The sequence below is a fragment of the Chiloscyllium punctatum genome, chromosome 33, assembly GCF_047496795.1.
Source record: "Chiloscyllium punctatum isolate Juve2018m chromosome 33, sChiPun1.3, whole genome shotgun sequence".
In the NCBI taxonomy this organism is placed as follows: domain Eukaryota; kingdom Metazoa; phylum Chordata; class Chondrichthyes; order Orectolobiformes; family Hemiscylliidae; genus Chiloscyllium; species Chiloscyllium punctatum.
This window is the reverse complement of record NC_092771.1, coordinates 33,411,613-33,483,701: the sequence shown is the minus strand read 5'-3', so window position 1 is coordinate 33,483,701 and position 72,089 is coordinate 33,411,613. Positions and strand designations below refer to the sequence as shown.

General features: G+C 45.5%; 1 long non-coding RNA gene across 1 annotated transcript; it reads left to right on the top strand.

The window, feature by feature from the left end:
* Positions 1-22,940: 22,940 nt before the first annotated feature.
* On the top strand, positions 22,941-52,647 carry LOC140458598 (uncharacterized). The gene is made up of 5 exons (XR_011953597.1): positions 22,941-23,054; positions 23,310-23,416; positions 26,904-26,986; positions 49,949-50,078; positions 51,854-52,647. It is a non-coding gene; the product is annotated as an uncharacterized lncRNA (long non-coding RNA).
* The last annotated feature ends 19,442 nt before the right edge of the window (positions 52,648-72,089 follow it).

Here is a 72,089-nt window from a genome sequence, read left to right as displayed (position 1 = left end):
ACACAGCAAGGGAGGGACGCGCGCACACACAGCAAGGGAGGGACGCGCGCACACACAGCAAGGGAGGGACGCGCGCACACACAGCAAGGGAGGGACGCGCGCACACACAGCAAGGGAGGGACGCGCGCACACACAGCAAGGGAGGGACGCGCGCACACACAGCAAGGGAGGGACGCGCGCACACACAGCAAGGGAGGGACGCGCGCACACACAGCAAGGGAGGGACGCGCGCACACACAGCAAGGGAGGGACGCGCGCACACACAGCAAGGGAGGGACGCGCGCACACACAGCAAGGGAGGGACGCGCGCACACACAGCAAGGGAGGGACGCGCGCACACACAGCAAGGGAGGGACGCGCGCACACACAGCAAGGGAGGGACGCGCGCACACACAGCAAGGGAGGGACGCGCGCACACACAGCAAGGGAGGGACGCGCGCACACACAGCAAGGGAGGGACGCGCGCACACACAGCAAGGGAGGGACGCGCGCACACACAGCAAGGGAGGGACGCGCGCACACACAGCAAGGGAGGGACGCGCGCACACACAGCAAGGGAGGGACGCGCGCACACACAGCAAGGGAGGGACGCGCGCACACACAGCAAGGGAGGGACGCGCGCACACACAGCAAGGGAGGGACGCGCGCACACACAGCAAGGGAGGGACGCGCGCACACACAGCAAGGGAGGGACGCGCGCACACACAGCAAGGGAGGGACGCGCGCACACACAGCAAGGGAGGGACGCGCGCACACACAGCAAGGGAGGGACGCGCGCACACACAGCAAGGGAGGGACGCGCGCACACACAGCAAGGGAGGGACGCGCGCACACACAGCAAGGGAGGGACGCGCGCACACACAGCAAGGGAGGGACGCGCGCACACACAGCAAGGGAGGGACGCGCGCACACACAGCAAGGGAGGGACGCGCGCACACACAGCAAGGGAGGGACGCGCGCACACACAGCAAGGGAGGGACGCGCGCACACACAGCAAGGGAGGGACGCGCGCACACACAGCAAGGGAGGGACGCGCGCACACACAGCAAGGGAGGGACGCGCGCACACACAGCAAGGGAGGGACGCGCGCACACACAGCAAGGGAGGGACGCGCGCACACACAGCAAGGGAGGGACGCGCGCACACACAGCAAGGGAGGGACGCGCGCACACACAGCAAGGGAGGGACGCGCGCACACACAGCAAGGGAGGGACGCGCGCACACACAGCAAGGGAGGGACGCGCGCACACACAGCAAGGGAGGGACGCGCGCACACACAGCAAGGGAGGGACGCGCGCACACACAGCAAGGGAGGGACGCGCGCACACACAGCAAGGGAGGGACGCGCGCACACACAGCAAGGGAGGGACGCGCGCACACACAGCAAGGGAGGGACGCGCGCACACACAGCAAGGGAGGGACGCGCGCACACACAGCAAGGGAGGGACGCGCGCACACACAGCAAGGGAGGGACGCGCGCACACACAGCAAGGGAGGGACGCGCGCACACACAGCAAGGGAGGGACGCGCGCACACACAGCAAGGGAGGGACGCGCGCACACACAGCAAGGGAGGGACGCGCGCACACACAGCAAGGGAGGGACGCGCGCACACACAGCAAGGGAGGGACGCGCGCACACACAGCAAGGGAGGGACGCGCGCACACACAGCAAGGGAGGGACGCGCGCACACACAGGGAGGGAGGAACAAGAAGAGACACGGCGAGGGGGAGGGCATGTGCACAGAAATTGAGAGGGACACATGCGCAAACAGGGAGAGAGGACATGCACGCACACACACACAGCAAGGGAGGGACAGGCACAGACACACAGTGAGGGAGGGACTTGCTGAGACGTGCAGTGAGGGAGGGATACGCACATACACAGTGAGGGAGGGATGCGCGCACACAGCGAGGGAGGGACTTGCTGGGACGCGCAGTGACGGAGGGACGCGCGCACACACAGCGAGGGAGGGACTTGCTGAGACGCGCAGTGACGGAGGAACGCGCACACACACAGCGAGGGAGGGACGCGCACACACACAGCAAGGGAGGGACTTGCTTAGACGCGCAGCGAGGGAGGGATGCACTGAGACGCGCAGCGAGGGAGTGACTTGCTGAGACGCGCTGTGACGGAGGGACGCGCACACACACAGCGAGGGAGGGACGCGCGCGCCCACAACGAGGGAGGGACATGCTGAGACGTGCAGTGATGGAGGGACGCGCACACACACAGCAAGGGAGGAACTTGCTGAGACGCGCAGCGAGGGAGGGACGCGCTGAGACGCGCAGCGAGGGAGGGACGCGCTGAGACGCGCAGCGAGGGAGGGACGCGTGCAGGCACAGCGAGGGAGGGACGCGCTGAGACACGCAGTGACGGAGGGACTGCTGAGACACGCAGTGAGGGAGGGACGTGCTGAGACGCGCAGTGAGGGAGGGACGCGCACACACACAGCGAGGGAGGGACGCGCGCGCACACAACGAGGGAGGGACTTGCTGAGACGCGCTGTGACGGAGGGACGCGCACACACACAGCGAGGGAGGGACGCGCACACACACAGCGAGGGAGGGACGCGCACACACACAGCGAGGGAGGGACGCGCACACACACAGCGAGGGAGGGACGCGCACACACACAGCGAGGGAGGGACGCGCACACACACAGCGAGGGAGGGACGCGCACACACACAGCGAGGGAGGGACTTGCTGAGACGCGCTGTGATGGAGGGACGCGCACACACACAGCGAGGGAGGGACGCGCACACACACAGCAAGGGAGGGACTTGCTTAGACGCGCGGCGAGGGAGGGATGCGCTGAGACGCGCATCGAGGGAGGGACTTGCTGAGACGCGCTGTGACGGAGGGACGCGCACACACACAGCGAGGGAGGGACGCGCGCGCACACAACGAGGGAGGGACTTGCTGAGACGCGCTGTGACGGAGGGACGCGCACACACACAGCAAGGGAGGGACGCGCACACACACAGCGAGGGAGGGACAGGCGCGCACACAACGAGGGAGGGACTTCCTGAGACGCGCTGTGACGGAGGGACGCGCACACACACAGCGAGGGAGGGACGCGCACACACACAGCGAGGGAGGGACGCGCGCGCCCACAACGACGGAGGGACATGCTGAGACGTGCAGTGACGGAGGGACGCACACACACACACAGTGAGGGAGGGACGCGCTGAGACGCGCAGCGAGGGAGGGACGCGCTGAGACGCGCAGCGAGGGAGGGACGCGCTGAGACGCGCAGCGAGGGAGGGACGCGCTGAGACGCGCAGCGAGGGAGGGACGCGCACACACACAGCGAGGGAGGGACACGCTGGGGCGCGCAGTGAGGGAGGGACGCGCAGCGACGCGCAGCGAGGGAGGGACGCGCAGCGACGCGCAGCGAGGGAGGGACGCGCAGCGACGCGCAGCGAGGGAGGGACGCGCAGCGACGCGCAGCGAGGGAGGGACGCGCAGCGACGCGCAGCGAGGGAGGGACGCGCAGCGACGCGCAGCGAGGGAGGGACGCGCAGCGAGGGAGGGACGCGCAGCGAGGGAGGGACGCGCAGCGAGGGAGGGACGCGCAGCGACGCGCAGCGAGGGAGGGACGCGCAGCGACGCGCAGCGAGGGAGGGACGCGCAGCGACGCGCAGCGAGGGAGGGACGCGCAGCGACGCGCAGCGAGGGAGGGACGCGCAGCGACGCGCAGCGAGGGAGGGACGCGCAGCGACGCGCAGCGAGGGAGGGACGCGCAGCGAGGGAGGGACGCGCAGCGAGGGAGGGACGCGCAGCGACGCGCAGCGAGGGAGGGACGCGCAGCGACGCGCAGCGAGGGAGGGACGCGCAGCGACGCGCAGCGAGGGAGGGACGCGCAGCGACGCGCAGCGAGGGAGGGACGCGCAGCGAGGGAGGGACGCGCAGCGAGGGAGGGACGCGCAGCGACGCGCAGCGAGGGAGGGACGCGCAGCGACGCGCAGCGAGGGAGGGACGCGCAGCGAGGGAGGGACGCGCAGTGACGCGCAGCGAGGGAGGGACGCGCAGCGAGGGAGGGACGCGCAGCGAGGGAGGGACGCGCAGCGACGCGCAGCGAGGGAGGGACGCGCAGCGACGCGCAGCGAGGGAGGGACGCGCAGCGAGGGAGGGACGCGCAGCGAGGGAGGGACGCGCAGCGAGGCGCAGCGAGGGAGGGACGCGCTGGGAGGCGCAGCGAGGGAGGGACGCGCTGGGAGGCGCAGCGAGGGAGGGACGCGCTGGGAGGCGCAGCGAGGGAGGGACGCGCTGGGAGGCGCAGCGAGGGAGGGACGCGCTGGGAGGCGCAGCGAGGGAGGGACGCGCTGGGAGGCGCAGCGAGGGAGGGACGCGCTGGGAGGCGCAGCGAGGGAGGGACGCGCAGCGAGGGAGGGACGCGCAGCGACGCGCAGCGAGGCGCAGCGAGCGAGGGACGCGCAGCGAGGCGCAGCGAGCGAGGGACGCGCAGCGAGGCGCAGCGAGCGTGGGACGCGCAGCGAGGCGCAGCGAGCGTGGGACGCGCAGCGAGGCGCAGCGAGCGTGGGACGCGCAGCGAGGCGCAGCGAGCGAGGGACGCGCTGGGACGCGCAGCGAGGGAGGGACGCGCTGGGACGCGCAGCGAGGGAGGGACGGGCGCACTCGCAGCGAGGGAGGGACGGGCGCACTTGCAGCGAGGGAGGGACAAGCAGACACACGGCGAGGGGGAGGGCATGTGCACAGAAATTGAGAGGGACACACACGCATACAGGGAGAGAGGACATGCACAGGCACAGCAAGGGAAGGACATGCACGCACACGCACACAGCGAGGGAGGGACACACACAGACACAGCAAGGGAAGGACACGCATATATATACACACACACACACACATAAACACACACACACAGAGGAAGGGATGGAGACACACACACACAGCGAGGGGGACACGCACACTCACAGCGAGGGAGGGAAACTCACACACAAAGCGAGAGAGAGACACATATACACAACGCGAGGAGTAACACACACGCAACCAGGGAGTGAGGAGTGAGGGACACACACAGCAAGGGAGGGACTTGCTGAGACACGCAGAGAGGGAGGAACACGCACACGCACAGTGATGGAGGGACACGTGCACACACACACACACACACACAGCGAGTGATGGGGATATACACAAAGAACAAGGGAGGGGGACACACAAGGGACGGACACACACACACAGCGAGGGAGTGACGCGCACACACAATGCAAGGGAGGGACACGCACACATACACACTTAAGGGGATACAAGCAGACACACAGTGAGGGAGTGACACGCATACACACACACACACACACATACCTAGCGAGGGAGGGACACTCACATACACTGCAAGAGGGACACACATACTCACAGCAAGAGGGGACACGCACACACAGTGAGGGAGGGACACGCGCATGCGCTAGCACACAAATATACGTACACAGCGAGAGAGGGACACAAATACACGGCAAGGGAGCGACATGCACACACACAAACAGCGAGGGTGGGACCACACACACAGAGCGTGAGGGAGAGCCACACACACAAATACATATAGCGAGGGGCGACACATGCACACACAGTGAGGGAGGGCCACGCGCACACACACACACAGAGCAAGGGGGGAAACTCACACATACACAGTGAGGGAGGGACACGCACACATACAGACAGCGAGAGAGCGACACATGCACACACACGCCCAGCAAGCGGGACACACACACACAGCGAGGGGGTCACACACATACACAGAGCGAGGGAGGGACACACACAGACAGAGCGAGGGAGGGACACACACGCACAGACAGACAGCGAGGGAGCGACAAGTGCATGAGGAAGCACACAAACACAGACACACACAGCGAGAGAGGGACATGCACATACAGTGAGGGAGCGACACGCGCATGAGAAAGCACACAAACACAGACATATACAGCGAGGGGGGGACATGCACATACACAGCCAGGGAGGGACATGCATTCACAGCGAGGGAGGGGCACACACAAACAGAGCAAACAACACAAACAACACATGCACAGACAGCGAGGGAGGGCCTCGCACACCACGAGGGACGGAGACACACACACACACAGAGCAAGGGGTGGAAACTCTCACATACACAGCGAGGGAAGAAGACGCACACCGAGAGAGAGAGAGAGAGAGAGACAGAGAGAGACACACATACACACAAAGAGCAAGGGGAGGGAACTCATACATACACAGTGAGGGAGGAACAGACACATACAGCGAGGGGGTACACGCAGACTCACAGTGAGGAAGGGACGTGCGCGCGCGCACACACACACACACACACAGAGCAAGGGAGGGAGACACACTCACACACAGAGTGAGGGAGGGACACGCACACACACAGCGAGTGAGGAACACGCAGCGAAGAGGGGGGTGGAACACACAATCACAAAATGTGAGAGTGTGACACGTACATACTAGAGGAAGGGAAACACACGCACACAGCAAGCGAGGGAGGGACACGCACACAGCAAGCGAGGGGCAGGGCACGTGCACAGAAATTGACAAGAAGCCCGCACAAACAGGGAGAGGGGACACGCACAGACATGGCGAGGGAGGGACACACGCACACTCAGCAAGGGGGGATATGCACTCACACAGCAAGAGGGACACACACACACAAAGCAAGGGAAGGACATGCACACATACACACAGTTAAGGGGATACACACAGACACACAGTGAGGGAGTGACACTCACATACGCACGGGCAGCGAGGGACACACGCACGGGCAGCGAGGGAGGGAGGGGGACACACGCACGGGCAGCGAGGGAGGGAGGGGGACACACGCACGGGCAGCGAGGGAGGGAGGGGGACACACGCACGGGCAGCGAGGGAGGGAGGGGGACACACACACAGCAAGGGAGGGACACACACACAGCAAGGGAGGGACACACACACAGCAAGGGAGGGACACACACACAGCAAGGGAGGGACACACACACACAGCAAGGGAGGGACACACACACACAGCAAGGGAGGGACACACACACACAGCAAGGGAGGGACACACACACACAGCAAGGGAGGGACACACACACACAGCAAGGGAGGGACACACACACACAGCAAGGGAGGGACACACACACACAGCAAGGGAGGGACACACACACACAGCAAGGGAGGGACACACACACACAGCAAGGGAGGGACACACACACACACAGCAAGGGAGGGACACACACACACAGCAAGGGAGGGACACACACACACAGCAAGGGAGGGACACACACACACAGCAAGGGAGGGACACACACACACAGCAAGGGAGGGACACACACACACAGCAAGGGAGGGACACACACACACAGCAAGGGAGGGACACACACACACAGCAAGGGAGGGACACACACACACAGCAAGGGAGGGACACACACACACAGCAAGGGAGGGACACACACACACAGCAAGGGAGGGACACACACACACAGCAAGGGAGGGACACACACACACAGCAAGGGAGGGACACACACACACAGCAAGAGCGACGCGCACACAGTGAGAGAGGGACACGCATTCACACACATACTCACACATTGAGGGAGGGACACACAGACACAGTGAGTGAGTGATACGCATACACACACATACAGAGCAAGGGGAGGACACCCTCACACACTGCAAGAGAGGCGCATACACTCAGAGCAAGAGGGACACACGCACACAGCAAGGGTGGGACATGTGCTCAGAAAGCGAGAGGGGACACACACACACACACACCAGTGAGGGAGGGACATGCTCACACACACAGTGAGGGAGGGACACGCACACAGTGAGGAGAGTTACACACACACACACACCGAGGGAAGGGGACACATACAAACACAGAACAATGGAGGGACACATGCACACACAGTGATGTGTCTCCTCAGACGTGTAATCACCCAGCTCTCACTCCAGTCTGCTACCTCACAGGGTCACAGTCTCTGTGACTCCCAGGTAAAACTCGGCCTCGATCCTCAGTGCTGATTTATATTCTCCCAGGTGTGAGTCAGTCTCAAACTCCTGCTCCAAGTTGCTCCCTCACACGGTCACTCCCTCTGTGACTCGGTGCTGATTTCGAGCCTCCTGCTCTGCTTTTTATCCAAATCCAAGTCCCAGTTGGCCTTGATCCTCACTGCTGATTCATATTCTCCCGCTTTGTGCGGCACTCGCTCAGGTTCTCTCCCCTTGTGACTCCCAGGGAATGGTAGGCATCAAGCCTCAGCTGAGCTCGAGAACATCCCATTCCACACTGCTCTCTTACAGGATCACCGTTGTGCCTGGAAGACAGTGGGAAAGAGGAGGATTAGAGAACAGAGGGTGTTACAGTGATTGAGGGAGCTCTAGGGGATGAAACAGGTTATCTGGGGAGCTAGGCAGACCTGCAGTAACTAAAGAACGTTACTGGAAGATACAGAGAGAGTTGCAGACACTGAAGAAGGCAAAGGAAATAGAGAGATGGTGGCTTGTTCATGACGGAGCTTTGTAGAATCTAAAGGGTTTCGAATTTTGTGAGAAGATTTGTAGCACGGGTGCTCGTTTTTGTGGTTCTGTTCACCGAGTTGGGAATTTGTGTTGCAGACGTTTCGTCCCCTGTCTAGGTGACATCCTCAGGGAGCCTCCTGTGAAGTGCTTCTGTGATGTTTCCTCCGGCATTTATAGTGATTTGTATCTGCCGCTTCCGGTTGTCAGTTCCAGCTGTCCGCTGCAGTGGCCAGTATATTGGGTCCAGGTCGATGTGCTTATTGATTGAAACTGTGGATAAGTGCCAAGCCTCTAGGAATTCTCTGGCTGTTCTCTGTTTGACTTGTCCTATAATAGGGTAAAAACAATGACTGCAGATGCTGGAAACCAGATTCTGGATTAGTGGTGCTGGAAGAGCACAGCAGTTCAGGCAGCATCCAAGTAGCTTCGAAATCGACGTTTCGGGCAAAAATTCCTGATGAAGGGCTTTTGTCCTATAATAGTAGTGTTGGCCCAGTCGAACTCACGTTGCTTATCATTTGCATGTGTGGCTACTTAGGAGAGCTGGTCGTGTCATTACGTGGCTAGTTGGTGTTCATGGATGCAGATCGTTAGCTGTCTTCCTGTTTGTCCTATGTCGTGTTTTGTGCAGTCCTTGCATGGGATTTTGTACACTATATTGGTTTTGCTCATGCTGGGTATCGGGTCCTTCGTTCTGGTGAGTTGTTGTCTGAGAGTGGCTGTTGGTTTGTGTGCTGTTATGAGTCCTAGTGGTCGCAATAGTCTGGCTGTCAGTTCGGAAATGCTTCTGATGTATGGTAGTATGGCTAGTCCTTTGGGTTGCGGCATGTCCTCATTCCATTGTCTTTCCCTGAGGCATCTGTGGATGAAATTGTGTGGCGTTTGACCCCACCCCACAGCTCACCAATAGGATAAACAACACACTGAGAAACCTACAAAAAAAAAAACGAACAGATAACCAGGTTTGACCGACAGAGAATGAAAAATGAAAGCAACGACACCCTCAGATTCTATGGACTACCTAAAGTGCACAAACCAGACATCCCACTCAGACCCATAGTATCACTACCTGGGACACCATCACACAAACTGGCTAAAGAACTACAGCAGAAACTGAAACACCTGATCAACGGATCCAGACACTCTACACAGTCAACACAGGAATTCTTGGACATCATCAGAAATACACACATAGACAAGGAAGAAACTATGGTCTCATTCGATGTAACAGCACTGTTCACCTCTAATCGATAAACTCTAGCCAGAGAAACTAGAGCCAAACTGCTGGACATACAAAACAGACATCAAGACCAGGAGGTAAAAACAATGACTGCAGATGCTGAAAACCAAATACTGGATTAGTGGTGCTGGAAGAGCACAGCAGTTCAGGCAGCATCCTGCTCGTTGGATGCTGCCTGAACTGCTGTGCTCTTCCAGCACCACTAATCCAGTATCAAGACTGGGAACCTATCAACAAAGTCGGCATACTCAAACTACTGGACCTGTGCCTCACAACACACTTCACATTCAACAACCAAATATATGAACAAATCAACGGCACACCCATGGGCTCACCCATCTCTGGACTCATAGCAGAAGTGGTAATGCAAAGATTAGAACAAACAGTCTTACCGCAAATTCAACCCAAACTCTGGGTCAGATATATGGATGATACCTTTGTAATCATTAAAAACACAGAAATAGAGAACACACACCGGATCATCAACGCCACACTCACAGGAATCCGATTCACTAGAGAAGAAGAAAAGGACAACCAACTCCCATTCCTAGACGTGATGGTACAGAGAACACCAAACGGAGAATTCACCACAAAGGTTTACAAGAAAGCCACACACACAGACCAAGCCCTAAACCATGAAAGCAACCACCTTAACACACACAAAAGAAGTTGCATCAAGACAATGATGATTGTGATTGAAAGCCTTTGCCCAGCGGATGTACCACAGGGATCTGTGCTGGAACCATTGCTGGCTGTTACGTACATTAATAACTTGGATGAGAAAGCAAAAGGTAACATTAGTAGGTTTGCAGATGACATGAAAGGTGAGGGTGTTGGACTCAGGCTGCGGTCTGATATCGATCAGATGATAAACTGAGCAGATAATGGCAGACAGAGTTTACTTCTGATCACTGTGAGGTAATGCACTGTGGCAAGTCTAATAAACGAATGATATACATCATGAATGGTAGGTCCTCCTGGAGTACTGAGGAACACAGGGACCTTGGTGGGCAAGTACCTGGATGTCTGAAGGTGTCAACACAGGTAGACAGGGTGGGGAATACACCTGAACTGGGAGCAGGAGGGGGACCCACATCCTGGTGGGGAGCGTTGCTGGAGCTGCTTGAGAGGATTTAAACTCGTCTGGCAGGGCTGTGTGACCCCAAAGAGTCGTAAGGCCAGAAAGAAAGTTGAGGTTGGTACAAATATTCAAGCGAACTATATAAGTAGACAAGGCAGGCAAGAACATAGCAGACAATTAGGGAAAACTGGTGGATTAAACTGCACTTATTTCAATGCAAAGGGCCAGACAGATAAGGCAGATGAACCCAGAGCATGGATGGGAACATGGGATTGGGATACCATAGATATTACAGAAACACAGCTGAGGGAGCAACAGGACCAGCAGCTCAATGTTCTGGAGACAGATGCTACAGGAAGGATAGAACAGGAGGCAAAACAGGAGGAGAGCTGATTGGGGGAAAACATCCCAGCAGCACCTAGAGGGAGTATTCATGTAGGATCGCCCAGTTAAACGATATTAGTGGAACTGAGAAATATAAATTGGTCATTAGTTTTCTATGGTCGTACTACAGCGATAGGCAATGGGAGATGAAGGAGCAAATATGTCAGGAGATTTCAGATATCTCTGAGAATAATAGGGTTGTAACGATAGGGGACCTTAACCGTTCCAAACCTGGACTGGGATTGCTACTAAGTTATGCATTTGGATGGAAGGAATTTGTTAAGTGTGTTCCGAAAACTCCCTGTCATTATCTAAGTGGCCCAACTGGAGAATGGTGCTAAACCTGACCTCCCCTTGAGAAACAAGGTAGGGAACAGGATTGAGGTGTTAGTGGGGGAGCACTTTGGAAAGTTACCACAATTGTATTAGTTTGAAAATAGCGATGGAAAAGGACAGGCCTGGTCCACAAGTTAAAGTTATTCAATGGAGCAAGATAGCATTAGACATGAATTTTCAAAGTAGATCTGGGGAGGCTATTTGCAGATAAAGGGAAGTCTGGCAAGTAGGAATATTTTAAAACAGAGATAAAAGGAGTGTTCAGCGCCAGCGTGTTCCTGTTAGTGTGCAGCTCAATGCTGCATGAATTAGGAAACACTGGCTGAGTTTTGAGGCTGTGGTCAAGAAAAAAGGGGTCACATGTCAGATATAACTGGCTGACTCAAGGGAATCCCTTCAGGAGCATCGGGGCTGTAGGAATACACTTAGGATGGAAATCAGGAATGTAAAAAGGGGACACGAGATCGCTTTGGCAGAGAACATTAAGGAGAATCCAAAGAGACTCTACAAGTGTATTAAGAGCAAAAGAAGAGCTTGGGACAAACCCGGTCTCCTTAATGATCAATGAAGGCAACGATGTGTGAAACTACAAGATCCGAAACAAATATTTCACTTTGGAACTTACTGTGGATAAAGACTGGGGCGCTCAGGGAACTAAACAGTGTTTGGCCTGACTACTATTGGAATACTGCGTACAATTCTGGTCTCAATGCCATCGGAAGGATGTTGTGGAACATGAAAGGGTTCAGAAGAAATGACAAAAGATGTTGCCAGGGTTGGAGGGTTTGTGCTTCAGGGAAAAGCCTGAATAGGCTGGGGCTGTTTTCACTTGAACATGGGAGGCTGAGGAGTTAACCGATAAAAGGTGTTTAAAATCATGGTGGTCATCGACAGGGTCAATAGACAAGGCCATTTCCCCAGGCGAGGGAAATTTTTCAAAGGGGTCTAAAGGACAACTGGCTCCCGCAGAGTGGATGGAATAAGCTGCCAGAGCAAATAGTGGAGGCTGATAGAAATACATTTAAAAGGCATGTGGATGGGTGTATGAATAGCAAAGGTTTAGAGGGATATTGGCAAAATTGTAGCAAATGTGACTAGAAACATCAGGCAGGAGTTGATCCGAAGGGCCTGTTTCCGTGCTGTACATCTCTATGACTCAATGTCTTGAAATGAGTCCACATTATAGAAAAGGAGGTGCTGGAGGTTTTAACACACAAAGGTAGATAAATCCCCAGGACCTGATCAAATGTATCTCAGGACATTGTGGGAAGCTGGTGAAGAAATTGTAGGGCCCCTCGCAGCGATATTTGTACCATAGAGAGCTATGTGTGATAGGTAGGTAGACTGGAGGGTGGCATTGTGCACAGTGAAGAAGGTTTTCTGAGATTACAAAGGGATCCTGATGAAATGTGTGAATGGCTGAAAACTGTAGATGGAGTTCAATCTGAATAAATTCGAGGTAATGCATTTGGTACAACAAACACGGGCAGGGCTTATCCAATTAATGGCAAGACCTTCGGTAGTGTTGAAGAACAGAGGGACCTCAGGGTTCAGCTACATAATACTTTGAAGTTTGCAACATGGAGGGACAGGATAGTTTAAAAAAAGGTGCTTGCCTCACTTGCTTTCATTGCACAGTCCTTTGGATGTAGGAGTTGGGAAGTCGCATTGAGATTATACAGGCCATTGACGAGTCCTCTTCTGGAATACTGTGTCCAGTTCTGGTCGCCCAGTTATAGGAAGGATATTATGAAGCTGGAAAGGGTTGGGAGGAGATTTACTGGGATGTGGCTGGGTACGAAAGGCTTCAGTATAAAGAAAGGCTGAATAGGTTGGTATTTTTCACTGAAACCTGAATGTTGACAGATGACCTCATAGAAGTTTATAAAATCATGAGGGGGATCGATAGAGTTAATGGGAGTTGTCTTTTCCCATGGACAGGGGAGTTTCAAGACAAGGCACTACATTTTTAAGTTTAGAGGAGAGACATATTAAAAAAAAGACATGAGGCACATTGTTACACAGAGGGTGGGTTGTGTGTGAAATGAACTTCCCAAGGAAGAGGTGAACATGGGGACAATTACAATGTTCAAAAGACATTTGGATTAGTACAGGAATAGGAAAAGTTTGAAGGGATATGATCCAGGAACAGGCAGGTGGGATGAGATCCGTTTTAGAGTATGGTTAACATTAACTAAACAGTGCAGTATGACTCTAACTATGATTATAATATTGTGTCATCAATTAAGAAAGGCTGCAAGAGAAAGCCAGGGAACTACAGACTGATGAGCCAGACATCAGGGTGGGTCAGTTGTTGGGGATCATTCTGAGAGGTAGGCCTTACATGCATTTGGAAAGATAAGGCCTGATTACGGACAGCCAGCATGGCTTTGTGCGTGGGAAAACATGTCCCACAAACTTGACTGGAGTTTGCTCAAGATGTGACCAAAAAGATACACGAAGGCAGAGCAACAGACGTTATTTCTGACTTCTGCAAACCCTTGTTCAGGATGTAACATGATACATTGGTTCGTAAGGGTAGGTCACAAGGGATCAGGGAGAGCTAGCCAACTGGATAGTAAATGGGATGACAGTGGGAGACAGAGGGTGGTGGGAGAGGGTTGTTGTTCAAACTGGAAGCCTCTGACCAGCCGTGTGCTGTAAGGATTGGTGCTGGGAGCACTGTTGTGCACCATTTACATAAACAATCTGAGTGAAAATATAGGAGTCCCTGTTAGTATGTTTATGGATACCAAGATGTGTGGAAGAGTGGGCAGGGAATATAGTTATCGAAGGAGATGTTAATCAACTGGGCCAGTGGGCCAAGGAATGAAAGATGGAGTCTAATTCAGGTGTTGGATTTAGTTAAGATAAACCAGAGAGGACTAACACGGTTAATGTTTGGGCCCAGGACAGTGTTGTGGAAAAGAGAGAGACCAAGGGGTGCAGTTACATTGTTCGTTGGACTGGCATCACAGGGCGACAGGGTGTTGAAAGCGGCAATTGGCACACTTGTCTTCATTGGTCAGAGCATTGAGTACATGAGTTGGAGATATTGGTAACACTGTCGTCAATATTTCTCCTGGGCAGAGGAGGCCACGGGGTGACCTTATAAAGGTTTATGAAACCATGTATGGTCTAAGTAAGGTGAATTGCCAAGGGTAGGTGAGTCCAAAGCTAGAGGCATAAACGTGAAGTGAGAGAGCAAGGATTTAAAGAGGGAGCTGAGGGGCAACATTATCCACAGAGGATGGTGCATAGACAGAATGGACTGCCAGAGGAAATGGTAAAAACAAGTACAATTACAACATGGAAAAGATACTTGGGCAGGTACATGGAGAGGAGAAGATTTGAAGGGATATGAGCCAAACACAGGCAAACGCGACTCAATCTATTTAGGAAATCTCAGCTGAAGAGTCATACCACACAGAAACAGACCCGAAGTCTCCAGTTATTGGAGGAGGAGACTAACAAGACAAGGCACGTTGTAGAGACTGAAGCAAGTTACAGCGATATGGATGGTCATCTGGACTGGAGGTTCCAAATATGTGAAATAATTGGTGAGAGGGGAGGAGATGACAGAGATAGGAACTGTTATAGGAGTTAGAATGATTGAAGACACTGGTCCTCAATATAAGCCATAGATACAGTGTTGGAGAGGGAATAGGGAACAGAAAGATCCCAGGCAGCATTACCACCCTCTCGTGGGAGGCCTGCTTTCCCCTCAGTTGTTCTGATGCTCCCTAAGAAAGCACAGGCCTGGACTGATAACTGCGAACTCCCAATGCTGTCTCATTACAACAAAACTTGCAGCAGGCGTGGTGATTGAGCCTGGGGTGTGTCTGTACTGTGCTCCCCCTCCAGCACTTTCTCTATGTCATGTCTTGTTAGCTGATGTTTGGATCCCCCTTATTACTTTCTGCTCTGTGCACTGGAATGATCTTACCTGGCAGCAGGATTTATTGAAGACTCCCGACCTCCCTGACTTTGTCTTTCAGGCTGACCAACCATCGTCCCAACCAGCAGTTGGCAAGTCTATTGAGTCAGGAACTCAATGAGTACCTGTAGAAGACACAGAAATAGGCAGAATGGGAAATTAGACTAATGCTTTGAGGGTTACACATATAGAATGGCACTGAGCCCACAGAGATCTGGAAAATCCCAGTCTCCATTCCTGACCTGTGCTGCCTCATCTCTCTGGAGTGGAGAATTCGGTTGGCTCATGATCTGGAGTACCTTCAAAAGTGAGAGATGCTGACAGAGGCAGCAATTAGACCCACACAGTGAGGGATACCACATGGAGAGGTACTGAGTCACATCACCAGAGTGCCGGGTCAAACAATTGTGCAGGAAGAAAGGGTTTTGATTCATGTTGCACTGGGATATACAAACTGCGAGCAGGCAAAGTGATGGCCTAGTGGCATTATTGTGTGGCAATTTATCCAGAAACTCAGCAAGCGTTCTCTGGACACAGGTTCAAATCCCACCATTGCAAATGATTGAATGTGAAGTAAATGCTTCAAAAACGATGTAATTAAAAACCTGTAAATGAGTGTTAAACAATTGCTGATGGTAAGAAAAATCCATCAGGTGCATTCCTGTCTTTAGTGAAGTAATCTAAGATGGGTCTGGGATATCACAGGTATTACAGAAACAACAGCTGAGGGAGGGACAGGACAGGCAGCTCAATGTTCCAGGGGACAGATGCTGCAGGAAGGACAGAAGGGGAGCTGAGAGAGGAGGAGAGCTGCTGGTTCTGATTGGGTGAAACATCACAGCAGGACTGAGAGAGGATATTCCTGCAGGATCGCCCAGTGAAGCTGTGTTCGTGGAATTAATCAATAACAATGGGTCTTCCCTTTCCTCTGATTGTTCTACAGACCCTGAGAGCCCCGCCCTCCTTCACCTTGACCTTCTCAAGATGGCGGCCCTGAGCGCTACCTCTTCCCTCAAACAAATGGCGGCCGTGACTCTCGGCTGCTTCCTTGATCAGAAACCGCCGCCTCCTTTCCCGGGCTTGGAGGGTCTTTTTCGAGTTATTTTTAACCTTTATCCGGGACTTGTGAATTCTGTCCGCTCCTTTCTAGCTTGACCCGCTCACACCGGCTTCGATCGCCGCTCTCTGAAGCTGATCGCAGCCGCTGCCGGAGAAAGCAGCTCCATGTCTCTCTTTCTGTGTCCTGATCAATGTGACACTGTGCATGCTCTGCAAAGAAAACCAAACTGCGCGTGCGTCTGAGATTGCCGGTGAGTTTATAGAGAATATTTATATCTGCACAGGATCATGGGTGAAATATTAGTCATTAACAATTGCTCTGTCGACTTGCAGTCATTCAGATGGTTCGTATGCAAATAAATTGTTTGGTCCAATTTAACCATGCTAGCCAGGTATGTAAATTACCAATCGTTCTGGGAGTTTGAAAATAAATTTCTTACTCGAGTTGTGTAAACCGACCTGTGAATTATTCTCAGCTCGTCCCGCTACACTATTGCAAAATCACCCATGTGTTTATCTCAGGATTGCTTAAATCTCCCTAATGTACGTTATCAGATTTATATCTCAACTATTTCTTTTAAATCTCACATTGATTCATGGGAGAGGTTTAATGCTCCACTATCTAGTGAGAATGATCAATCCTGCAAAATAGTTTGCTTTCTAACCAATCCTGAAACGCTCACTCCCCGAGAATACTTTGGCCCCGATTTCCCCGTCCAACTCTATTTTGATTTAGTCCCTACCCTCCCCTTCGCTGTTTTGATCACACAGCATTGCCCTGTGGTTTGAAGGGCAGTGCTTGTCACTGGCCACTCGGGTGTTTTTCATATCTTCCTGGTGGTGGAAATTGAATAAAGATTTGTGCACTTTGTGTCTTTCACTGTGTCTCACATCTGCACACACACACACACCATGGGTGCTGGGGAAAAAAATAAGCACTACCGCACTTAGGCGGTAGTGTGGGGGTTTAAGAAAAAAAAGAGATACGAAAAAAAAAAATTAGCAGGAGATTTTCCTTAAAAAAAATACTTTGGCCCCGATTTCCCCGTCCAACTCTATTTTGATTTAGTCCCTACCCTCCCCTTCGCTGTTTTGATCACACAGCATTGCCCTGTGGTTTGAAGGGCAGTGCTTGTCACTGGCCACTTGGGTGTTTTTCCTATCTTCCTGGTGGTGGAAATTGAATAAAGATTCATGCACTTTGTGTCTTTCACTGTGTCTCACATCTACACACACACACACACCATGGGTGCTGGGGAAAAAAATAAGCACTACCGCAATTAGGCGGTAGTGTGGGGGTAAAAAGAAATGTCAACCCTCACAAAAAAAAGAAAAAAAAATATAAACAAAAAAAAATACTTTGGCCCCGATTTCCCCGTCCAACTCTATTTTGATTTAGTCCCTACCCTCCCCTCCACTGTTTTGCTCACACAGCATTGCCCTTTTGATGTGAAGGGCAGTGCTTGTCACTGGCCACTCGGGTGTTTTTCCTATCTTCCTGGTGGTGGAAATTGAATAAAGATTCGTGCACTTTGTGTCCTTCACTGTGTTTTACACCTGCACACACACACCATGGGTGCTGAAAAAAAAAGAAAAAAAATACTTTGGCCCCGATTTCCCCGTCCAACTCTATTTTGATTTAGTCCCTACCCTCCCCTCCACTGTTTTGCTCACACAGCATTGCCCTTTTGATGTGAAGGGCAGTGCTTGTCACTGGCCACTCGGGTGTTTTTCCTATCTTCCTGGTGGTGGAAATTGAATAAAGACACTTTGTGTCTTTCACTGTGTCTCGCACCTACACACACACACCATGGGTGCTGGGGAATAAAAATAAAAATAATGTGGGGGTTTTGAAAAAAAAATACTTTGGCCCCGCTCCTCACTCACTCTGGTTGGCGGGCCGGCCGCTGCTCGGTCCTCCTGTTCCACCCTTCCTCCCAATTGCAGAGTTGATTCAGGCGTGACTCAGCAGGCTGAGGGACAAGGGAAGTTAGAGTCGATGCCTTGTGATGTGGTGAAAATATCTCGAATCTTGGATCGAGAGGCCTGAGTTCATTTCACAGTTTGTGCAGGTGTGTGTAACAACAACAACTTTATTAAGAAAAGAAACAAGGAAAGGCAGGAACAGAGTAAAAACAATAGAACATGCAAACAATGTGGTGGGGCTCTCAATGCTCTGGTGATTTTAGTCTTTACCATATGTTTCAGGGCCCCAATGCATCTCAGTACAGACTGTGCTAGTCCTCCTTGTGCACAGCCAGATACCACGATTGTGGGGCAAAGTGATGTGGTGGGGTACAGATTCTGGATTAGTGGTGCTGGAAGAGCACAGCAGTTCAGGCAGCATCCAAGGAGCAGTAAAATCGACGTTTTGGGCAAAAGCCCTTCATCAGGAATAAAGGCAGAGAGCCTGAATCGTGGAGAGATAAACTAGAGGAGGGTGAGGGTGGGGGTGGGGAGAAAGTAGGATAGAGTACAATAGGTGAGTGGGGGAGGGGATGAAGGTCGGGGGGCGGGGGGAGGGTGGAGTGGATAGGTGGTAAAGAAGATAGGCAGGTCGGACAAGTCACAGGGACAGTGCTGAGCTGGAAGTTTGGAACTGTGGTGAGGTGGGGGAAGGGAAATGAGGAAACTGTTGAAGTTCACAGTGATGCCCTGGGGTTGAAGTGTTGCAAGGCAGAAGATGAGGCTTTCTTCCTCCAGGCGTATGGTGGTGAGGGACCGGCGGTGAAGGAGGCCCAGGACTTCCATGTCCTCGGCAGAGTGGGAGGGAGAGTTGAAATGTTGGGCCACAGGGTGGTGGGGTTGACGGGTGTGGGTGTCCTAGAGGTGTTCCCTAAAGCACTCTGCTAGGAGGCGTCCAGTCTCCCTCATGTAGAGGAGACCACATCAGGAGCAATGGATATAATAAATGATATTAGTGGATGTGTAGGTAAAACTTTGATGGATGTGGAAGGCTCCTTTAGGGCCTTGGATAGAGGTGAGGGAGGAGGTGTGGGTGCAGGTTTTGCAATTCCTGCAATGGCAGGGGAAGGTGCCAGGTTGGGACGGTGGATTGTAGGGGGGCGTGGACCTGACCAGGTAGCGCAGAGGGAACGGTCTTTGCGGAAGGCAGAAAGGGGTGGGGAGGGAAATATATCCCTGGTGGTGGGGTCTTTTTGGAGGTGGCAGAAATTTCGGTGGATGATTTGGGTATTTTCAAAGGTTGGGGTGGAAGGTGAGCACCAGGGCATTCTGTCCTTGTTACAGTTGGAGGGGTGGGGTCTGAGGGCAGAGGTGCAGGATGTGGATGAGATGCATTGGAGGGCATCTTTAACCACGTGGGAAGGGAAATTGTGGTCTCTAAAGAAGGAGGCCACCTGGTGTGTTCTCTGGTGGAACTGATCCTCCTGGGAGCAGATACAGCGGAGGCGGAGGAATTGGGAATATGGGATGGCATTTTTGCAAGAGGTAGGGGTGGGAAGAGGTGTAATCCAGGTAGCTGTGGGAGTCGGTGGGTTTGTAAAAAATGTCAGTGTCAAGTCGGTTGTCATTAATGGAGATGGAGAGGTCCAGGAAGGGAAGGGAGATGTTAGATGGTCCAGGTAAATTTAAGGTCAGGGTGGAATGTGTTGAAGTTGATGAATTGCTCAACCTCCTCGCGGGAGCATGAGGTGGCACCAATACAGTCATCAATGTAGCAGAGGAAGAGGTGGGGAGTGGTGCCAGTGTAATTACAGAAGATCGCTGTTCTACATAGCCAACAAAGAGACAGGCATAGCTGGGGCCCATATGGGTGCCCATGGCTACCCCTTTGGTCTGGAGGACGTGGGAGGATTCGAAGGAGAAATTGTTAAGGGTGAGGACCAGTTCAGCCAAACGAATGAGAGTGTTGGTGGAAGGGTACTGTTGGGGACGTTGGGAGAGGAAAAAACTTGGAGGCCCTGGTCATGGCGGATGGAGGTGTAGAGAGATTGGATATCCATGGTGAAGATGAGGCATTGGGGGCCGGGGAAACAGAAGTATTGGAGGAGGTGGAGGGCGTGGGTGGTGTCTCGAAGATATGTGGGGAGTTCCTGGACTAAGGAGGATAGGACAGTGTTGAGGTAAATAGAGATGAGTTCAGTGGGACAGAAGCATGCTGAGACAATGGGTCAGCAAGGGTGGTCTGGCTTGTGGATCTTGGGAAGGTGGTAGAACCGGGCAGTGCGGGGTTCCCGGACTATGAGGTTGGAAGCTGTGGGTGGGAGATCTCCTGAGGTTATGAGGTTCTGTATGGTCTGGGAGATGATGGTTTGGTGATGGGGGGTGGGGTCATGGTCGAGGGGGTGCTAGGAAGAGGTGTCCTCGAGTTGGGGTTTGGCTTTAGCGATGTAGAGGTCAGTGCGCCAGACTACCACTGCGCCCCCTTTATCTGCTGGCTTGATGGTGAGGTTGGGATTGGAGGGCTGCGCATTGAGAGGGTGAGAGGTTGGAGTGGGGGAGGTGGGTAGACAGGTTGAGGCGATTAATGTCCCAGCGGCAGTTGGAAATGAAGAGGTCGAGGGCAGGTAATAGGCCAGCGCGGGGTGTCCAGATGTATGCAGTGTGTTGGAGGTGGGCCAAGGGGTCCTTGGAAGGTGGGCGGGAGTCCTGATTGTGAAAGTAAGCTCGGAGGCGGAGGCGGTGGAAGAAGTGTTCGATGTTATGGCGTGCATTAAGTTCATTGATGTGTGGACGGAGGGGGATGAAAGTGATTCGTTTGCTGAGGACTGATCGTTCGTCCTCAGTGAGGGGAAGGTCTGGAGGGATGGTGAAAACTCGGCAGGGCTGGGAGCTGGGATCTGGTGTGGCTGTGGAGCTGGGAGTGGGGGCGGAGCCTGTAACTGGAGTAGGGGGAATGGGGGCACCAGAAATATGGGCACCAGAACTGAACACAATATTCCAAGTGTGGCTGCACCAGCGTTTTGTATAGTTTCAGTATGGTATTTCAACTTCAGAAGTCAATCCTTCCATGAATGAAACCTAACACACTGTTGGCCTTCTTAACAGCACTATCAACCTGGGTGGCAACTTTCAGGGAACTATGTACATGGACTCAAAGATCCCTCTGCACACCAACACTACCAAGAATCTTTCCATTGACCCAGTATTCAGCCTTCCTGTTATTCTTCTCAAAGTGCATCACCTCACGTTTAGTTGCATTGAACTCTATTTGCCATCTCTCAGCCCAATTCTGCAGTTTATCCAAGTCCCCTTGCAACCTGTAACATTCTTCCACACTGTCCATGACTACACTGACTTTAGTGTCATCTGCAAATTTCATAATCCATTCACCTATACCTGCAGTGGTCCCAAAACAGATCCTGGTGGCACCTGACTAGTAACTGGACTCCAGGCTGAATATTTTCCATCAACCACCACTCGCTGCCTTCTTTCAGAAAGCAAGTTTCTAATCCAAACTGCTAAATTACCCTCAATTCTATGCCTCTGCATTTTCTCCATGATCTGATAGAATGGGGAAACAAGCTGAAAGGAATGAATTGCCTACGCCTGCTCCAATTCCTTGAGCCTCCATTTCATGTTTTTTTTGGCTCCGAAGAAGAGCGTGATACAATGTGCTAAAGATCTCAGATGTTGTGAAAATGGGCTGTTTATGTACTGATTCAGATGGCATTGATTCATCAATCACAGCTATATAGCCATGAGTAGGAAGGCAATTCCCTCCATGAATAAAGGAAATCTACTGCAGAGCTCACACAAAAGGAATTCTTACCCTCAGTGAACTCTCTCATCACATTACACAACATTATCAGCAAAAGTAGGACACACTGCGCATGCGAAAGCCAACAAAGGGACCCTGGGTGATTGATGTCGGCACCGGACCAATGGAAGGACAGTGGGCGGATCTGGAAGACCTAGTGGGAGGTAGGTCCTCCAACCAATCAAGTGAATGAAGGGCAGGGCTAAACTAAACCATGTGATTACCCTTGCGCTCGGCGCAGAGTCACTGTAATGAATAGAAAGGATACGGTAAGGAAAGAAATAAATAGGGAAATGGGAGAAAAACTGTGTTGCTATGAGCGGAGAGGTTTTACAAACAAATTGTGTACGTCGGAAAACACAAATTTGAAAGTCCCAGTTCCGTGTTTGCAGTAAATGGGAATTGCCTCAGCGCGGTTGCAGGCCTGAGTGAGCGCCGCCATCTTTATTCGGGACGACGATTCTCGGATGATGAAGGGCTTTTGCCCGAAACGTCGATTTCGCTGCTCGTTGTATGCTGCCTGAACTGCTGTGCTCTTCCAGCACCACTAATCCAGTGTTTGGTTTTCAGCATCTGCAGTCATTGTTTTTACCACAATGATTCTCTGGACACTTGCGGAGCCGCCATCTTTGTATGGGGCAAGGTGCAGCCAGGCGCATGTGCAGCCTTTCTCTAGTATAGCGTCATTGGGATCATTGCAGCCAATACTGCTCTGATTCACCTCTGGGCTCCCTCATGACCACTTTGTCAAGATCTAGCTTCCTCAGTCTCGAACCATGGGTGTATTTGTTGGTATGTTTACTCCTGTATTATTACTTTTATAGACCTTTTGTAAATGAGTTTTTCACTGCGGCCCAGCCCCTGACCATGTGCTGCATTATTATCAGATTACTTTCTTCTTGAATATTTTTGACAGTCAATAATTCTTTTTTCCAATAAGCAAGTGTATTTTCCTTCCATTTCTGACTATCAAATTCTGCACCATTTTCATTCCCTGTAATCCATTTTGCACTCCCTGAAACATCAACTGTGTTTCTCCTTTCACAGATACCAGTGATTAATGCCAAAGCCCTGTTGCCTGTGGAGAGGGTGATGTTTGACTTTCTTGTACAGCAGCAGTTTGTGTGGTGAAGGTGCTCCTACAATGTAGTTGGGTAAGAGTATTCATTACAGCAACAGTGATGATTTGAAGATAATGTCCAAATCAACAACAGTTTGTATTTTTATAATCATGCTTATAATTTCACAAATATACTATTGAGAACTTTAGACATAAGGCCAGAGATGGAGATATTAGTTCAGGTGACCAAAATCATTGCCAAAAAGCAGGTGTTGAGGGATGTCTTAAAGGTGGAAAGCAGACCTGTGAGGTTTTTTCTGCAAATTCTAGACCATGTTGCTTTAGCAACTGTAGAATCAGCCACACAGTTGAAGTAATGAATTAACAAATCGTTGGGAGTCTCGAAGAAAATGGGTTGTCGAGATCTCAAAGGATATGTGGTGCAGGGAGCTAGGGATGATCACAGCCAGGAATCAAATCAGGAATGAGAATTTTAAATTGTTGTTGCTTATGTGGGAAATAAGAAATGTAGTTTTCTGCAGGCGATTATTGAAATATAGTTGTTGTAAGTGCTAATGGAGTGTAATTTCTGTAGATGGGAGGGGGGTGAGACATTATACAAACAGTTATGGAATTCTTGTAGCGTGTAGTATACTAAGGCTAAGACTTTGATGAATATAGGGGGTCTTTTAAAGAATTAGTTTTAAAGAAAATAGTTTTAAGCTAGGAAATAACTATGGAGTGTTGTAGCTGACCACAAAAGAAGAAGTAAGGGTATTTTCACAATAAAGCTTATAGTAACAAGACAAATAATGCAGTCATCCAAGGACACGGACAGCCTTGTACGTAGAAAAGGAAAGAGAAAAGCAAGTGAAGTAATTATCTTCAGGTTAGTCACAAGTGAAGGCCAAATAAGGGAATGAAATGAAATAAATGATTATGATAGGGTAAGATTAGGGAAAGGGGGAGATGTGAGCCTGCAACGCACAAACTGTATAAAAATGATTGCATAACTGATACCTTTGCCAGGCTAGCGGGGTGCCCAGACTTGCAAGTTTGTAATAAATTGTCCTTGTTTCTGTGGCTTTGTCTCCGGCTGATTTATAAGTGAGTTTTGTTTCTAACACTTATGAATAGGAGGCTTTTGATTTCTGCTAAAAATATGTTGCTGGAAAAACGCAGCAGGTCAGGCAGCATCCAAGGAGCCGGAGAATCGACGTTTCAGGCATGAGCCCTTCTTCGGGCTCATGCCCGAAATGTCGATTCTCCTGTTCCTTGGATGGTGCCTGACCTGCTGCACTTTTCCAGCAACACATTTTCAGCTCTGATCTCCAGCATCTGCAGTCCTCACTTTCTCCTTCCTTTTGACGGATGAACATGTTTGGGGTGAAGTGAGCACATGGGCGATAGAGCTTTCAATTTTTCTTGAGATTACAGGGAAATTGAATTTGGGAGGCTGGCCAGGAGTGTGTTTGGATAATTAAGTCTGGAGATAACACATGATGGATGAAAGTTTCAGTATATGAGCCGAGATGAGGGTGGAATCAGCTAGAAATAGTGGTGTTGGAGTGGGACTGGGCTGTCACTCTCACCTCACCTCTGGGAATCAGCTGGTTGTCAGGTTGTGAATCAGGGCGGTAACACAATCGGGAGCTGAGTGGCCCTGGTGGTGCCTAAAATGAGTGTCACTCAGCTGGCTGTTGCTAAGCAGCTGCTGCTTGATAGCCCTGTTGATGACTAGTTCCATCACTTTATGCTGATCGAGTGTGGACTGACAGAAGGAGATTGGCTGTGTTGGATTTGCCCTGTGTTTTTGTGTTGAATATCCCTGGGCAATGTTCCACATTGTTGGTCAATGCCAGCGTTGGAGCGGTATGTGGCTTGGTGGGTGGCAAGTTCTGGAGCACAAGCTATCAGTATTATTGCCAGAATGTTAGCAGGACCCATTGCCTTTACAATACTTAACCATGTCTCGATATTGTTCGAACTAAATTGAACTGGCTTAAAGCTCATATCTGTGACATTAGGAACCACTAGAGAAGGCTGAGATGGATCATCCCACTTTGCATCTGGCTGAAAATTGCTGCAAATGCTGTCATCTTATCTTTTGCATGGATGCGTGAAACCCCTCCATCAATAAGGGTGGGGATATCTGTGGTGCTTCCTGCAACGAGTTGTTTAATTGTCCATTACCATTCACAACTGGGTGTGGCAGAACTGCAGAGCTCCGGTCTGTTCCATTGGGTGTGGGATCGTTTAGATCTGTTGCTTGCTGCTGATGCTGTTTGATGTGCAGATGGTCCTGCTTGGTAGCTTCAGCTGGTTGGCACTTCATTTTTAGGTCTGTCTGGTGCTGCTCATGGCATGCCATCCTTTCCTGCCCATTGTGATGGGTGAGTGTGCGATGTACAAACCCATGAGCTTACAGATTGTGCTGGAGTACAGTTCTGCTGTGGTTATCCCGCGGTGCCTCAGAGATATCCAGTTTGAGTTCCTGCATCTGTCCCAATTAGCACGGTGATAGTACCACTCAGCACAATGGAGGTTTTTCTCAACTTTAAGGTGAGGCTTTGTCTCCAAAAAGACTGTGGGATGGTCACTCTTACCGCTACTGTCATGGACAGATGCATTTGCAGCTGACAGATTCATACTGATAAGATCTAGTATGTTTTTCCCTCTTGCTGGTTCCGTTACCGCCTGCTGCAAACCCAGTTGAGCAACTATGTCCTTGAGGACCCGACCAGCTCAGTCAGTAAGCCTGCTGCTGAGCTACTCTTGGTAGAGGACATTGAAATCCTGAACGCAGAGTAGGCTTGTCACCATTTTATTGCCTTAGTGCTTCCTCCAAGTGTTATTCAACATGGAGGAGCACTGATTCGTCAGCTGTGGGAGCACGGTACGTGGTAATTAGCAGAAGCCATGTAACTTCCTGGTGTCCAAAGTCAATGCTGAGTTCTCCCAGGGCAAATGCTTCCTGTGTGTACACTACTGTGCCATCACCTCTGCCTGGTCTGTCCTGCTGGTGGGACAGGACATATCCAGAGATTTCAGGAGAAAGTGAAGACTGCAGATGCTGGAGATCAGAGTCGAGAGTCTGGTGCTGGAAAAGCACAGCAGATCAGGCTGATGAAGGGCTTAGGCTCGAAATGTCGATTCTCCTGCTCCTCAGATGCTGCCTGACCTGTTGTGCTTTTCCATCATCACACTCTCTATCTCGGGATGGTGATGGTGGTGTCTGGCCATTATCTGTAAGGGGTTACTCTGAGTATGACTATGTCAGGCTGTTCCTTGACTCGTCTGTGAGACAGCTCGTCACGTCTTGGCACCAAAAAAACCCAGATGTTAGTGAGCAGGATGTTGCAGAGTCGAGAGGGCTGCTTCTGTGGTTGTATTTTTTTAATGCCTTGTTAGATGCCAAGTGGTCCATCCAGTTTCATTCCTTTGCTGAGACTTTGCAGTGATTAATACAGTGAGTCGCTTGTTGAGCGACTGTCAGGTTGGCAGGACTTTTTTCTGCCATTGACAATAGTTCCTCGGAGATCAGGAGATTCCTAATTCCAGTTATTTTTTCTTGAATTCAGATTCTACCATCTGCTGAGCTGGGATTCGAACAAGGACTTCAGTTGTACATTTTAATATTCTGGATAAAAGTTAAATACATTAGGTTTGTTCACTCATTTTAAATATCACTAACCCAGGTTTTGTTTCTTTGTAAAACACTGTCCATCATCCTGTCTCCTTCATCCTTCCTTCCAACAACAAGATCAAGGAGCACATGGAGTTTCTCTGTCACTAAGACTGAGACAATCAGATCAGCTGCCTCTGCTGCTTCTCTCCCTCCCACTAGCCCACCGAGACAAACTGCCTCACATGGTGTTCCTGATTTTTGTCCCAAACTTACATCTTTCTCCAGTTTCTTGTCAAGCCTTATTAGAGCTCATCTTGATCTATTACTAGTCTCGCTAAACTACAGACATTCCAACTGTTTCCTCCTCATCACTCCCCCTCGCCAATTCACAGGTATTTTTCCTTGTTCTGTCTGACTTTTCTGGTTATGTCCTTCTCATCCATTCTGCCAAAAAAACAAACATTTGACCTCACCATCATTTGTAAATCCTGCTCTATCTCCACTCTCCCTTTCCTTTCTGAATTTCTTGTATTTAGTGTCCCTCAAGGGACACTAGTGTCCCTCCTGTTTCTCACATACGCACTGCCAGGAGGTGACATTGTCCAAAAGCACAGTGTGAGGTTTCACATGTACACTACTGATGTCCAGCTCTCCCTCCCCACCATCCCCCTCCATTGCTCCACTGTTACTCAGTTACCAAACTGCTTATCACATTCCCACTACTCGATTAGCTGCAATTTCCTCCAATGAAACATTGTTACACTTAAACCCATTATCTTCAGTTGCTATTACAAATTCCTTTCCCTTACTACTGAGCCCTTCCCTCTCACTGGGTGCAGTCTGAGATAGAACTAGACTCTTCACAACATTGCTGTCATATCTATAGCCCCAAGGTGACCTTCTGATCAGACATCTACACAATCACAAACACCAGGAATTCCAATCTCTAAAACGTTGCTTGTCTCCAACCCACCCCAGCTCCATTGCTACTGAAACCCCTTACTCGTGTCGGTGTTGCCTTAAACTTGATGAATCTGAAATGAACCCTTGATTTCGTGACTGACCCAGAATCTGCTAGCTTTCAGTGTTTCCTGTACAATTACCCCCCGATCCCTTTGTGGTGCAGCTTTCTACAGTTCCACCATGTAAATAGCACTGTGTTCTCTTATTATCCCCTCCAAAATGACCGACTTCACTTTTTCCCAAATTATACTCCATCTGACAACTTGTTGCCTCCTTCTCCTGTGCATCTCTCTCTCTTCACAATCCTCTTAGAACTTTACAGTTATGCCTTTTCCAGGAGTTCTCCCCCCACATTCTTCTAAATATTTACTGGGAGCACTGGGCAGTGTGAAGCATGCAGAGTTGCTCTGTTTTTAGAGATACTCTGTGGGAGGATCTTGCTGCCCATTGGTCAGAATGGAGGCAACTTGCCCATCGAGCTGCATAAACCTTTCACCCCCCATGTCTTATTGATGAGGCACAGCGGCAGCACGGAAGGAAAAAAAAAGAAGCAAATCCTGCTCTCCACATCTCACTGACTCTTGGAATATTCTGTCCCATGTGTCAAAGATCTGCCCTGTTCAGTCACATGAAATTACAAGGTGGAAACTCCTAGAAACCCACATAGATTTCCACCTGAACTGACTGTTGACCTCCACAAGGGGTAATGTGTCCAGTCATCCTGGACCAGGAGGAGGGGATGGTGCGAGTTTCTAACCTGAACTGACAGTGATAGATTTTATAATTTTTTTATTACAGGATACTGCAGGTGGACATTCAGATGGTAATCTCAGTCATTGTGACACCAAACTCTGATTGAATTAGTCAATTCATCAGCACCTGGATATTTACATTGTGTGTGAGTATTGTATTCCATCTGAATCCCATTTGCTGCATAAAAGTTCTACTTTGAATCTTTCCAAATCTTTAATGTGTGTCCTGTAATCCTTGTATAATGAGCTGATGGGTATAAGGTTTATTATTATAACGTGTACCTTCCTCTGTCACAGCTCCTCTCAATTGCCTTTGCTATAAGGAGAACACCTCAGTTTCCCCAAACCCCTGATTCCCCAGTGTCAATTTGCTCTCTATAAGGCGCACATCAGGATTGTGTTGGAACATTCTCCACTTGCCTGCATGGGTGCAGCCCCCAACACTATTAAAGAAAGTGAACATCCTCCAGGACAAAGCACTGTGCCTGAGTGGTGTCCCATCCACTACCTTCAGCATTCCCTCTCCCCATCCCAGAGATACAGTGGCATCACTGTGTAAAAGGTAAAGGCAGCATTGATTTACCAGATCATAGGGCTGCTCTCTCATTAGGGAGGAAACTGGAGCCCCTGGCAGAAACCCATGCAGACACTGGGAGAATGTTCAAGTCCCACAGAGACAGTTGTCCAAAGCTGGAATCGAACCTGGGGTCCTGGCAGCAGTGCGAATCACTGAGCCACTGTGCCACTCTAAAATTGTAATCTGATTCACAACTACCACTTCCTCTGATAGTTCATTCCACACATAAACCATTGTCTGAACAAAAATTTAAAAAATTCCCAAACGCCTTTTTAAAGCCATTTTGCTGACACCTTAAAAGGTATGTACCCAGTCTTGAATCGCGTCCCTTCCTGGAAAGGACACCTGCTGTTCACATCACTGATACCAACCCTCCATTATTTGAGAAACATCTAATAAAGTCACTCCTCAGCCTCCTGCGCGCCAGTGAAAGAAGTCGCAGCCTATCCAGCCTCTGCTTATAATTCAAACTATCCATTCCCATCAACATCCTGGTAAATCTCTTCTGAATCCGCTCCAACTACATAATGTCCTCCCGATATCAGCATGACCAGAACTGGACACAGAATTCCAGAAATGGCCTCCCCAACATCCAAAATAATGTCCCAACTCTTGTACTCAAAGGTCTGAGCAATGAAGGCAAGTGTGCTAAGCACCTTCTTAACCACCCTGTCTACATGTGACACACACTTGAAAGACCCGAACCCCTCGGCCTCTTTGTTCCATATCACTACTCGAGGCCCTGTTTTTATTAGTGTAAGTCTGCCCTTGTTTGTTTTATCACGATGCAATATTATGCATTTATTCAATCCAAATATCCCAAAAAACCCAGTATACTTAAGAGGGAAATCAGGAGGGCAAAAAGGGGACATGAGATAGCTTTGGCAAATAGGGTTATGAATAATCCCAATGATGTTTATAAATACATTAAGAACAAAAGGGTAACTCGAGAGTGAATAGGGCTCCTCAAAGATCAGTAAGGTAGCCGATGCGTGGAGCAGCAGGAGATGGGAGATACTAACTGAATATTTTGCATCAGTGTTTACTGTGGAGAAGGACATGGGCAATATAGAATGTGGGGAAATAGATGTCAACATGTTGAATATATCCATCTTACAGAGGAGGATGTGCCGGGTGTCTTGTAACCTGTAAAGCTTGGTTAATCCCCAGCACCTGATCAGGTGAACCCTAGACTGCTGGGAAGCTGGGAATGTGATTGCTGGGTCTCTTGCTGAGATATTTGTATCATCGATTATCACAGGTGAGATTCCGAAAGACTAAAGGTTGGTTAACATGGTGCCGCTATTTAAGAAAGGTGGTAAGGACAAGCCAGGGAACTATCAACCGGTGAGCCTGACATTGATGCTGGGCAAGTTGTTGGAGGGAATCCTCAGGAACAAGATGCGTGTGTATTCTGAAAAGCAAGGACTGATTAGTGATAGTCAGCATGACATGTGCGTGGGAAATCTTGTCTCTCAAACTTGATTGAGTTATTTGAAGATGTATCAAAGAGGATTGATGAGGGCAGAGAGGTGGACATGATCTATGGAATTCAGTAAGGCGCTCGAGAAGGTTCCCCAGCGAAGACGAGTTAGCAAGGTTAGATCTCATGGAATACAGGGAGAACTGGCTGTTTGGATACAGAATTGGCTCAAATGTAGAAGGCAGGGTGGTGGTGGAGGGTTGTTTATCAGAGTGAAGGCATGTGACCAGTGGAATACCGCAAGGATCAGTGCTGGGTCCACTATTCGTCGTTTATATGTATGATTCAGATTTAGACAATAGACAATAGGGGCAGGAGTAGGCCATTCAGCCCTTCGAGCCTGCACTGCCATTCAATATGATCATGGCTGATCATTCCTAATCAGTATCCTGTTCCTGCCTTCTCTCCATAACCCTTGATTCCACTATCTTTGAGAGCTCTATCCAACTCTTTCTTAAATGAGCATAGGAGGTATAGTTAGTAAGTTTGCAGATGACACCAAAATTGGAGGTATAGTTGACAGCGAAGAGGGTTACCTCAGATTACAACAGGATGTTGTTCAGACGGGTGAGAAGTGGCAGATGGAGTTTAATTCAGATAAATGTGACGAGCTGCATTTTGGAAAAGCAAATCTTAAAAGGATTGATACATTTAGTGGCAAATTCCTAGATAGTGTTGATGAACAAAGATATCTTGCAGTGCAGGTTCATATTTCCTTGAACGTAGAGTTGCAGGTAAATCGGATATTGAAGAAAGTGTTTGGAATACATTCCTTTATTGATCAGAGCATTGAGTATAGAAGTTGGAAGGTCATGTACAGGACATTGGTTAGGCCTCTTTTGAAATATTGTGTGCAATTCTGTTCTCCATCAATCGGAAGGATGTTGTGAAACTTGAAAGGGTCAACAAAGATTTACAAGGATATTGCCAGGGTTTGAGCTGCAGGAAGAGAGCAAAAAGGCTGGGGCTTTCTTTCCCTGGAGCATCAGAGACTGAGGGGTGACCTCCGTTGAGGTTTATAAAATCATTAGTAGCATGGATAGGGTAAACAGACAAAGTCTTTTCCCTGAGTAAGAGAGTCCAGAAATAGAGAGCATAGGTTGAGGGTGAGAGGGGAAAGATATAAAAGGGAACGAAGGAGCAACTTTTTCACGAGGAGAGTGGTACATGTATGGAATAAGCTGCCAGAAGTGGTGGAGGCTGACAATTGTAGCATTTTAAAGGCATTTGGATACTTGACAGGAAAGATTTAGAGGGATATGGCCCAGGTGCTGGCGAGAGGGATAAGATTAGGTTCGGATATCTGGTCGGCATGCACAAATTTGACCAAGGGTTCTGTTTCGTGCTGTTCATCTGTGACTCTCAGCTCAGTGGGTTTCAGTCTCTTCAAAGATAAATCTTAGTTTGTTTTTTTTTTAGTAAAGCTACAACATTCAGTAGGGTGATGGTTTATCTCTTTAAGTACACATCGTATGATACTTTGATTAAGTTTTTTAATGTAAAATATTGGTACTAATTTATTCTAGAATAGTGTTTTGTAAAGCTGTAAGACTGTGTGCTTTTTTCTGGGTCTGTGGACTGTTAAGGTGCAGAGATGGCCATTCGTACAGTGATGTGTTCTTCCTGTTGGATTTAGGAGATTAAGGAAAGTTTCAATGATCCTGTTTGTCTGCAGGAAGTGAGGATGCAAATCCTGTAGGATTTCATAGATCAGATGGAGTGATGGTTAAAGGTAATGAAGAATTTACAGGAGCCGGGGGGTGTGATAGGTGGCAGTTTCAGAAAGGTAGGAAAACTGCCAATCCAGTCAGGTAGATGGGTTTCCTCTCGGAAAGGGAGGAGTGGAGGGCAAGTAGTGCAGGTGTCTCCTGTGGTTATTTCCATCTCAAACAAATATACTGTTTTGGAAAGCGTCAGGGGTCACAGACTCAGGGGAATATCGCACTGAGAGCCAAGTTACTAGTGTAATGTGAGGTATATCAGGTTCCACACGATCGATGGTGATAGGGGGCTCTCTAGTCTGCAGCACAGACTGCAGTTTCTGTTGCTAATAGTGAGACATCAGAATGGGGTGGTACCTCCCTACTGTCTGGGTGAAGGATGGCTCTGAGGGTGCAGAATATTCTGAAAGGGGAGAATCATCAGTGGGAGTTCGCTGTATACTGGAACCAATGACATAAGAGAAAAGGATGAAGTCCTGATGAGAGAATATAGCAAATTAGCCTGGAGGATAATAAGCAGGTCCTTGTGGGTAATAATATCTGGATTACTCCTGGGGCCACATGCTAGTGAGAGTAAGAATAGCAGGGTAGAGCAGATGAATGCATGGCTAAGGATCTGATACAGGGGAGAAGGATTCACATTTTTGGATCATTGGAATCTCTGCTGGGGTAAAATTGACGTGCATAAGAAGGATGGATTACACCTGAATTGGAAGGTGTCTAATATCCAAGCAGGGAGATTTGCTAGTGCTACTCGGGAGGCATTAAACCAGTGAGGGCATGGGGATAAACCTAAAGAGATAGTGAGAAAGGAGGTAAGTCTGAGGCTGGTACAGTTGAGAAGTTAGACAGGCAAGGGCAAGACACAGAATGAGGTAGGACTGACGAGGTACAATAGACAATAGGTGCAGGAATAGGCCATTCTGCCTTTTGAGTCAGCACCACCATTCATCATGATCATGGCTGATTGTCCACAATCAGTATCCTGTTCCTGTCTTATCTCCGTAAACTTGATTCCATTATCTTTAACAGCTCTATCCATCTCTTTCTTGAAAGTATCCAGAGACTTGGCCTCCACTGTCCATGTGTCCACTACTCTCTGGGTTGAAGACGTTTCTCCTCAACTCTGTTCTACATGGCCTCTCCCTTATTTTTAAACTGTGTCCTCTGGTTCTGGACTCACCCATCCGTGGAAACATGCTTCCTACCTCCAGAGTGTCCAACCCTTTAATAATCTTGTAGGTCTCTATCAGATCCTCTTTCATTCTTCTAAACTCAAGTGGATACAAGCTCAGTCGCTCCAATCTTTCACCATATGATCATTCCGCCATTCTGGGAATTGACCTCATGAACCTATCCAATACTCCGTCAATAGCCACATGCTCTTCCTCAAATCTGGAGACCAAAACTGCACACAATACTCCAGGTGCGGTCCCTGTACAGCTGCAGAAGGACCTCTTTGCTCCTATACTCAATTCCTCTTGTTATGAGGGCCAGCATGCAGTGAGCTTTCTTCACTACCTGCTGTACCTGCATGCTTGCTTTCATTGACTGATGTACAAGAATACCTAGATCTCATTGTACTTCCCCTTTACTAAACTTGACTCCTTATAGATAGTAAATGCCTTCCTGTTCTTGCTTCCAAAGTGAATAACCACACATATATCCACATTAAACTGCATCTGCTGTGCATCCGTCCACTCACCTAGCCTGTCCAAGTTAACCTGTATTCTCATAACATCCTCCTCACATTTCACCCTGCCACCCAGCTTTGTGTCATCAGCAAATTTGCTAATATTACTTTTAATACGTTCATCTATATTATTAATGTGTATTGTAAACAGCTGCGGTCCCAGCACTGAACCTTGTGGTACCCCACTAGTCACTGCCTGCCATTCCGAAAGAAAGCGTTTATCACTACTCTTTGCTTCCTGTCAGCCAGCCAATTTTCAATCCAAGTCAGTATATTCCCCTTTGTAAATCCATGCTGACTCTGACGAATCCTATTACTGCTATCCAAATGAGCCATAATATTTTATATAATTGACTCCAGCATCTTTCTCACCACTAACATCAGGCTAACCAGTCTATAATTCCTTGTTTTCTCTCTCCCACCTGACTTGAAAATTGGGACAACATTAGCCACCCTCCAATCTGAACCTGCATCTCCTGATTCTGTGTCTCCCCCTTCGCAAGCGACTGAACGTCATCCCTCACCCACAGGGCCATCCCACCCCCTCTGCCCATCAGTCTGTCCTTTTGATAGCACTGCACTGCATTTATTTCAATGCAAGAGGTTTGATAGGGAAAGCAGATGAGCTTAAGATATGGTTTTGAACATGGGACTGGGATATAGTGGGTATTACAGAAACGTGGCTTAGGTTGGACAGGACAGGTAGCTTAATGTTCCAGGGAATAGATGTAAGAGGAAGGATAGAAAGGGGGATAAGAGAGAAGGTGGAATGGTGTTTTAGATTAGGGATAACATTATTGTTGTGCTTGGGGAGGATATTCATGGGAGTTCACCCAGTGAAATTACTAAGGTGGAACTGGGAAATAAGAACAGGATGATCACCTTATTGAGGTTGTCTGTGTGGGTTTCGTCCGGGTGCTCGGGTTTCCTTCCACAGTTCAAAGATGTGCAGGTTGGGTGGATAATCCAGGCTAAATTGCGCATATTGTTCAGGGATGTGCAGGTTGGATGGATTGGCCATGTGAACTTACCCATAGTTTTCAGGGGTGTGCAGGCTCGGGGGATTGGCCATGTGAAATGCAGCGTTACAGGGGTAAGGTAGGAGGATCTAAGGGTCAGTGTGGATGTGATGGGCCGAATGGCCTGCTTCCACACTTGTGATTCTCTGATGATAATTCTACTAGTTTTAAAATAGTTACAGAAAATAATAGACCAGATCTAGAAGTTGGTGTTCAAAATTGGACAAAGGTGAATTTTGACGGTACAAGGCGAGAACTTTCAATATTTCTTTGCAACCCCCAGGAAAAGTGACGGCTGGAAAGTGGGAACATAAGAACAGAAGGAATAGGAGCAGGAGTAGGCTACATGGCCCCTCGAGCCTGCACTGCCATTCAATAAGATCAGGGCTGATCTTTTCATGGCCTCAGCTCCACTTTCCTGCTCTCTCACCATAACCCTTAATTCCTTTCCTGTTTGCAAATGTACATTTTGTCTTAAAGACATTCAAGTTGATAACGTCAACTGCTGCACTCAGCAGGGAATTCCACAGATTCATAACCCTTTAGCTGAACAAGTTCCTCCTCCACTCTGTCCTAAATCAGATACCCCCTTATTTTGACGCTATGCTTTCTAGGCTGACCCCCACCCGCAACCCCCCAATGGAAATTACCTCCCTGCTTCTATCTTATCTATTCCCTTCTTAATTTTATTTTTTCCAATACAACCTCCCATTCTTCTAAATTCCAACAAGTATAGTCCCAGTCTATTCAGTCTCTCCACATACACCAACCCTCTCAACTCCCGACTTCTGCACCCCCTTCAGTGTCAGTACATCTTTGCTGAAGTAAGGAGATCAAACCTGTACACAGTACTTGAGGTGTGGCCTCACCAGCACCCTGTACAGCTGCAGCATAACGAACCCTCCAGCAAGGAAGGACAATGGACCCTTCACCATCTCTTTTAGTCCCCTGGGATGCATTCCATCACGGCCAGGAGACCCATGTACTTTTGGGCTGTTATCTTTCCCAACCCTACCTCTTTACTGAGAATGACTGTTTCCATGTCGTCATCTGCCATTGCCTCCATAGGCCTGTGAAAATGAGACAACAAGAGTACATAGACAGTATGTTCCTGTTAAGGCCAAGGCTGGTAGGTGTAGAGAATGCTGTGTGTCCAGAGAAATTGAGGGTCTGGTCAAAAAGATGAAGGAGTGATATGGCATGTTCAGACAGCTGGGTTTGAGTGAATCCCTCGGAGTATAGGGGCAGTAGGAGTACACTTGAGGGAAAGCAAGAGGGCAAAAATGATACATGAGATAGCTTTGGGGGGGAAAGAGGTTTAAGGACAATCCAAAGAGATTCGACAAAATACTAAGGACAAAAGAGAAACCAGGCAGAGAATAGGGAACATAGAACATAGAACATAGAACAATACAGCACAGAACAGGCCCTTCGGCCCACGATGTTGTGCCGAACTTCTATCCTAGATTAAGCACCCATCCATGTACCTATCCAAATGCCGCTTAAAGGTCACCAATGAATCTGACTCTACCACTCCCACGGGCAGCGCATTCCATGCCCCCACCACTCTCTGGGTAAAGAACCCACCCCTGACATCTCCCCTATACCTTCCACCCTTCACCTTAAATTTATGTCCCCTTGTAACACTCTGTTGTACCCGGGGAAAAAGTTTCTGACTGTCTACTCTATCTATTCCTCTGATCATCTCATAAACCTCTATCAAGTCACCCCTCATCCTTCGCCGTTCCAACGAGAAAAGGCCGAGAACTCTCAACCTATCCTCGTACGACCTACTCTCCATTCCAGGCAACATCCTGGTAAATCTTCTCTGCACCCTCTCCAAAGCTTCCACATCTTTCCTAAAGTGAGGCGACCAGAACTGCACACAGTACTCCAACTGTGGCCTAACCAAAGTCCTGTACAGCTGCAACATCACTTCACGACTCTTGAATTCAATCCCTCTGCTAATGAACGATAACACTCCATAGGCCTTCTTACAAACTCTATCCACCTGAGTGGCAACTTTCAAAGATCTATGAACATAGACCCCAAGATCCCTCTGTTCCTCCACCTGACCAAGAACCCTGTATTCCGCATTCTTATTTGTTCTTCCAAAATGGACAACGTCACACTTGGCAGGGTTGAACTCCATCTGCCACTCCTCAGCCCAGCTCTGCATCATATCGAAGTCCCTCTGCAGCCGACAACAGCCCTCCTCACTGTCCACAACTCCACCTATCTTCAAAGGACCTTCAAAGATCGACAAGGCTGTCTGTGGAACCACAGAAAGTGGGACAGATACTATCCGAGGATTTCATGTCAGCTTTTACTGAAAGAGGATATGGAAGCTGGAGACTTTGGAGAAATAAATCGTGATAACTTGACAACTGTCCATATTACAGAGGAGGTTGTCCTGGATGTCTTTTACATAAAGCTGAGTAAATCTGTGGGATCTGATCAGGTGTATCCCAAATCTTTTTGGGAAGTTAGGGAAGTGATTGCCAGGCCCCTCACTGAGATATTTCTATCACCGATAACCACAGGTGAGGTGCTGCAAGACAGGCGCCATTATTTGAGAAAGGTGATGAGGAAAGGCTGGGAACAATACACTGGTGAGCCTGAGGTTAGTGGCAGACAAGGTGTTGGAAGGAATTCTGAAGGACAGGTTTATATATAATTGGAAAGGCAATAAGTGATTAGGGATAGTCAGCATGGCTTTGTACATGAATCACGAACTTGGACTTCAGAAAGACCTTCAAAAAGGTTCCACATAACAGACTGGTTAGCAAGTTAGACACCATGAGATATGGAGAGAACCAGCTATTTGGATACAAATTTTCTGGAAGGTTGGAGACTGAGGGTAGTGCTTTTCAAACTGGAGGCCTGTGATAGGCAATATGGTGTAAGGATCAGTGCTGGGTCCACTGCTTTTCGTCATTTATATCAGTGATTTCGATGTAAATATATTGAGGTATAGTTAGTAGGTTTACAGTAGACATCAAAATTGGAGGTGCACTGGACAGCAAACAAGGTTACCTCAGAGTACAATGGGACTTCAATCAAATGGGCTGAGGATTATCAAATCGAGTTTATTTCAGATAAATGTGAGGGGCTCTATTTTGGAAAAGCAAATGAGGGTAGGAATTATACACTTAATGGGAAGGTCCTGGGGAATGTTGCTGAACAAAGAGACCTTGGAGTGCAGGTTCATAATTCCTTAAAAGTGGAATCATAGGCAGGGTAGTGAAGAAGGTGTTTGGTGTCCTTGCCTTTACTGGTCAGTGCATTGAGTAGTGGAGTTGGGATGTCATTTTGTGGCTGCACAGCACATTGATTCAGCCACTTCTGGAATTCTGCTTTCAGTCCTGGTCTCCCTGCTATCAGAATGATATTGTGAAACTTGGAAGGGTTCGGAAAAGATCCGCAAAGATGTTGCCGGGTTGAGGGTTTGAGCTATATAGGTAGAGGGTGAATAGGCTGGGGCTGTTTTCCCTAGAGCATTGGACACAATTGTGAGGAGCATGGATAGGGTGAAATCCCAGGGTGTTATACCCAGGATATGAGAGTCCAAAGCTTGGGGGCACAGGCTTCAGGTGTGAGGGAAAAGATTCAAAAGGATCTAAGGGGCAATGTTTTCCAGCTGAACATGGTATGTGTATGGAATGACCTGCCAGAGGAAGTGTGGAGGCTGGTACAATTACCCAATTATGCCTCTGAGATGGTATATGTGATTAGCAAATGTTTAGAAGGATATAGGCCAAGAGCTGGTATATGGGATGAGATTAATTTAGGATATCTGGTCAGCATGGACAAGTTGGATCAAAGGGTCTGTTTCTCTGCTGTACATCTTTATGGCACTAATAAAATTAAGATGGGTTTCTGTTTTATGGAGAGTTAGCAGAAGGTCAGATAATTCTCCTTGGAGCTGAGAAGGTTAGGCAGTGATTTTGACCAGGAGCAGATTTGTTTCCAGGATATTTAATTTACAGAGAGGCAGAGGGAGAAATTATTAACGTCACAATTTTTAGTAACTACCTTCAGGTAACTGGCAAATAATGCAGGTTAAAAATGTGAAGATTATTTTACTCACTAAGTTCTGAGCATCTGGAACAGTTTGACCGACAGCTGGATGCAGATTCAGTAGTTATTGTCAAAACAAATTTGGAATTTAACTTTTTTAAGGAAGGATTTGGAGGGCTACAGACAAATGGGAAGTGAGTTGGGATAGAGTGGTACCATCTCCAGAGGGGGAGAGTACAGCCTCAATGGGCTGAATAGCCCCAAATCCCTGTGCTCTGTGTTACTGCCCCATTCACTGTGAATGATGACGTTCGTCCCAGGGCAGAGTCATAGAGACATACAGCATGGAATTAGACCCTTTGGTCGAACTGGTCCATGCCGACCAGATATCCCAACCTAATCTAGTCCCATTTGCAAACACTTGGCGCATATCCCTCTACACCCTTCCTATTCACATACCCATCCAGATGCCAGATGGTCTAATTGCACCAGCCTCCATCACTTCCCTGAACAGAAAATTGCATACATGCACCAATCTGTGTGAAAAAAGTTGCCTCTCGGGTCCCTTTTTAAATCTTTCCCCTCTCACCTTAAACCTACACCCTCTTGTTCTAGACTCCCCCACCCCAGGGAAAAGACCTTGTCTATTTTTCCCATCTATACTCCTCAGGATTTTATAAAGCTCTATGAGGTCATCCCTCAGCATCTGATGCTTTTGGGAGGAGCCCACTCATGTCACAATGGGGCCTGGGTGATTGACAGCAGCTTCAGACCAATAGGAGAAGTGGCGTGATCCTCCAGCCAATGGGAGTGAATTGGGGTGGGTCCAGCAGGCCAATATGTGGCCATGAGTTGTGCAGTCGCAGTGTCACGGTGAGGGGGGGACCTAGTGAGTGTGAAGGGAGTGGGAGAGACTGCAAAGTCTGGGGAAGAAATAGAGCTATTGTGGACTGGGCGGGTTTATAAATGCACGGTTTTAGGCTGCTAGACCTGAATTAGAAATTCCTGGTAAATTAGAAACAAAAGAACTGCGGATGTTGTAAATCTCATACAATAACCAAAAGGGACTGGAAAAGCTCAGCAGGTCTGGCAGCATCTGTGAAGAGAAATCAGAGTTAATATTTGGATCTGCTGACCCTTCCTCAGAACTGATGTTACTGAAAAGAAATGTCGGTTTATATGCAGAATGTAGGGGTTAAGTAAATGATAGGTGGTGATAGAGTCCAAAGAGCTGGGAGCAGTTGGACAAAGGAGTGGATAACGATCTGGCTGGGGGAGGGTGAATAGCTGTTTATGGGGACTGTTAGTGGCTAACCATAGGTAATGTGTAATGGCAGGCTGTAATAACAAGGCCTGGTGTGTGGGTTAAGAGGCTAGGGCGCTAGGAACTTGGAGAGTTCAGGACCTAAAATTATTGAATTTGATACTGGGGCTAGAGGGGTGCAGGGTCCCCAAATAGAAGATGAGGTGTTGTTCTTCCAGCTTGTGTTAACGTGTAGTGCTGGAAAAGCACAGCAGGTCAGGCAGCATCTCAGGAGCAAGAGAATCGACGTTTTGGGCATATTCCTTTTCATCAGGAATGCCGGGATTGGAGGGGGATGGTGAGTAGAAAGAGGGCTGAGAGATAAATAAGAGGGATGTGTGGGGTTGGTGGGTAGGGAGCTAGGAAGGCAATAGGTTGATGTAGGTGGAATGTAATGGAGAGAGGGTGGAGTGGATAATTGGAAAGGAAGATGGACAGGTGGGGCAGTTCAAGAGGGTGGTGTCGAGTTGGAGGGTTGGATCTGGGATAAGGCAGGGGAGGGGAGATGAGGAAACCTTGATTCTGTGGTTAATGGGTCCCAATGTGGAAGATGAGGTTTCTTCCTCCAGGCGTCGGGTGGCTGGGATTTGGTGGTGGAGGTGGCCCAGGACTTGCATGTCCTTGGTGGAGTGGGTGGGGAAGTTGAAGTGGTCGGCCACAGGATGGTCGGGTTGGTTGGTGCATGCATCGCAGAAATGTTCCCTGAAACATTCCGCAAGTTGGTGTCCTGACTCCCCAGTGGAGAGGAGACCACATTGAAAGCAAAGGCCGTAATAGGTGAGGTGTTTGGATGTGCAGGAAAATCTCTGGATGTGGAAGGGTCCTTTGGAGGTGTGGTCACAGGTTTTACACCTCTTGCATTGGCAAGTGAAGGGGCTAGGAGTGGGGTTGTTGGGGAGCATGGATCTGACTTGGAATTCACAGGGAATGGTCTCTGTGGAATGCTGAAATGAAGGGAGAGGGAAATATACCTCTGGTGGGATCTGATTGTAGGTGGTGTAAATGGCAGAGGATGATGTATTGTATCTGGATGGAAGGTGAGAACTGGGGGATTCTATACTTATTGCAGTTGGAGAGGTGTGGTTCAATGGCAGAGGTGTGGGAAGTGGTGGAGATGGACTGGAGAGTATTGTTGACCACATGGGAGGGGAAATTGCAGTCCTTGAAATACGGGGTGTTTTGGTATGTTTCTGGAGTGTTCTGCCAGCTTGCATCAAGATTGATTGGAACACTGCAGTAAGCATGAGACAGACGTTGGCCAGGGAACAGACTCGTGTATTAAAGTGACAGGCAACTGTAAGCTCAGGATCTGTTTTGCAGCAGAACCTAGATCATCAGCTGCCATTTCCAGCACCTCCACTGACATGCTGCCAGACACAGGTTCCTGTCCCCACCATTAACAGCTATGCACCCTCCCAACCAGATTGTTATCCACTCCTTTGTCTTTCCTGTCTCTTTTTAGGCTCTGTCCCCACCTATTATTTACTCTTTAAACCCTATCTCCTGCAGTCCAAAGATATGCAGGTTTGGTGAATTGGCCCAGCTAAATTTCCCATAGTGCTCAGGGATGTATAGGTTAGGTGCATTAGTCAGGAGAAATGTAGAATAATAGGGTCGGGGAATGGGTTTGGTTGAGAAACTCTTCAGAGGGTGGGTGTGGACTTGTTGGGCCGAATGGCCTGTTACCACACTGTAGGGATTCTAATTTTCCCAGCTGCCATCGGTCCTGAAGAAAGGTCACTGGACCTAGTATGACCCTTGGTGTATGCAGGAGGAGGAAACGGGAACGGGGAGTTGGATCCGGTTTAGACTGGGAGGTTTTAATTAGACCCTGAACAGGTAGTTAGGCCTGAATTAGAAACTCTTGGTCCCACGTTTACAGCAAATGGGAAAATGGCTGTGGCCTTCAAGCGGTTGTAGGTCCTGGGTTATGGCCACCATCTTTATTTGGGGCAAGGTACAGCGAGGCACATGGACATGTCCTCTTCCTGGATGGGGGAGGGGTGATTTGTAGAGGAGCATTTGCATACCAAACACATACCAAGAGAAGTGTTTGCCTTCACTATTCATCTTGCATTGACTGTGAGCTTTGTTTTTTGAATTCATTTTATTGGATATTAATTGAGAATAATTGAGACAGGGATCTTAAAAACAATTTTCTATCGTCAGCAGGGTCATCATTATCTGAATACCATTGACATTTAACTGTGGAAGGAGAAAGGTGTGTCTGTACTGTCTGTGGGAAAGTATCTGTTATTTTTCAAGCAAAAAGTAGAAAGATGTTCAAATTAGTGGTTGGATCACCCTTAGGGTTTGTTCTCTGCAGCTGAGGAAGGAGATATTGCCCTGAGAGGGAGCACAGATTTATCTAAATTACACCTCGTCTCTTTGTAGGAACTGTCAAATTTGGTCCCAGTCACCCACTTCATGATGTTAACCTTTAAACTCCTTATTTTCAATTCCCTACAAACTTCTCATTAAAATCCCTTATGGACTCAAATTCCAGCACCATTTCAGGTGGAATGTTCCAGATTCTGACAACTGTCTGTTCATGCAGAAACTGCAGAAGTCTATGTTGACTCTGAGGTTACAAAGGGCTGAATTGAAAGATGAGATGCTGTTCTTGAGCTCCCATTGAGATGCATTGGAACAGGACAGGAGGCTAAGGGCAGTGTAGGTGTGAGCAGACAATGAAAATGACAGGGCTGCACTGCGAGTGCTGCTTGGCTCAATGAGTGTGTTTTGGAGTTGGGTGGAAACAGAGCGATGGGAGACAGGGGGAAGGTGAACCACAGCTTCAGTTTTAGTTCAGGCCATTCAGAAATTCACATGATCACAATGGGAACAGCCAGTTTGTAAGTGATACCTGCTGAGTTATTTTAAAGTGCTTAAAGGTATAAAATGTCAGCTTAAGTAAGGATTGGGGCTTTTGATTATAATGGAAATGTTTGAAGTGAAGAAAGGTTGCTAACTCATTTAAATTCCCTTAATGGGAGTAATTAGCTGAAACTAGAGAGACGTGACAGGAGCCCTCAGACCTGTGGTATGCTCCTCTTGTACAATGTGGGAAATAAGGGACGCTTCCAGTCACCCTGATGGCTGCGTGTGCAGGAAGTGTCCTTCTGCAGCTACTGGGAAACTGCTTTTCAGAGCTGGAGCTGAGAGTGGACTCACTGTTGAGAATCTGCAATACTGAGAATGTTATGGACAGCACGGTTAGTGAGTTAGTCACACTGCAGGTGAGAGTTACACAGGCAGAAAGGGAATGGGTGACCATCAGATCAAATAAAAGGCTCAGGAAGGAAGTACAGGACTTCCCAGTGATCATTCCCCTTCTCAAACAGATATTGTGCACCGCTTGGGATGCTATAAGGGGGAACAGGTGGGGTGGACTCTCGGGGGAAATCAACAACAGCCAGGTTCATGACACCACAGATAGCTCCGCTGCCCAGAACGGAGGAAGGAGAATGGCAGAACTTTAGTGACAGGGGATGCAGTAGTCAGGGTCAGAGACAGGTGCATCTGTGGCCACAGACATGAATCTAGGACAGTGGAATTGAACCCAGGTCCATTTATTGATAAGTGCACAGATCAATATAGGTCAGTGTCCCCAATGCAACTTTCAGCACTTGGCCACCCTGAAGCTCTACTTTCCAGGGACTGTGCACTTGTTCTGAGCCCTTCAGAGGGATTGAAGGGGATGGGGAGAAAACAGGAACAGGGTTGTGTTGTAGATCTACAAAATAACCGTCACCCTCCCCTCTCGGTCTCTCCCCTCTGTCTCCCATCCCCCATCGTGCCTCCTCCACCATCGCAGGGAAAAGACCTTGTGTATTTACCCTATCCATGCCCCTACTGATTTTATAAATCTCTATCAGGTCACCCATCAACATCTGACGCTCCAAGGGAAACAGAGATTTCATCCTCTCCCTGTAGCTCAAATCCTCCAACCCTGGCAACATGCTTGTAATTCTTTTCTGATCCCTTTCAAGTTTCACAATATTGTTTTGATAGGAAGGAGACCAGAATTGCACGCAATATTTCAAGCGTGGCCTAACCAATGTCCTGTACAGCCACAATATGACCTCCCAACTCCTATACTCAGTGGTCTGACCAATAAAGGAAAGCATACTAAACACCTTCTTCACTATCCTATCTACCTGCGATTCTGCTTTCAAGGAGCTGTGAACCTGCAGTCCAAGGTCTCTTTGTTCAGCAGCACTCCCGAGGACCTTACCATTAAGTGTATACACCCTGCTAATATTTGCTTTTCCAAAATGCAGCACCTCACATTTACCTAAATTAAACTCCATCTGCCAGTCCTCAACCATCTGATCAAGATCCTGTTGTCATCTGAGAAAATCCTCTTCACTGCCCACTACACCTCCAATTTTGATGTCATCTTATTAACAATATTTTCTATGTTCACATCCAAATCATTTATATAAGTTATGAAAATTAGTGGATCCACCAATCATTTGTGACACCCCACTGGTCACAGGTCTCCAACCTGGAAAGCAACCTTCCACCACCACCCTCTGTCTTCTGCTTTTGAACCAGTTTTGTATCCAAATGGCTAGTTCTCTCTGTATTCCATGAAATCTAACCTTGCTAACCAGTCTCCCATGGGGAACCTTGTTGAACGCCTTACTGAAGTCCATGTAGATCATTTCCACTGCTTTGCCCTCATCAATCCACTTTGTTGTTACTTCAAAAAAATTGACTCAAGTTCATGAGAAGTAATTTCTCACACACAAAGCCGTTATTAATATCCAGAACTTAACTCTGTACATTGGGGTCTGTGTCACCCAGTTATGGGTGTTAATATTTTGGATAAAGTTCACGTACACCAGCTTTGTGTTAGTGACTGTGTATTGAGTCTTGTTGATATCACCAACACAGATGAGTTCCTTTTGAAAGGCAGTCCCTATATTCCTCACTCCCTCCCATCTGCTCTGTCTCCTCCATCCCCACCGGAGACAGTAAGTGTGAGGAGCTCATGGAGTTTCCATGTGAGTGAGATTGAGAAAATCTTCCCTTCTTTCCACTAGCCCACCAAGAAATGGTGGTAGTGTCCTTACCTCTGGACCAGGAGGATCGGGTTCAGAGTTGAGTAACAGCATCTTTGAAGAGGCCAATTGGAAAACGTGCCCAAGCCGCCAGGCCATAATGTCTCCCAGCTGTCCCTGCCTGAGCCTCCAAACAGAACCTTCCTGTAGTTTCTCTCCTGTCAGACTCTCCCATTGCTCAGTTTGTCCAGGATCCCCACCTGCTGCTGCACTATTCCTGTCCCTCACTGGCCTATCCATCCCTCAGTGTCCTCCACATTCATTCATTGTTTACAATCCCATTACCCCAGTCCTCCAGCCCACCCCCTCCACTCTATTGGGCAGCAATTGCTGTCAATCACCCAGGCTCCTGTGCAATCTGGAGCATGTGCTGTAGGTGGGGAGACCAGTGCGCGGACACAATGCTGGCCAATTGTTGGCATATGTGCAGTATGGGTCAGTGCCAGGGAGGCTGTGGGTGTGTGGGATTAATCTGTTATTGGCAGCTTCCTCCCTCTGAAAGCAGGACCCAGGGGAATGGCCCCTCCCCTGGTTTCCTGATGAGTGGTCAAAGTATCAATAGGGAAGCATTTTGCAGAAAGTTATCAGAACTCTTGTGAAGATTCAAGAATGTTATGGAGAGGGACAGAGGTGGGCCTGTAATTAGAGTTCTAATTTGGTTCATTTTCGTTCAACCAGATATGATTTGTCCAGTGTGTGCAGGATGGTTCTCATCAGAGGTCGGAGTGGGGGGAATAAATAAGAGGTTCCAGATTGGGGAAAAAAAACAATGTGGGTCTGACCAGGAAGGAAACCCTGGGAGGTTGGGGGAGGATTCATCAACACCCTGGAGGGTCCAAGTCAGCCTCATTGATTTGATTAGATTAGATTTCCTACAGTGTGGAAACAGGCCCTTCGACCCAACCAGTCTATACTGACCCTCCAAAGAGCAACCCACCCAGACTTATTTCTTCTGACAGAAGCTCCTAACACTCTGGGTAATTTAGCATGGCCAATTCACCTGACCTGCACTGTCAGTCTTTGGATGGTGGGAGGAAACCGGAGCACACGGAGGAAACTCACGCAGACAATGAAAGACTGTGCAAACTCCACATTCATGTGGAAGGAAAGGCTTTTGTCCGTGGGCGAATATTTCCTATGTCAGTGTGACTGGGAAAAGTACTGAGACACAGCCAAGTCCCGTTAGCGTGGTGAATGTGGACAGAGTTCTCATTTGTTTTTAATAATCTGAAAAACATGGTTCATTTCGCAGAAACAATTAAGCTACAGATTTGTTTTGTATGAGGACAAGTTTTCATTAACCATGCAACCAGAAAGACACAAGGATACCTGCACCATGGAACAAACGATGAAAACGGGATTGTTGTAAAGGAGTTAATTCTCAATCATGGCTTGTAATCCATTGGCGTTGTCACGTCGGTTCCAGCGACGTGGGGAGACACTGGAAATGTGATGAACGTAATGTAGGTTTCAGTTATTAAACTGGAAAAAGTGCAGATGAAATTTACAAGGATTTTTGCCAGGGCTCAGGGGTCTGAGAGGTTGGACAAGCGAGGATTATTTTTTTGTTTAGAGCAGAGGAAACAGTGAGGGGATCTTTTCTAGAAGTCTATAAGACCATGACAGGCCTGGGAAAGGTGAATGCACTCAGTCTTTTGCCCAGGGAATCAAGGAGTGGAGGGCATCAGTTTACAGTTATCGGAGAAAGAATGAAAGGGAACCTGAGGGGCACCTGTTTTACTCAGAGGGTGGTATGTATATGGACTGAGCTGCAAGTGGAAGTGGTTGAGGTGGGTATATTATCAACATGTAAAAGACATTTGGACAGACACATGCATAGCAAAGGGTCAGAAGCAGATGGGCCAAGTGCATGGAAATGGGGTTCGCATGGATGGACATTTTGGCCGGTATGGGCCAGTTTGGGCCAAAGGGCCTGTCCCTGCTGTAGGACTCTGACTGCAAGTATATTTACTATTTCTCCCGCTATCTCTGGTAGCACCCTGGGATGTATTCCATCAGGGAAAAGAGACTTATCTACCTTTAGCTCCATTAGCTTACCCAGCTCTAACTCTTTCACGATAATGGTTATTTCTTGGTCCTCGCCTTCCTCAGTCTCATCAATTACTGGCATGTTCTTCGTATCCTCCACTGTGAAGCCTGTCTGCTGTGTGCTCATATTCCTGAACCCTGCTGAATAGGAATAACTAGGTACAGAACTCTGAGAGGTCTTCTTTGAGTCGTTATTGATGAGACATGGCAGTTACTTGGATAGTGTACATGCAGGACACCTCCAGGCAGCATCAGGTAACCCCCCTGCCTGTCCGATGTACAGCTCCCATTCTTATACCTTTGTGGTTTGTAGTTTTGAATGGATGCTGTCTCTCAATATTATCTCCATGGCAATGGCAGTTAAAAAGTAGAGTTCAGCTCAACACTTTGTGGTTAAACCACATACCCCTCCCCCACACACCTGTGGCTCAGTCAGGTATCTGACAGGCAGTTCAGTTTCAGTGGGGCTGTCTGTCAGGATTCTGATGTGGAAGAGCCGGTGTTGGAGTGGGGTGGGCAAAGTTAAAAACCACACATCACCAGGTTCTAGTCCAACAGGTTTATTTGGAAGTACAAGCTTTTGGAGTGTGCTGGGATTTTTAACTTAATCAGGATTATCTCTATGGTAATCGTTACAGAGGCCATGTGTTCCCCACACAATAGGTTCCCCTCTAGCAGTGTAAACAGCTATTCTGGCCCTGGGGAGAGCCACTAATCGCTTTTCTCCCCCAATCCCATCTAGCTTTCTGTTGATCTTTAATGTTTTTCTAATCTCCTCGTTTCTCTTTGGTCTTTGCCAATTTGTATGCTTTCTATTTCAGTTTGATAGACTCCCTTATTTCCTTAGCCACCCATGGCAGATTACTCCTTTTCCGACAGTCCTTCCTTTTCAATGATGTATACTTTTGCTGAGCAGTTTGAAAAAAATTCTTTGATATTCCTCCACTGTCTGTCAACTATCCCACGGTCAAGTCTTTGCTTCCAGTCAACATTAGCCAACTCCTGCCTCATCCTATTGTAGTCTCCTTTGTTTAAGCACAGGATCTTAGGATTGGATTTAATCTTCCCGCTTTCCAATTGTATTCTAAGTTCAACCAGACTTATCACAAGTCTTTTATCAGATTACAAGGTGAGGTGATGTTACCTTGGTGTTTTGGTTTTCATTATCAGTGACCTTGACTTTGTAATAAAGTACAGGATAGATATTCACAACAGAATATTCTGGACTGTGTGAATGTACTACACAGTCTAAAACCATAAATCACTGTTTCCCCTCAGTTTACATGATTTGGAGATGCCGATGATGGATTGGGGTGTACAAAGTTAAAAATCTCGATCAGGTTATAGTCCCTCAGGTTTAGTTGGAAGCACAACTAGATTTTGGAGCGTTGCTCCTTCATCATGATCCAATTAAACCTGCTGGACTGTGATTTTTAACTCCCCTCAGTTTAAAAATTGCAAAATCATTATCTCCTACATTCTTCCGCACTAAGTTTGGAACGCTAATCCACCTGACTATCCTGCATTTTCTGAAAATATCCTTTGGTGAAGGTAGTGAGTTTTGGATTCAGCTTTCCAGTTATTACTGTAAGAAGATAAGCCCTGGGCACAGGAGAGGCAATGCAGCCCTTCGAACCAGCTCCACCTTTTAATACCATGATTATTGAGCTCACCTCGGTCTCAGCTGGATTTTCCTGCTTGCTCTCTCTCACCCTTCAACTCATTGCAAATTAAACAGCTGTATCTCTGCATTAAATCTGCTCATTGTCCTGGCATCCACCACATTTTGAATAGGGAATTCCACAGATTCACAGCACATCGCGACAAGTACATTTTTCTTCATGAGAATAGAATAGAGTCCCTATAGTGCAGAGTCCACACCAACCCTATAATGAGCATCCCATTCAGAATCACCCATTCCTTGTATTTCCCATGGTTAATGACTTAACCTGCACATTCGTGGACACTGTGCACAATTTAGCATAGCCAATCCACCTAACCTGCACATCTTTGGACTGTGGGAGGAAACTGGAGCACCCAGAGGAAACCCGCACAGACACAGGGAGAATGTGTAAACTCCACACAGTCACCTAAGGCTGGAATCAAATCCAGGTCCCTGATGCTGTGAGTCAGCAATGCTAAGCATTGAGCCATCTCTGCTTAAAATCTGCTCCTCCTATTAACCACCCCACGCCCCAGTTGGCTGAATCTGTATTCCTTACATCAGAAAATCAGGTTATGGAAGCAGTTGTCTCAGTAAAACCCAGTGACATTCCATATGTTCTGTGTGTTTGAATGGGGATCCTATGCACAACACCCTCCAGTCCACACTTTTCATTCACTTTCCAGAGACAGGGCTCCAGTGGCTTCATGGGGACTACAACTCCCACAATCCCTGAAGCAGGGACCACACGTGTGCGGGGAAACTCAGCATTGTATATGTACAGAATGTGGGCGGGTTTTGGAGCATGTGCTTTGTGTCAGTATACTTTGCGGAAAGTATTTCACACTGTGATTGGCTGGAGGAGGAATGCATCTACTTATAGTATTGATCAGTTGAGGGTCAAAGTGTCACCACACCCATGTACGACCACTCTCTATTTCCAATTCATTGTAATGGTGAGAATCAACTAATGGGAAACAAAGAAAGATCTGAACCATTCTCCCAGACTGAAGGTTCCTCTTCTGTCCAGGATTTGTCACTTCCCTTTCTGTTTCCTTTTGTTTCATTCTGCTGTTACATTATTGACTTGCAGCAACTGATGGGAAAGAAAGTGAACCCAGAAAGGGTGCAGAGTCTAACCAGGGATGGGAAGTGGTGGCATGGATCTGTTTATATTTTGAAGAGGTAACAAGTAGGTTAGACCAGGGAAACCCAGTGGATGTGGTCTATCTACACTTCCAAAAGGCCTTTGATAAGGTGCCACACGGGAGGCTGCTGAGCAAGGTGAGGGCCCATGGTGTTCGAGGTGAGCTACTGGGATGGATTGAGGATTGGCTGTCTGACAGAAGGCAGAGAGTTGAGACAAAAGGTTCTTTTTCAGAATGGCAGCCGGTGACGAGCGGTGTCCCGCAGGGTTCAGTGTTGGGGCTACAGCTATTCACATTATATATTAATGATCTGGATGAAGGGACTGGGGGCATTCTAGCAAAGTTTGCCGATGATACGAAGATAGGTGGACAGGCAGGTAGTACTGAGGAAGTGGGAGGCTGCAGAAGGATCTAGACAGTTTGGGAGAGTGGTCCAGAAAATGGCTGATGGAATTCAACGTGAACAAATGCGAGGTCTTGCACTTTGGCAAAAAGAATAAAAGCACAGACTACTTTCTAAACGGTGAGAAAATTCGTAAAGCCAAAATACAAAGGGATCTGGGAGTGCTAGTTGAGGATTCTCTAAAGGTCAACATGCAGGTTGAGTCTGTGATTAAGAAAGCAAATGCAATGTTGTCACTTATCTCAAGAGGGTTGGAATATAAAAACACCATTGTGCTACTGAGACTTTATAAAGCTCTGGTTAGGCCCCATTTGGAGTACTGTGTCCAGTTTTGGTCCCCACACCTCAGGAAGGACATACTGGCACTGGAACATGTCCAGCGGAGATTCACACGGATGATCCCTGGAATGGTAGGTCTAACATGAGGAACGGCTGAGGATCCTGGGATTGTATTCATTGGAGTTTAGAAGATTAAGGGGAGACTTAATAGAGACGTACAAGATAATACATGGCTTGGAAAGGGTGGATGCTAGGAAATTGTTTCCATTAGGTGAGGAGACTAGGACCCGTGGACGCAGCCTTAGAATTAGAGGGGGTAAATTCAGAACAGAAATGCCGAGACACTTCTTCAGCCAGAGAGTGGTGGGCCTGTGGAATTCATTGTCGCAGAGTGCAGTGGATGCCGGGATGCTAAATGTCTTCAAGGCAGAGATTGATAGATTCTTGTTGTCTCGGGGAATTAAGGGCTACGGGGAGAATGCGGGTAAGTGGAGTTGAAGTGCCCATCAGCCATGATTGAATGGTGGCGTGGATTCGATGGGCCGAATGTCCTTACTTCCACTCCTATGTCTTATGGTCTTATCAGTAACTCCATGAGAATGTGGAGGGTGTACATTAGGGGGTAGCAGAGGCAAAATGGTGGGACAGAGTAAATGGGCTGGAGGGCTACAGCTTTGGGGGAAGGAAGGGGAAAAAGATATTCCAGAGAAACTAGAATTGTCTGCTCTGAATTTCTAATCAGTACATATTCCTTTATACAGGGTGCTAGATGGTGAAGATTTGCAGACTGAAATCTCAAAATCATGCGCAGATCGTGATTAAGTTAACCAGCATTTGAAGAACCAAAGACAGACAATCACTTAGACAAAATTCTGTACAACACTCTCACACAGCATTGTCCGTCTCTCTCTGCGCCAAATGGACTGTGAATGGTTCAAGACTGTAGCTCACTACCATGTTCTCAAGGGCAACTAGAGATGGGGAATAAATGCTGGCTGAGCCAGTGATGCCCATATCCTGGGAATGGTTTCTATCTCTCGTTGCTGAAATCCAGTTGATGTTACTGCAGGATGATGAGGGATGCTGAGTGCGTCCTCCAGGAGGCAGCACCATCACATTACCCCTGCCTATACCCACACAGTAACACCGCAACGCCACTGGAACAAATGGCAGTGAAGCTAAAGGAGGACTTCGATATAGTTCTTCGAGATAAAGTCATGAAAGGGGATTGGAACACAGCAGGAGCAGGAGACTGAGCTGGATGGTCAGCTGTTTCCCATTGAATGGTGGAGCAGGATTGAAAGGCTGAATGGTCTCCTCTTGCTGCTATCTCCCAGGTATGAAGATAGCCATGGAGCCCGGGTAGGAAGAAGGGGGCAGGGATTCTCCAGGAGATTGCACTTCCACAACAGTCTTCAGTGAGGGATGGTTTGATGGATTTTATTTAACATTTATCTTTAACACAAGGTCTGTAAATTTTGGTTTTAAAATGTGGTAAAAGTTTTTTGCACAGCAAATAAAATTAAAGAAAATAAATTGAACTGTCTGAATATAACAGTTTTAAAGCTTTCATCCTTTGTAAAATACAATCCTGTCTATTCCCGGACCCCATCACTTTCCAGCTTCTCAAACTCCAGGGAAATATTCCCTCCCTGTCTGAACCTTTGGTTTGATTTAACTGCTTTTCAGTTCTCGTTCTGTGAGCTGTGAAGCGTTCTTTTCCCCTATTTGTCCGACCCAGAAATGTGATCACAGCAACATTCCCACCATCAAAATCATCATTACACCATTTTGCTTTTGGTTAGCATATAATCACTAGCAGTGCAAAAGTGACGACTGCAGATGCTGGAAACCAGAGCCGAGATTAGAATGGTTGCTGGAAAAGGGCTTTTGCCAAAACGTTGCTTTTTTGGATCCTGCCTGACCTGCTGTGCTTTTCCAGCACCACTCTAATCTAGACATATAATCGCCAGCAGTAAACCATTTGCGTAACCAATTGAATATTTCCAAACAAAGCCCATTATGGGCCACGCAAACCATTACAAGTGACAGAGTGAGAAGGGACTAAATCAAAGTAGAGTTGTGCAGAGGGTGCAGCGGTGGAGATAAAGCACTATATCCCCTGCGGTGCCCACCTCTATCTGAAGGCATCGAGAGCATTGATGCACACCACATGCTCCTGCTCCAAGGGCACTCTACTGTGTAGCCTTTATCCTCAATTATAGAATAAAATCCCAACAGTGTGGAAGGAGAGCATTGGCCCATCAAACCCCACCGACCATCCGAAGAACATCACGCCCAGAGCACTCTATCACTGTAACACTGCATTTCCCATGGCTGATCCACCTAGTCTGCACAATCCTGGATCCTGTGGACAATTTAGCACGACTGATCCACCTAACCTGTACATCTTTGGACGATGGGAGTAAACCAGAGCACCTGGAGGGGACCCACACTATCATGGGGAGAATGTGGGAACTCCACACAGGCCGTTGGCCAACCTTGTACCTGGTGCTGTGAAGCAGCAGTGCTACAGTTACAATTTAAATCAAAACAGATGGTCCCTGTTTATTGTCACATTGCTGTTTGTGGAGACTTACTGCTCAGAGAGACATCCTGAGGTTCAGAAAATGGCAATGTAAGTTCAGTCACCTCCAGCCCAGTTAATGTGGTTAACAACACCAACATTAATACTCCAGCAGTGTCATCATGTACAAGGTCCACTCCTGACTCTGAACAGTAACATCAGATTCAGAGTCCTGCATTCCACACGGAGCAGGGGGATGACCACTTCCCTGTGAGCACTCACTGGGCTCTCAATCGTGTTGAAGATGCAGCAAATCCCTTGTCTCACAGAGGGGTGAACAGCTCCTACCCAGTGTGAACCTCCTGGGGTCTCAGTGGGGCAGGATGAATCACTGAATCCCCTCTCACACACTGACCATCTGAATGGCGTCTCCCCCTGTGTGGGCTCACTGGGGATTCCGCAGGTGCTGCATTTGAGTGAATCTCCCCCCATACTGGGAACAAGTAAATGACCTTTCCCCAGAGTTAGCTCGCTGGTGTTTAAGCAGGTCAGAGGACTGAGTGAATGCTTTCCCACACACTGAGCAGGTGAATGGCCTCTCCCCGGTGGGAATGCACTAATGTCTCCGCAGGTGAGAGATTTCAATGAATTCTTTCTCACACATGGAGCAGGTGAAGGGTCTAAATCCACTGTGCCATCTTTGGTGCCTCAGCAGATTGTAAGATCGAGTAAATCCCTTCCCAAAGGTGGGGCAGGTGAACAGCCTCTCCGCGGTGTGACTGTGTCAGTGAGTGTCCCACTTGAGAGGGTTAAGTGAATTCCTTATTCTAATTGAGTCTGTCCTTCTGTTTCTCTCATTTATTATTGACAATCTCACACCAGAACCTGTTCCAAAGAGTGTTCCAGAACAGGCAGAATGGTCAGCTGCAGCTGGTCACCTGACCGGTCACTGGTCCTGAAAGGTTCACTCTCCACAGATGCTGCTAGATCTGCTGAATTTTTCCAGCAATTTCTGTGTTTTTTCTGATTTCCCAGCATTTGCAGATGTTCAGTTTTCCAATACTTATCTTGTCTGTTGCAGAGGAGTTTATTGATGAAATTAGAGGGTTTTGAAAATTGTACATTAGGTCGCACATCAGCTATGATCATCGTGAATGGCAGAGTAAAGTCGAGGGGCTGAATGGCATCCTCCTGTTCCAATGGAAGTTATCCATCGTCAACTTGTGGTAACATTTCCCCTCACTGCTCACTTCACCTCCATGTCGAACGCACTGTTACTGACTGAACAAACCTCCTGTGTTTGAACTAAACCTGCTAATGTTCAGTGGCTCCCTCTCCTGCCACCCGGGTTTTACTCTCATCATGGAATGTTGTCTTGTATTACTGCGGGAATGCCCACAAGGACTAATCCTGGAGTCTGTATCCCCTGGGTTCCACAATCACTGTTTATTTCCTTCTTCCTATTTCATTCTGGATATTGAACTCTCGGTTTCAATCCATTCTCCTGTCATGCTCTTCAACATGCCCATGTGGGTGGACTAGAGACTGCTGGGATTTAATGAAGGAAAGTGGGGATTAGGCAGAAGTACGAGGAGCGGTGACAGCAAAGACAGTTCTCATTGTAATGGCAGAGTTTCTCCATGACCCAGTGAGTGGCGAGGCATTCCTGAGTTGTGGGCGGAGACAGATTCAATCAGGGATTTGGTAAGACACTCAGACATTGACCTGTCCATCTGATTGTTAACTCAGGCAGATCGAAAGAAAGATGCACATTTAGACAGCACCTTTGATGATCTGGGGCAATGAAACATATTTCCAACCCAATGATTTAAACCTCAAATCTCTGAAAACACAGACACAACGCTTTCTACTTGTAACAGGTTGTGTCTGAGCCTCCTCTTTTCTTGAGGGGTTTTGAGCTGTTCAGCCTTTCCTGGTGATTACAACCGCTAAGTTCCTGTAAGATTTGTGACTGAACCTTTATTTTCCTCTTCTTTGTGAGTGATGAAAGTAGCAGAAACAGTTCCTGATATGTGAGGGGTTTTGATTGGAGTATTTATATTTACAAATCCATTCCCACCCTCTCATACAGTGTGAAATTGATGTAAAACTGAAGGAAATGAGTGAGTGAGCACCCACAGAATCATAAAGGAAGCATATGTATTGGAGTTGAATGAACCTGGCATGAGGAAAACATGACAGCAATCACAACTAGTTAGAATCACAGAATCCCATGGGTGCAGAAAGAGTCTATTCGGCCCATCAAGTCTGCAATGACCAGCTCACCCACCCTACCTCCATAACCCCACATTAACTATGGCTAGCCCAACCCACCTAAATTGCACACTGCGACCACGTTAGCATAGCCAATCCAGTAACGTTACACATCTGTGGGAGGGTCACAAATTACATCCAAATGCTGGGAATTGTGGATGAAGGCTCACAAATACTTGACTCTGACACAAATCCTCTGCTTTTCAAAATAAAGTCTGGGGGACACTGCAACTGGAAAAATTTCTGATTGTCTCAGGAGGAAGAGAATTCAAAACTCATGCCATTGACCCAGGGGGTGCAGTGAAAGTTACAGAGGTCTGGGAACTATCAGAAATGTAACAGGTTGTGAGCAAGGTGAGGGTGAGACAAGGACATCAAGACACTCTATCAACACGGGGGAAGGCAGGAAAGATTAAACAGCAGAAATGGTCGTCCCTCAAGGCCACGGGGAATGGAGTTCGAGCTGGGAAAGAAACAAGGAAACAAGGTGTGCAACTGCCAAAGAAATATGTTAAAAACAGATTATAGAAGTATAGAGGGCAGAGTTCAGTCTGAAATTTTTGCTCTCAATGGTGAGTACAAAAAGCTGTAAAGCCTGGGGAGTTCTATTGCAGCCAACGCATACCCAGGATTGGCAAAGTGTGCTGTAACTTTCTGATAATTTTTTTTCTGACATTTGTAGTTCAAGTCTGATGACGCTAGTAACTTTTCAAATTGGACTGGAGTTTAATATTCTGGAGAAATGTCAAATAAATCACATTGATCACATTCTGCAGATCTTAGTCCATAACCCTGCAAGTTCCAGCATTTCAGTTACATCCATGTCCTGCCGGTGGGACAGGACATACAGGGATGGTGACGATGGTGTCTAGGACATTGTATGCTATGACTCTGTGCGTATGACTGTGTCAGCTTGTTGCTTGACTCGTCTGCATTCCAGCTCACCCAATAAGATGTTGGCAGGGTGAGACACTGCAGCTGGAGCTCCTCTGCTCGCCAATACCTTTCCTTTCTGCTTTTTTAGAATTTCTTTCTCTGTCACTCTCCCCTTTGCAGACTCTGACACAAGTGTCTCAACCTTGAATCATGACAATTTAAAAAAACAACATGTCTTTACAAGAAAACCAATGGAGGAAAATATATTTTTCTTGCATCAACTGCATTTTTAAGCAAACACAATTCTGTTCAATAAACACTGTCTCATTTTTTCCTTCAATTCTATCAAGCGAGCTATTGTATTTTGTCCCTCAGTTTACCAATCTTAATAAATATCCAATCAATTTCAGAGCAACATGCTGACAAAGTATTGAACCAATTTATCTGTTTATGTTTTAGCATTAGTTTTCAAGTCATTACCATTAGAATAATTGCATAATAATTGGTCTGGGTAACAAGTATCATGAGGTTCACAATTTAATTTATTGACTGTTTGAAAAATGGTACAATATATCCTTCTTCAGGATTCTAACAGTAATTGTTAAGGCATTTGCATGACAATAATTATAGTATGCTTTAGTTTAGTCTTGCTAACAACTACAGTGAAGTTTATATTTGAATTTAATCCAATCTTCCCAAGTAACAATACAGTAATATAAAAATCCATTTTATTTCCAATCAACACACCTACAAAAGAATCCATTATTTCTGATTCAACGCGCACTGCTAAACTATGACTTTTGCCCATTTGAATGATCTGTGTAATCCCAGCCTTATAAATTTAGAAAAACCGAATTACTTTTCCCTGCAACAATTCCTGTTCATTTTTGCAGATAGCACAGTCAAATAGCAAGATGAAATTTATTATTATTCTTAAGTATGCTAATAGAATTTTGAAAATCTATATGTTGCTAATATATAATAATTGTTCATTTCAATCCATAGAATATAGAACAGTACAGCACAGAAGAGGCCCTTTGGCCACGATGTTATTCCGACCTTTTATCCTACTCTAAGCTCAAACTAACCAACATGCCCTTCATTTACTATCATCCATGTGCCTATCCAAGAGTCGCTTAGATGTCCCTGATAGATCTGAATCTACGACCACCACTGGCAGTGCATTCCACACACTCACCACTATCTTTCAAGAAACTATCTCTGACATCTCCCTACAACTTCCCCCATTTATTTTAAAATTATGCCACTTTGTGGGGAAAAGTCTTTCATTATCCACTCTATCTATGGCTCTCATCATCTTACACAAAGCTATCAAGTAAACTATCATTCTCTTTCACTGCAATGACCCAAGCCCCAGCTCTGTCAACCTTTATTCATAAGACATGCTTTCCAGTCCAGGCAACATCTTGATAAATCTCATCTGCACCTTCTCTAAAGCTTCCGCATCCTATGTCTAATGAGGTGATTAGAACAGAACACAATATTCCAAGTGTAGTGTCATCAGGGATCCATAGAGCTGCAGCATAACCTCGTGGCTCTTAAACTCAATCTTCCCGCTAATGAAAGCCAATACACTATGCACCGTTTTAATAACCCTGTCACCTTGGATGTCAGCTATGAGGGATGTATGGACGTGCACCGCACGATCCCTCTGTTCCTCCACATTGTCAAGAATCCTGCATTTAATCTGAAAATATGCATTCAAATTTGAAATTCTAAAATGACTAACTTCACACTTTCCCACGTTGAACTCCATCTGCCACTTCTCAGTCCAGCTCTGCATCCTGTCAATGTCCCCTAGCAACCTACAAAGGCCTTCCACACTATCCACAACTCCAACAACCCTCGTGTCATTGGCAAACTTCCTAACCCACCCTTTCACTTCCTCATCCAAGTCATTTGTAAAAATCTCAAAGAGCAGAGGTCCAAGAACTAATCCCTTCAGAACACCATTGGTCACCGTGCTCCAAGCTGAAAACTATCCATGTTATCTCACCCTGTCTTCTATGGGCCAGACAATTTATTATCTAACCAGGCAGGTTTCCCTATTTCCCATGCCTCATTACTTTCTAAATGAGCCTACCATGGGGAACCTTATCAAACACCTTGCTAAAATCCAAATACACCACACCACTACTCTCTTCTCACGAATCTGTTTGTAATATCCTCAAATAATACAATGAGGCTTGTGAGGCATAACCTGCCGCTCACACAGCCATGCTGACCATCTCTAATCAATCAATGCTTTTCTAAATAATTATAAATCCTGTCTCTCAGAATCCTCTCCCATAAGTTGTCCACAACTGAGGTAAGACTGACTCATCGATGATTCCCAGGATTATCTCAATTGCCTTTCTTGAATAAGGGAATAACGTTTGCCACCCTCCAATCATCTGGTATGACTCCAGTGGACAGTGAGGATGCAAAGATCATTGCCAAAACACAGCAATCCCTTGCCTCCCTTCCCATAACATCTTAAGTTAGATCCTTTCTGGCTCAGGAAACTTATCTATCCCCACGATTTTTCAATATTTTCAGCACATTCTCAGTCTTAACATCGACCTGTATGACCATATCAGCCTGTTTCACGCTGTCCTCACAAAGAACAACGTCCCACTCACTCGGGAATACTGAAGCAAAGTACTCATTAAGGACCTCCCCTACCCCCTCTGACTCATGGCACAAGTTTGCTTCACTATCAGGTGTATAAATGTGGAATTATGTCTCAGCACTTAATTAATGTAAAAATATTGCAGTGTACAATCACTCGATTACTTTGAATATTGAACTGTATTTTAACTGAGAAAACAAGATGAATTGGTTTGATTATATTTCACTTCACTGCTAACGTTTATTGTATTTCGAACCAGAATCAGAGTTTTCTTTTTACATATATAAAACTTACTTAAAATTTATCGCACATTTATGTACAGAAAATAGAATTACCATCTGCTTGTTCCTTCCTTTATCAATGCCTGTCCATTTTGAATTTGTGAAAGTTGTACATTGTTGAAAGGAAGGGAAATTGTCTTCAGCTGAATATTCACATTGAATGACTGATGCATTTTTAAAATCAAAGTACAATGATCACGCAGTTTTGTCAATTTGTCTTTCAAGAATTGTCATGAGATTCCTGTTTACTTAAGACTATCATTCATTTATTCTATTGTTAGTGTAAAGTATTGTTTAATCTCCAGTCCATTTCACACAGAAACTACCTAATTAATTCCCATTCAAATTTCAACAATAAATGGCTGATTAGTTTTCATTTGAGTAACCATATTAAACATAATATTGCAGTCCTACCGTCCTGAGTGGGAACATTATGAAAGGAGCCTGTGGAGCTGTGGCAGTGTCTCTATTACTAGACCCGAGGGAAGGTTTCAAATCACACCTTCAACAGAAATATATCAAGAGCTATCTGAATGGTGATTAGAGAGTAGCTAAGCACAGACTGAACTGCTTTTCAATCCCACATTAGATCTGATTTTATCTATTATATCAATAATCACAAAATCTGATACTTATTTGAGTCAGGTTCCCAAGAAATGTTTGATGGAAAATTCGCTTTAGCCACTTTGCTTTTACAAAAGACTAACATCTGCCCCTGTTTTGTTTACCTGAATGAAATCTGAAGAGGAATTTCACTTTTACGAAAAAAGGGGAGGTGTTTCCCATATAAATTAATGCTTCTTTGACTAACGCCTTTTCAGCTTATGTAACGTTTTGTAATAACGCTCTACTTTCAGATAGTGGGGATGCCTGTATCTAATTCTGTCGCTTATAAGTTCCTGGAGAATATTTGAAAATGTTGCAGAATTAAAGATTACGATGTCTAAGTAATGAGATTGATCATTTTTTGTTGCAAAGGGGCAAGTCCAAACAATTGAAACACATTCAACATTATTCTTTCATGCTATAAATTTGAAATAAAGTTGATATCTTCTTCAGTAAACTAACAAATGCTCCCACCTATTACTTGTCAGTCAGCTGATTGCCTACATTGTAGCTAAATGTTGTGATGCATCTAAATATTGATCAGTGAATTTGTAGTTGTTGTTCAGTTTATGAATTGTCAGAAACTTGTTTTTATTTTTCCATTCACCTGTTCATTTTGACCGTAAGGTTGAAATGCTTTGAAAATATTGGAGTTTGTTCATTTAAAAATAAGGTTTGCACATCTCTCACATATCTCACTTCTTGTATTATGATTCTAGAATGTTTCCTGGTAGAATTCGAGTAAATTCCAAGCATTTGTTGATTTCAAATAAGATCTTTAACACCCAGTTATCAATCTGTTGTTAATGTTTCAGCTGTTTACATTGACATTGATTAGGTACTCATTCAGAGAGATCAACTGGCAATTATAAACTATTTGCAGGATTATTGAATTGAAAGAAAGATACAGACGGGCAAACATTTTTTGGAAGGTATTGCTTTTTCATTCAAATGTGTAGGCTGTTCAAGAATTCTATATCGCCTTCCATTGGTTTTCTTGTCGAGAATGCAAATTTATAATTCATGTGAATTTTAATGTGTTCTGTGTTTTGAGATTTGTATCAGATTTAAGAAGAGGGGCAATTAACATGAGAACTTCAGGGAATAGAACGCACAGTAAATTAAAACTTTTAGTATTATCTATGAATATTCAGTCAAATATTTCTAATGTCAAGAGCGTGGTGCTGGAAAAGCACAGCAGATCAGGTAACATTCAAGGAGAAGCAGAATTGACATTTTGGGCACAAGCCCTTCATCAGGAATCTTTTCTGATGACGGCCTAATGCCCGAAAGGTTGATACTCCTGCTCTTTGGATGTGCCTGCCCTTTTCCAACGCCACATCCTTGGCTCTGATCTTCAGCTTCAGCTTTCCTCACTTTCTCCAAATATGTTTAATGAACATGAACTGAAAATGTTAGCATCAACAGTTGAACAAGACCAAATTAACACATTTTTTGCAAGATTTATAGTGAAAACCTGTTTGAGAACATGCAACAAATCAGATCGAACATCTCTTGCCGTTAGAACCCTTGGCCATTCATAATAAAGAATAACCATGCTTTAAACAACCAGTATGGTGTATAACTACTGAACTGAAATACAAGAGGGACAACGATTGCATTTATTGGAGGGAATGATAACCAGATCCTTACTGTGATAGTGGTGATTAATCTTAGGGACAATAAGATACTTACTGTGATTATCCCACTGAACAGTAATTAGATGGTCATGAAGATCTTTGTGTGGCTTTATGTGCAGTGTTTTGTTTGAACATTGATTTCAGTAACATTGAGATATTTTACAAGTTTGACAATTGTCTATTAAAGATAAGTTCTAAAGGCAACATTTTTTCAAAAAGTATCAGTTTTATTTCACGAAACACAGTTCCAAGTTTACAGAATCCCTACTGTGTGGAAACAGGCCATTTGGCCCAACAAGTCTACATTGACCTTCCAAAGAATAATCCACTCAGCGCCATTCTGCTATCCGATTACTGGACATTTACCCCTGACTAATGCACCTAACCTACACATCCCTGAACAGAACATGGCCAATTTAGCTAACCTGTTTGTGGGAGAAAACCAGAACATGCAAACTCTATGCAGCTATGTGACCGAGGATGCAATCGAACCCCAGTGCATAATACTGTAAGATAGGAGTGCTAACCACTCATCCACTGTTCTCAACGTCCAGCTTCCCTGCAAGAAGTGAGATAAGTGAGAGATGTGCAAAGTCAAATTTCAAATGAACACTCTCTGATGTTGCCAAAGCATATCAGTCTTTCATTCAATATATATAGGTGAATGGAAAACAAAAAATAAAACTCCCTGGCAAATCATGAATGAACTATAATAAGAAAATTAATATGATCAAAGGGCACACAATATCCAGGTTAATTGCATTGGTAATAACAAATTTGGGAATTAGCTAACTAATGAATAACGGGAAGTGACATTTCTTTACTTCACTGATGAAGAAATTGACTTACTTTTCATCTTTGTAATACCACAGAATAGCGATTTATGTGCCTGAAGTGTTTGAATTAAGCTCTTTCCAATAAAAAAAAGTACGATCACATAATCGTCTTCATCTTTAAGACTGCAACATTCTCAAATACTTTCTAGGAATTTAGAACCAGGAAAATTAGTTAATTTGGTTTCTTGGGAACTCGAAGAGAATAAACAGCAGATAGTGAAATAGTGATTAAATGTGATTACACAGCTGAAGACAACATCCCTTCTTTGCAAAAATGCTCAACTTCGAAAAATTCAAAATGTATTGTCATTGTTTAATGAAACAATACAGAAATGTTAATTCTTTTTCACTTGACTTAACAAAACTCAGGAATTTTACATGATTTTGTTGCTTGAAATTACTTAAATCTTATTGTAATTATAAATACAATAAGTGTTTGCATCGAAGTGAAATACATTGAAATGAATTCAACTACGTTTCCGCAGGTAAAATAAGAATTAAGATTAACAATGATTGAGAGATTGTACACAACAATATATTTAGTTATTAATGTAAAGAGCCGTAATTCCACATTTACGGCACATACTGGATTGAATAATTATTAGGTATGAGCAACAACTGAATTATAAAATTCAATCAATGAATTTAGAAATAATGAGAAATCTCGTTTTGCTATGTGACTGAGGAATATGTGCAAACAAACAGGAATTCTTGCAATGAAATGTTATTGCTGGACTGTGAATTTAAAGTCTGTGATTAAAGTGATCATTCAGGTAAGCAAACATTAAACATTTACAATTCATGTTGGATGGGAAGTCCTTGGATCCATTGTGGGATACTTGACCTAAAAAATGTTTCATATTACAGTGTTGGTACTCAGCAACAATTTGGTTAAATTAAAATGTGAATCTCCCTTTACTTGTTCAAAACACTTTCTTAAATAATTGTGCAATTATTATCATGGCAATGACTTGATATATGTTGTAATAGGAGCAATTAAAATGATTCAACATTTCAAAAACACTTTGCTGTGATGTTGATTGGATATTTATTAAATTGGTAAATTGTGTAATGAAGTATAGTAACTAGCTTTATGAATTGAAGAAAAAGTGATTATAGAACAATTTTTACTTTTTTTACTAAAGAATACCGGTAACACAGGAAATATGAATTTCTATCAAATGGTTTTTCATAGAGACATGTGATTTTAATTTAGATGATTAATATTATGATCAGAGTTCTGACATTTGTGTCAGAATTTGGAAGAAAATTAATAGATAATGGCAGTGAGCGTGAAAGTGAACAAATGATACAGTCAATGGCATTTGGTACATAAAGGAATTATAATAATTGTGTCATTATTGTACAGTGATGAATAATGTTGGAATAGAAAAGACAAAAACAGTGTTCAAAGCAGTTCTTTTCTTACAATTAACGGAAACCAATAATCATTTTGCAGAGCGCATGATTTGAAAATAAAACAGTCATTTAATGTGTTATATAAACTGAAGACTACTTCTATTTTGCAAAAATGGAGACATCCATAAATTCAAAATTGAGGTTTCCTGAATTATACAACAAAAATAGTTGTAATTTGAAATATCTCTTGCACACAAATGCAAAATAAGTAAACTTAAAGATTATTAGAATGACAAAACGTTTGTTGTTTGCATGATTGTGTTACAGTCAATATCTGCGATAAAGTCGAAGCATTGTTTTAAGCAACATAAATCATCTTTAACTACTGAACTGAAATAGAAGATATCAATTGCACTTGTTGCATGGAATAGTAAACAAATGCTTACTGTTGTCATTGGCTTCAGGAGCAATAAGGTACTTACTCAGGTTATTCTACTGAACAATAATCAGATGGTGATGAAAGTCTTTGTGTAGTTCTCTGTGTCCTGTTTAGTGTGAACATTGGTTTTGATAAAATTGAGATATTTACATGAATTAGGAACAGATTGATAATTGGATCTGAATGATCTGATTTAAAATCAGACTTTTTATTATATTTACTTGGATTTCTGAGTGAAACGTTCTTAACCCATCAAGCAATCAATGGGATAAGTGAGCGTTTGCAAATCCAACTTTCAAATGAACACAACCTGATATTTTCACACCATTTCAATGTCACATTCAATATAAATAGATGACTAGAATGCTAAAAACAGATCTCACACAATTCATAAACTGACCAGTAATTTAAAAAATGATAAATAATATCGAAGGACATTTGATAATTTTACTGAAGAAGTAATTGATCTTTTCTCATATTTATAGCACTGGAACATAAAATTCTTTGTGTTATTTTAACTAAGATCTACAGAACAAGACAAAATTAATGACTATCATGACTTTGTATATGTCAGCTTTATGACAGCAACATTCTCAAATATTTTCCGAGGAATATTGATTGAGTGGAATTAGATACATCTTGCTATTAGTGACCAGAAGAAACTATATAGCAGTTCCTGTGATTATTGGAATGAACGATGATACCTCCATATAATCTACTGATATTGTGATTGGATATACAGTAAATGTCAGCATCGAAGTAAATTATAATCAAATCAATTCAAACATGTTTCCAAGTTTAAAATAAATACAATATTCAAAATGATTGAGAGATTGTACTTTGTCCTTGCAGTATTTACTGTATGGAAGCATAATTCCACATTTATACCCCTTACTGGATTGCACAATTATTATATTTTAGATAAATTAGCAACAAAGGGATTTTAAAAAATCATATTCGTGAATTTGAGAATAATGAGATAGCTCATCTTGGTATTAGACTGAGTAATAGATAGAAATGAAGAGTAATATTGCAGGGAAACATAATTGGAGCTCTCTGAATTTCAATGGCTTAGATAATTCTTCTCCTTCAAATGGGCAAAAATCAGATATTGACAAAGAATTATGCAAGGGATATTATTGGTTGTTTTGTATTTGGGTTGGCCTGAACAAATAGGTATTAATATAGTAGCATTGACAATAAGTAATAATGAATGAAATTTTTAAAAAACACTGCATTTTTACAAAGTCTAAGTTAATTTGCTGTGTAATTATTGTAATTGATAAATGCCTTTATAATCCTGACAGATAAATTGACTTAATATTTTGAAAGCACTTTGCTCTGATGTTTATTGCATATTCATTAAGATTAAGAAACTGAAAATTAAAGCATAAAACTTAGCTGTATGATGTGAAAAAAATCATTCAGCAACAATGGAAAAAAATGATTTTGTTCAAAAATGCAGGCAATGCAAGATTTATATGTTTCTAATACTTTTCTTGAAGAATCATGTCAATTTTGTTAATGTAATTTTTATCACAATATATGTTTCGATATTTATTTCAGAATTAGGAGGAAAAGTCTTAGGCCCTGAAAATGACTATTATTGTGAACAAAATATAGAGTCACTGACATTCGGTATGGAAAGGAATACTCATAATTGTGTGATTATTATTCACTGACAACTAAGGAAAAGGAAAATTGTCAACATTTCCAAGCAATATTTTTCTTATAATGAAATGAAAATAAAAATCCTTTTGGCGGGCACCTGGTTTGAAAAAAAAACAATCACGTCATGTGACATTTGAGCTGAAGACTCATTCACATTTCCCCCATTGTAGTCTTCACAATAATTTAAAACTTATTGTTGGTTGAACTAAAGAACAAATGGATATAATTGAAATGTTTTCTTGTAGATCAAAAAAAGCAAATGTAAAGCAATATTATCATGAAAATTATATCGCTCTGAATGTAATCATTTCACACACAATAAATGTATGTATTGAATTGAAATGTCATCACAGCTGCAGAAGTGTTTTCCCTGACAGGGAATGAAGACTCAGGAGGCAGGCTGAGCTCAGGCATGTTGGAAGATGTTTACTCATGCTGCAACCAGTTAACAAAGGGATCATCCCCCAAGGCCAATCTCGGAAGGGAGATCCATGACACACTGTAACGGACAATAAAAATCAGCATTTTTATGGACTTTCTGCACCACAATGGCCACATGCAATGTGGTTACAGCCCTTCCCTCCTCATCCAGCCACCCAACTGAAACACATAATTGCAGATGGACATTCTAATGGACATTACCAAATTCCTTTCATCTCATGTTGTTTAACAGCTACTATATTCTCCAGGCTTTGGGATCTTTCCACGTATCTTATTAATTCAGATTCCAAAGTTATTCCTGCAGTCCCTTGGGCCTCTCAGGATGCTTTATCAGTTGGGACATTTTGAATTTTGCTTTTCATTATATTTTATTTTATCAAAGTTAATTACTCCTCATATTGTCCACGATCCTAATTATACAGAATACAGTTAGTTTTAACTTACTTGCTATAAGATTAGTAATATGACTTGTGTTATAAAGTTCATTGCATTGTGTAAAATTATGCAGCTACTCTTTCTGTCAGGACTGTATAATTAATGGGCAGTCAATATCATACCTTGAAGCTAATTTCTAAAACTAGCTAACTGGACATCTAAGTCTAAATGCTTTTCTATAATGTTTTTTGATAGACATTGGTTACATGTATCTAATTATGTTACAAATTACCCATGATTCTCAAGAATCTGTTCTTAGAACCTTTGTTTAGTATTCTGAGTAACTTTAAAATAATAAGTATTTCTGAAAAATGAACTCTTCTGCTGTTGCGATAGCTGATTAGAAATCTCGTATAGCTGCCCGTCATATGTAAAAATGAACAGCATGTATTGGAGTGTAAAATAATCAGACATCTCTTAATATGTAAGGCCGAATATTAATCCAATGATTTCTGTGAACATTCAAATTAGAAAGGAGCAGATATTATCTGTGAGTGTTGGATGGGGAATCATTAGTCAGTTTGTGTTTGTGTTGACCTGGAATAAGAGAACTATTATTCCTTTTTAATATTGACTCTAAGAAATAATGGATTAAATTAAAATGTGAATTTGACGATGTTTGTTACAAAACTTAAACTGAATTACTGTGTGATTTTTGGAATGACACTGAATTGATAATGTGGGATATAGGTAAATTAATGTTACTTCTACAATTCTGCAATTCCATTTTACAAAGTAAAATGAACTCACACTAGTGTGTAATTGTTTTAGCCACGAGCTGAGTCAACAAGAATGGAAACGATGTGGAGGAAATATATAATTGTTTTTGTATTAGCTAAAATTGTATGTCAGAATGAGATGTGCCAGCAAAATAATGGTAGACATTACAGGCAAATAGATAAGATGTTGTGAGGGGATGAAGTTAAGCTAGATACGCCTGTACAAACAGTAGGTATAAACATCTGCTTCCCACTTTTCCAAAAACACAGGAACAAACCCCAATTAAAAGGGTCATAGGGTTCAGAACGGCCTCGGGAAAGGCACAGATGAAGGGGGTAGATAACTATGAAGAAAGAATATGCCTAACAATGACCTACAGCAGAATGAGGTCAAACAGCCTTGTGAGGCTAGAAATAAGCATTTTGTCACAGACAAGGCCGGATAAGGCAAGAGATAAACAGGGGTAATGGGGGCCGGTCTTAGGGAAGTGGACGATGTAAGCAGGGGAGGAGCGATGTAAAACAAAAGACATCAAATCATATAAATATTATGTATGAATTGAACTTGGTGTGTGTATGTCCTCTACCTTATAGGCACTGGACATCTCACCCACTTGCAAGTGTAAAATAAAGGACACTGCTGATTCAGATTTTGTCTCAGACTGCAATTATTGAGGTGTGTGAGCTTTGTTTCTCACATTCAAGAAAAAGTGAAAAATTGTGGGATATAGGTAAAGCAGTGTTACTTCTGCAATTATAATTATTTATGCAAGGTTTATGCACTCACACCAGTATATAATTGTTTCAACCAAGAGCTGAGTCAACAAGAAGGAAATCTATGTGAAGGAAATATATAATTGTTTTTGTATTAGATAAACTGTGCATATAAGAATGAAACATGCCTGCAAACAATTGTAGATGGTACAGACAATGAGATAAGGTGCTGTGAGGATGTAGGTTAAGCCAGATATGCTTGTACAAGCAGTAGTTATAAGCATCTGTTTCCCACTTTTGCAAAAACACAAAAACAAACCCCAATTAAAAGGACATAAGGATCAACATGTTGGGGGAAAGTGAGGAAATGTCACAAGTGGGGGATTTAGATAGAGGTGATGGAGGATATACCTAACAATGGACCACATCATGATGTGGTGAAATGGCCAAGTAAAACTTGTAATTTGTTAAGCACAAGGCCGGATAAGGCAAGCGAGAAACAATAGTAATGGGCTCCGGGTTTGGAGTAGTGAGTCCTATATAAGATATGTATTTGCTAAACTCTGTGTTCCTTATTCCAGGCACCACGCTTGCAAGCGTCTAAAAAACAAACCGATTGCTTCAGATCTTGTCTTGGGCTGAAATTATTAAAGTAAGTGAGCTTTGATTCTCACAGTCTGTAATTTAAATTTACTGTGCTTTCTATTCTCTCAAGTTCTCATCTTAATTGCTCCTTATTTTCTTCTTACCTTTGAGACAAGTCTCAAAATTCCAGGCACAATAAAAGCAATATGAATTATAAATTAGTATCTGGACAAGAGAACCAATGAACAGCTACACAGACCTCTTGAACATCCGAGATATTTGAATGAAAAAGCAATGCCTTCCAAAAAAATCGTTTTCAATTTAATAATCCTGCAAATAGCTTATAATTGTCAGGTGATCTCTCTTAATGAGTATGTAATCAATGTCATTGTAAACCACTGAAAAAATTGAAACATTTTATTTGTTAAAATGCAAAGATTCATTCTCAATTCGTTATTACAACAATAAGTGAACCATTTTTTTTATCTGTCCACTAAGGTCAAGTGAACTGTCACCCATAATTGAACATTCTCAATATTCCTATAGCTGGAGAAATCGAAGCTAAAAAGGTCAAACTAAAGCAAAAACAATCAGCTCCAGAAAACAGTGGAAACCCAGGTCAAAGAGGTCACAAAGGTTCGGGAGATCCAGTTACAACCAGCCCGAGAGCTGTGAATTGGAGATTTTGAAGCAGACTTCTTGGCACCTTGACTTGCAGCCAATGCCTGAGCGTTATACACCTCGCTTGAAAATGACAACAAGTGAAGGGTGTTTGCACGAAACCCATTGGATGCTTAGAATCCAGAATTTTGGTAAAATGTTGTGAAACATTTCCCAAATCATGGAAATCAGCTCAACATTATTAAAATCAAAGTACTCGTAATGGTCTTCAAGACCACCTACTTCCTGTTCGGTGAAAAACACTTTGTAAGTGCCTTATTGTTCTCAGGATGAATAATCACAGCAAACATCACACTCCCACCAGATCCAAAAATATGTAAGAGACACCTTATTATAATTTACGCACTACATCTTTCCCAGACCAATGATGACACCTTGTTACTTATGACTGAGGATACTGTTCATAACATGTATTGAGATGAAGTAAGTCCTGAATATAGGACTTTTTTTCTGATATTTTTCTAGCCCAAAATTAATGATAAAAAATGTAATTATGGTTCATGACATTGTCAACAGATCCCCATTAAACGTATTTATCTGTTTATTCAGAGACAATATTGAAACAAATATGTTGATAAATGCTGTTGACTGTATGTTTCTGTGAAAATAAATCTTCCTTATTGGCTTATTTTCTTTATAATTCTGACTCAAATGTTTAAATATTGATGATATGAAAAATTTGCATGAATTAAATACAATGCAGAATTTGTTCTTATATATTATATTTCTCCAGAAGAAAAGCTAAAAAACCAAGTACAGAAATCTTGAAGATCTGAGAATTTTGAATGACAAACCATTTCTGATCAACACTCACTGAATGTCTAATGTCTTTCCATGTCATCATGCCAGAATTTGCATTCTCAGCTGACAGATTAAGAAATATCTAATCAACATCAGAGCAAATCCATTTGGAAATATTGAATCATTTACATTGCAAAAGTTCTAAAATTAATTATCAATTCAGTGTCATTCCAAAAATCACACAGTAATTCAGTTTAAGTTTTGTAACAAACATCGTCAAATTCACATTTTAATTTAATCCATTATTTCTTAGAGTCAATATTGTGAGAGGTAATTTCGGTTTGCAACTTTAAGATGTGCCTAGACCACAGACTGATCTATAATAAAAGATAAAACTTTTGCTCCTTTTCTAAAACTTAGACTTTTGCTTTCTTAAAACATTTTGTATACTCAAAATTAGAATAGTTTAAAATAGTGCATGCAGTTCGTGAGCAGAGTAAAACAAGCAGGCCCTTGATTGATGAAACCATAAACACAGACAGGGAAGAAGGAGTCCTTGACTGATAAAGGCTGCAAGACAGGGAAACGACTCGAGAGACATCTGCTACAGATTGATACAGAGACATCTGCTACAGCACAGAGAAGAATAAGTCTTTGACTGATAAGACTACAGGGAGAGAAAAATAACACCTCTAGGGTCTGGAGACATTTGTTGCAGACTTTGTGATAAGGATGCAAGTTGGAGAATAATGATGTTTTTAAGAATGTGAACCTCATGGCTCATTAAGAGCCAGGAAGGGGAGGGTCTGGAGACATTTGTTGCAGACTTTGTGATAAGGATACAAGTTGGAGAATAATGATGTTTTTAAGAATGTGAACCTCATGGCTCGTTAGAACCAAGGAGGGGAGGGACTTGTACTGTATATAATGAGAAACTTTGTAAGCCTCAGCGCGCCTTTTACTCAGAAGGCTGCCCGACTCTGCAGACTTGCTAATAAAACTTTGTTTTCCTGAATTTGTCTAGAGCGATTATTAAGAAGCGATTTTCGTTTCTAACAACTTGGGGGCTCGTCCGGGATCAACACTCCGGCCGCGGGGGGAGCTGAGGAAGGACATCGGAGAAGGTGCACCCTGCTGATTTCAGCAGTCCCTGATTCCTTGCTTGTCGCCCCGCGCGGCTTGAGCGAGTGATATCCGGGAGGCTCAGGAAAACAAAGGAGGGGTGTGGCCGAGGCAGTGGGGACGGTTAACGATCGAGTAATTTCGGTGCACCGAACCCAGGTAAGAAAAACTTGCGGGGACCGTGTTTCCGGACGCCTGGGGACCTACGGGGTGCCTGTGGATTTTTCTACAGAGACGTAGGACTCAGGTATCTAGAGACCGGGGCTGGCCTGTGAGGGATTTTGCAGAGACCGTGTTTGCGGAGGAACGTGTACCTACGGGGTGCCTGTGATCTGTTTCACAGAGACGTAGGACACAGGAATCCAAAGACCGGGGGTGCCTGCAAAGGAACCTGGGCGATCACGGGACTGAAGGTCCG